Here is a 72,089-nt window from a genome sequence, read left to right on the forward strand (position 1 = left end):
CCTTGGTTGACTGTCTGTGTGGAGTTTGCACATTCCCCCCGTGTCTGTGCGAGTTTCCTCCCACAGTGCAAAGATGTGCATGTTAGGTGGATTGGCCATGTGAAATTGCCCACAGTATCCAGGGACATGCAGGTTAAGTGGGTTAACCAGAGTAAATATTGGGATAGGGTGAGATGCTCTTTGGAGGGTTAGTGCAGACTTAACAGGCCAAATGGCCAGCTTCTGCACTGTAAGGATTCTCTGATTGTTGTACCGTATTTCAATAACAGTGCAGTGCAGTAACTGTGCCTGATTTTGGATTAGTACACAATCGTAGCTGTCCACTGCTTCTATGTTTTGTAAGCCATTAGACTCTGGTGAATGGGCAAGACTGAGATAGTTGCATTTATTAACTAGTTGCATCTGATATTTCCTTTTGGTCACTTGAAATGTTCCAGCCGAACATGGTTACTGTCTCTAGGCAATGTACTGAAAGTCCTCACCAACACCAACATCATGGACCCTGTCACTATCGGTCACCCAGTTTAGCACCTGCATGCCTGCCTAAGCAGCAATCACACCCACATGCTCCTGACAACCTGTGACTATTTTCTGAAGAAGGGTCCCAACCCGAAACGTCAGCTTTCCTGTCCCTCCACGCCACAATGTGTTATCTCAAACTCCAGCATCTGCAGTTCTTACTATCTCCATAAAGTTTGCCTTCATCTCAGGCTGTGACTGCCTCCTGGAACGAATGCTCGGGGGAATTTACCCACTGCCTGATAGCCCACAATGTGTGCCTACTCTTCAACAGATCAGCTTCAAGGATAAATTCTTCAAGCTACACATCCGAACCAAGTGCATGTTTGTGTGAGATTGCAGTGTGGTTTACAGATTCCTGCATGTTGCAGTCAAAGTGCTATGGCTATGTGGTCATTCTGTTCAAATAAATGTAATGACTGACTGATTGAATGAGTTTATTGACAATATCTAATGAGTCAAAATATTTGCATTTTAATGTATTGTTGAATTGGTTTGACTCTACATTGTTGCTATTTGAGTGAAGCAAACCACTGTTTCTTAACTTTGAGGCAACTTGTTGACTTTCTCAGTTTTAACTAATTTGATTTGATCGTGTTTCATTTCATTGCCCTGAATATTAAAGGGGATAACCTCACTATATCTTGTCATTTGTTGCCAGTTGCCAAGGAGACATTCTGACATATGATCTTACCGAGCATCTGAGCTCCGAGAGATATTTTACCATTTCTGTGGAGATTCAAGGACAATTCGTTTTCCTACTGTGGTGTAGGAGGTCAAGGAAATGCATTTGTGCAATTGGTCACCCAGCCCAACAGTGAGTCTTCCAGGAGGATGGGGAATGAGGGAAATGTACAGCCAGGAATGTGGCAGGGAGGGGTTATGGACTACAGTGCGTCAGCTAGAAAATATTTCTGCACCCAGCGACTAGCTTGGGTATGGAATAAAGTGCCTGAATATGTGCTGGAGGCAGGTTCCAATGAACCATTCAGGAGGGTACTGGATGCTTGTTTAAAGGGAACTGAAGTGTCGGGTTCTGGGGCTAAGGCAGGAGATTGCCATAAAATTAAAATGCTCAGCTGACTGCCTCGTTCTGCACCTTAACAATTCTGTAATTTGTGGAGGGAGAGCTGCATCAGTCTCCCCGAATTAGGGTCTACAATAGGTAGGTTTCACTAGAAATATAAATGCTCAGCCATCCCACTGGAAAAAGAGAACTTTTGATCCCAGTATCCAGGAAAATGGAAGTCTCTTTGTCCCATTTTTTGGGCTGCTTTGAGGAACATAACTCGAAAGCACATGTGAAGATAACACCACGGCTAGAGGAGATGAACGTTGACATTAGGCACGAATATAAAAAAACTATGCCATTAAATGTACAGTAAAATAGATAAAAGAAGCAGACGGTTACAAGGTCAGGAGGGCCTGATTACATTGTGTGTAAAATGACCAACAGTATAATTATAAAAGATACCATGCGATCTGTGCAACAGCCTCCTGAAGCTTGCACCTACTTTACTAGTTTGATTATTTATTCAAAACATCACAGTGACACATGATCAGATAATAATCATTCATTTTTATTTTTAAGTACATTGTTGTTCCAAAACTAATGTACATTTACGGTTAGGGAAATAGATTACAGTTGTCCAATATTATTTTCTGTGATACCATCATTTCTCTACATTCACCAATATTATGGGCCAGACCAAACTCCCTTCAAATATAACAATGAGATAGCTTATACCCTAACTTTTATCTTATTGAAAGGCATGCATAGGATGTTCCAGATGTAATTTGATTAGTTACACTATTTGGTTTTAAGCAAAACAAACTTCATTCATAGCCTATAGTTAAAATACAAAGAAAAGAAAGAAGAATTAGAATAACTTAAGTCTACTGGAAAATTTAACAGAGTAATAGGTTATTTAACTACTAAAAAGCAATTGTTCCAATTTTGTAACATTTCATAAATACAACCTCGACAAAGACAAAATCAGCAACATAGATGGTCTCACATTCAATTCTAGCAGAAGGCAGAACTCTAGCTTTGAGAGTAATAACTGTTTCAACATCCAGCTTCAAAACCCCTGCAACTGCTGAAATTGAAACTAAAATCCTAGTTCTGTACAAGCCTGACTCCACCCATTCATGCTGTTTCTATTGTTCCACCTTTCAAATAAAAAAAACTCAAACTGCTTACTTATTTTCTTGGAGCAGAAGATGCCTCACTGACTAGCTGTACAACATAATGTCCCAACTCATATACTTGAAGGTCTGAGGAGCAAAGGCAAATATGCAAAACTCCGTCTTAACTACCCTGTCTACATTTGAATTATGTAGATGAAATCCCAGGTCTCTGTTCTACAACAGCAAAGTTGAAGAACAAAATCTTTGATAGCGAGTTTTGAGAAGATTTGTAGCTCAGATTGAGGTTCTGGATGTGAGTTTGCTCGCTGAACTGGAAGGTTAGTTTTCAGACGTTTCGTCACCATTCTAGGTAACAGCATCAGTGAGCCTCCGATGAAGCGCTGGTGTTATGTCCTGCTTTCTATTTATCGGTTTAGGTTTCCTTGGGTTGGTGAGTGAGGGAAAAGAACAGGAAATGACATCACCAATCATTTCCTGCATTGGTGATGTCATTTCCTGTTCTTTTCCATCAATCACCAACCCAAGGAAACCTAAACCGATAAATAGAAAGTGGGACATAACACCAGCGCTTCATCGGAGGCTCACTGATGATGATGCCTAGAATGGTGACGAAACGTCTGAAAACTAACCTTCCAGCTCAGCGAGCAAACTCACATCCAAAATCTTTGATATTCATAATGTTAGATTTTGAGATTACATGCCTCTTGTGCCAACTTCTTACAGCCTCAGAGCCGATGAGATTTGCAAAATACAGTAGAGTATTGCAGAGTAGATGTATAGTTAGCAATAAACCCAAAATAAATGGAACATGACTATCGAATGAAGTTAAATGAGATGGAGATAGTAGGAACTGCTGATGCTGGAGAATCTGAGATAACAAAGTGTGGAGCTGGATCATCATAGCAGGCCAAGCAGCAGAAAGGTCTAGGTCTGAAATGTCAGCTTTTGTGCTCCTAAGATGCTGCTTGGCCTGCTGTGTTCATCCAGCTCCACACTTTGTTATCTCAGTTAATCCAAAGACCCTGGCATCATTCTGAGGGCCTGGGGTTCGAATCCCACCAGGGTAGATGGTGGAGTCTGAATTCAATAAATGTCAGTAATTAAGAGTCTAATGATGACCATGAAACTATTGCTAATTTTTGGGGAAAAAATTCCACCTCCTTTCTTAATATCCATTATAGAAGGAAACTGCTATTCTTACCTGGCCTGGCCTACATGTGAATGCACGCTCGTAACTGTCCTCTGGGCAATTAGGAGTGGGTAATATAAAATGGTCTAGCCAGTGATATCCATATGCTGTGAACGAATAATTAAAATACGAGCATTCAATTAAGACCGATGAGTTGGTAAATAGGATGAGAGGACATATATTGATAAGCCTGGTACTGATTGCAGCTTTGGCTCGTTGCACCCAGCAGCGAGAGATGGCACCTGACGAGTGGTGACTCCAATGTTAGTGGGTTTGGTGCTGGTAGCCGTGGAGGAGGGGATTTTTATTGTTATGTTATTCAAAATGGCACTAGAGCTTTTCACTGCATTTTCGCTTAAGTGTTACATTGATTGGTGTAACTGTTTGGGAGGTTGCAGATTATCTTACTGTCATGGACCAAACCCAAAACCCCTCAAAATGGGTTAATGAGGTAGCCCAGACACAAACTTTTCTTTTTCTTATTTTGGAGGAAAATGTCAGGTGTTTTGTTCCAGTTACAATTTGATTGAGCAAACTTCCAGGCTGGAAGCAATACAGACTTTATTCTCTCAGAGATAATAGGAACTGCAGATGCTGAAGAATCGGAGATAACAAGGTGTAGAGCTGGATGAACACAGCAAGCCAGGCAGCATCGTAGGAGCAGGATAGCTGAGACTTCATTTTTTCATTTCAGTTAAAATACAGACGAAATAAGAATGTTTAAAAATTAGCTTAGCTGTATCTATCAGAATATTTAACACGATAATATATTATGTCACACTGCAACTGATTAGCTGTTCCAATGTGGTAACATCCCACAAACACACCCTTGGCAAAGGCAAAATCAGTAAAATAGATTGTCTTACATGCTGTATGTCCTCTTCTGTCCAAGAGGAAAAAAAAAATCAAGAGAAAATTCTGGCAGAGAGTGAGAACTCCAGAGTTTTGCCATAGCAGGGGGAGAGGTATAGCAGCTTTCACATCCAGCTTCAAAAATCCCAACAACTGCTGGAAGATAATCTAAAATCCTGGTTTTATGGGAGCTGGGCCCTATGCCTTCATGCCACTTCTACTGTTCCAACTTTAAAACCAACACCAAGGCCCCAAAAGCTGAAAACTTTATTGGCTGGGAACAGACTACTTACCACCTCTGTCTCAACCTCTCTTCATAAAAGAATCCAGGACAAAATACACCTCTAAGCCTTAGCATCATCACATTACACGCTTTAAAGGTGCTTCTCAACAATATCTGGTAGTGTTTGCCGAACTGTTAAGGAGAAGGGTAATGCTCCAAATTGTGACGATACTGTTCCATTAAGTGATGTTTTCTGTCCTGTTTCTCTTGCAGAGGGCTATAGCCCCAGGGGTGCAAAAATGTTTCCTTCCTACAGGTGACTGCTAAACAGCTTTCAGTTTTCCCCGAGTTCCCTGACTCCAAAATGAAATAATGGTTTCTTATTGAGTTCTTTGATGTAATATCGCAGGATCACAGAGGTCATTTTACAGCAGAAAGTACCAGGATTGGTGCCCCAAAGTGCAGCATTAGTGCACAGAAGCACATTGTAAGTGGGCCACAGATGGGGCATGATGACACGGAGTCTGGCAAGTGTGTTGTGGGTGCAGGGTGTGCCTGGGCAGTGCCGATGAATCTTACCCTCAGACGCTGGGGACCTGGTGTCCACAACAGAGGCTCGGGGACAAACGTTGATTTGGATTGGGGAAGTCTTATTGCAAGGCACTGCCGGGACCACAGCTGGGAGTACTGTGACTGCTTTAGGTCCCCTGATTTTAGGAAACGTTAATTGGAGAAAGTTAATGAGGGTGCAAGAGTAGCCATGAGCAGATGAAAAATATTCCAATGGCAAAAGGTGCCGAATGCAGGATGATCCCTAGTATAGAGAGATTGTTTTATGAGCAAAAGTTAAACAGATTTAAACAACTTTTGTCACTGGAGTACAGGAGAATGAGAGGTGATCTCATTGAAACATTTTGGATTCTTAAGGGGCTTGACAGGGTAAATGCTGAGAGGACATTTCCCTTCCTAGGACAGTCTAGGATCAGAGGGCGTGGTTGCAGAATAAAGAGATACCAATTTAAGGCTGAGATCAGGAAGAATTTCGTCGCTCAGGGGGTGAGTGTTTTTGGTATTCCCTGCTACAAAGAGCTGTGGGGGGACAGAGTCTTTGCATATAGTTAAGGCTGAGACACATAGGTTGTTAAACAGATGGGGATATCAAGGATTATGGAGAAAGGACAGGAAAGTTAATGTGAGGAATGTCGCATCAGCTATGATCCTATTAAATGACAGAGCAGATGGATGGATTGTCAATTGCTGTTCCAGTTTCTTATGACTCCAACGATTATACCTTTATGTCTGAACCCATGTTGTACTTGCCCTGGAAATGTTCGCTCGGGGACAGCGAAGAGGGATATACATCCAAAGAGTAGATGGAGCTTTATTCTGAATCTAACTCTATGCTGCCCCTTTCCTGGGTGTGTCTGATGGGAACACTGCATAGAGAGTTTTACTCTGCATGTAACTTGAGCTCTTCATATCCTGGGATGCTTTGAGCTGTGATAGTGTAGAAATAGCTTTAGTCTGACAATCAACAATGGATTCATGGTCACCATTAAATTCTTAATTCCAGATATTTTGTTGAATTAAAATTTCACCACCTGCCATGGCAGGATTCAAGCCTGGCTCCCCAGAAAACAATTTGGGTCTCTGATTAACAGCATAATACCACTAGGCCATCGCCTCCCTTCTGTCTACTTCCTCATTGTCACTCTGGCCTTGCCAGTCTTCTCACCATAGCTCACAATCTCCATCCTTATTACTCTGTGCAGACTCTATGCCCTCCGGCGCGAACACTTCCTGCCCATTCTGGCCACTGCTCTCTCACTCAGAACATCTTCCAATGTTTCCTTCACTTCCACCAACACAAACATCTGTCCCTGCCTCTTCTGCCTCATTCAATCTCTGCCTTTGTTCCATTCCTGGAAAATTCAGGCACATTCAGGATGGGATGTGAATGCCCAAAGTCCAGTTACACGTTCACTGGGATGATAAACACAGCTGCTGTAGTGATGTGGAGATCTCCATTATTGGGTAATTCAGATAGGATTCATGTCAGATGTTGTGTAGCTCTCCCCCATTCCAGTCACTGTAAATATAACATTAACATGGCCAATCTTCTGGTCCTTTCCCCATGTCATGGCTCATCATTAGTCTTGACAACAGCAGGAACGGGAGGCCCGCACACACAGCCTCCAGCCTGCTCCTTTGGAACTCATCCCCTCCTCCTCCTCCTCTGACACTGAGGAAGAATTCACTGGGACCTCTCAGGGATAACACCCACAATCTGTGCCATCTGTCAGCTCAGATACTGATGCCCTCACTTGGCACTTTTTATGGATTTGAGTCAGGAGGAACAATCACTGCCATGTCTCTAGGGAGGAACACATGGGCCACTAGAACTCAGAGGTCTGCCAGAGGCAAAGAACCCACGCCATCCAGCCCCAGGGAGGAGGTTATCCCAAATGACTGGGTCATTGTTTTAGCAGCAAAATATTTTTTTTAAAAAGTCTTGAATTTTCTGCTCAGCAGTACCAGTTTGTCTTTGTTCAGAGCTCTATTATTACATGTGCGGGAGAGACCAGAGAACTTATGAAATCTGGCTTTCATGTGGGGCTCAGCTGCCGTCATAATGCAGCTCAGATCGGAGGAGATGTCAATGATTCTTGAATTCCCCAGCTAAAGTTGTTCCATTATAATAATTGCATGCCACATTGATATCACTGTTAGCCACATCTCCTAATCTATATAGCCACTCCAGTGCACACACAATCAATGATGGACAGTGCTATGGGACAACCCTAGGCCCTTCCATAATCTCATGATGTCTACCAGATACCTCCATCATTCTATCTTTGGGATCTTACAATGCTTCTGATAGTATTACTCCTTCCCAGCCATTTGTGGGCCACACCACATCATTTACCAAGCACCTAAATGGTTGCTAATTACCAAGAACTCTTCCAAGCAGACTAGGTAGATTAGTTATGGGAAATGAAAGGTTACAAGGATAGAGTGGGGAGTGGGCCTGGGTGTGATGCTTTTTTGAGAGTTGGTGTGGACTGAATGGGCCGAATGGCCTGCTTTCACATTGTAGGCAGTCTATGATTCTGTACCAAATTTAGTAAGGCAGATTCAGAAGGATATTGATTTCTAGTAGTCGTTATAAAGTCTTTAAAATCAACTTTGATACAGCAATGTGACACAGCTGACAAATTGAGAACAACCCCCCTCAGCCTGAGAGATCAGACAAACTGTTCTTCTGACCTCCAGCTAACCCTGCTATTTGCATGCTGTGAGTGAATTTGAAACCAAAGCTTCATTTCTAAATTAATATTTACTGTTTCAAAGCTAAACACATTTCATTACTAATTGTCTTGTCTTAATTAAAAACAACTGTTTGAATTCCGCTGATGAGGGTGAAATTCACTTCACAACTTGTACCAAGTGTTTAAAAGGAACTTGTTTTGGTTCCACAAACACCTAGAGGACAGTAACATCTTCACTCTATTTTGTAATCTCCCTGTCACCCTTTCCTTAATTTTTTGATGTAAGAATTTGCTCAAGTTATCTACATCTGCATTTCAGCTTTGATTGCTTATCAACCCTCAGTCATGACCTCGAGAATCATAGAATCCCTACAGCATGGAAACAGGCCCTTCAGCACAACAAGTTCACACCAACTCTCAGAGAATCTCACGCAGACTCATCCCCAGATAACCCACCTAATCTACACATCCCTGAACACTAAGGGCAATTTAGCATGACCAATCCACCTAATTTGCACATCTTTGGACTGTGGGAGGGAACCAGAGCAAACCCACGCAGACATGGGGAAAATATGCAAACTCCGCTGAGACAGACCGACAGTCGCCCGAGCGTGGAATCAAACCCAGGTCCCTGGTGCTGTGAGGCAGCAATGCTAAGCCCTGTGCCACCATGCTGCCCATGGACTTCTCTTCTTACAAGCTTTCCTCTGCCCTTCTCCTGTCCCAATGGTTGTCTTCTTGGAGGTCACATTTACATCTTTCCTAATATTGTGCTGGGCCACTTCACTGCCTACAAGCATTTGCTGAGGGAATGAGAATAACCTTTTCACTCTAATTTATTGCTTGCTTTTATCATTCTACAATTACTAAAAAAAAGAATACTGTAGGATCAGATTTTTCCTTCAAATTTTTACTAAATAACAAACTTGGGACTGTGAATAAAGAATGCTTTTCAAAATGCCCATACTTAAAATATTTACTTGTTTAGAACTGTCTGTTTACAGGAACCTGATTTACTTCTCTAACGTTTCTTCCTACTCATCTTACTCATCTCATCTTATCGACTTTCTCTGAATGGAGAATACTAGTCTAGCTGTGAACATCTGCTATTTGTAGCTGCCACCCCCAAACAACCATCCTGTGCAAGCTAAAAAGGGCCCCGATGGCCAACATATCAACTTTTCTCATGGGATGCTACATCAGTCATTCATAACTTGGTGACAGTGCACCAACGGGCGCAGGAGGTGTGAATATATTCGATGAGAGACATAGAACAATCTGGCTTGAAGAGGAGATAACAAGGTGTACACCTGCATGACCACAGCAGGCCAAGCAGCATCAGAGGAGCAGGAAGGCTGATGTTTCGGACTGAGACACTTCTACAGAAATTCTTCTCTGAAGGACGGCCCAGGCCCAAAATGTTAGCCTTCCTGCTCCTCTGATGCTGCTTGGCTTGCTGTGTTCATCAAGCTCTACAACTTGTTATCTCAGATTATCCAGCATCTGCAGTTCCTACTATCTCTGGCATGAAGAGGAGGCCAGTCTGTCGAGGCCACCTGCAGCAAGCTACCTCTGGTATCTGTGCTTAGGTTGGTAGCTACCCATGGAGAGCCTGGCCCAGCTCCCTCAGTATCTCCAAGAGTGTGCACAGGCCTGGCGTACATTGCTGTGGTCATTGGGAGGCAGCCAGGGTATGACGGAGGGTGTGGGTTTGAAGGAGACTGACCTTCCACCTGGAGCCCCTTCCTCTCAAAGAGACAGGGAGGTGTCTGCAGGACCCAGATGGAGGAGGAGACAGGACCCAAAGACATCTGCTATCACGTCACTTCAGAGGTGCTTGATCCCTCCACCTCCAACCTGCCTGTGACCCTCAAAAACCTGGAGATGAAGGGTCTGTCATATGAGGAGTGGCTGAGGACTCAGGGTCTGTACTCACTGGAGTTTGGAAGGATGAAGGGAATCTGACTGAAACTAGCAGAATCTTGAGAGGCCTGTATAGAATGGACACGGAGAAGATGTTTCCGTTTGTGGGAGATAGTAGGGCAGAAAGCTCAGCCTCAGAATGAAGGGACGTCCCTTTAGAACTGAGATGAGGAGAAATTTCTTCAGCTGAAGGGTGGTGAATCTGTGGAACTCATTGCCACAGAGGGCTGTGAAGGCCAAGTCATTGAGTGCATTTAAGACAGAATTAGATAGATTTTTGATTAGTTAGGGAATCAAGGGTTACAGGGAGAAGGTAGGTGAATGGGGTTGGGAAACTTACCATCCATGATTGAATGGTGGATCAGACTCGATGGGCTGAATGACATTACTCAGCTCCTGTGTCTTATGGTCTTGTGGAGTCCAAGCCAAGGTGGGTGAACTTATATTTGGTCAGCACTCTCTCGATGTGTCTGGACCCTCTGCACACAAAATGTGCCGAGGGTGATTCAGCCTAAAACCACAAAGACAACAAACTCCAGGACCCAGCAAGCCCCCTGCACTCCAAGCTTTGGACACTGAGACTGTACCAAGATGTAGGAGGCAGGAAAGGAGAGCAGAAACCATGAGGGCAGAGGGGTGATACTTTATTCCCTCATCTGCTGCTCCATGGCCGTGACTCGGATTCATTAGTAACTTTTTTAAAAATTAATTCACAGGACTTGGCCAGCGTATTGCCCATGTTTAATTATTCAGACGGCATTTGAGATTTGACTACATTGCTAGTGGACTGGAGTCACATGTAAGCCAGTCTGGGTAACGGAGGCCATTTTCCTTTCCTGAAACACATTGGTGAACCAGCTGTTTTTTTTGGACTAGCAATCTACAATGGTCGTGTTCAGTCTGTCTTTTTCTGGAATTCAAACTTCGCCATCTGCCTTTGTTGGGGTTTGAACCTGTGCTTCCACAGAATGATCCATATCGAGAATTACCCAGCATTTTCTGAAGAAGGGTCTTGACCTGAAATGCCAGCTTTCCTGCTCGGTCCGCTGTGTTCATCCAGCTCTATGCCTTGTTACCTCAGATTCTCTGGCATCAGCAGTTCCTACTGTCTCCCACAGAGAATTAGCCGTCTCTGCATCTCAGGCCCACTGTCTTGATCAAAATTACTTGTGGTGGTTGGTATGTGAACTGGTTTTTCAATGCATGAGGTTGCTGTGTGGGATTCCATGTTGGCAAGGATGATTAGCCAGGATGGTGTGTCTGTGTGTCTGTGTGTCTGTGTCCCTGTGTGAGCACAAGGTTATTTTGAAGTTGGGGGTATAGGAAGGATGTTGTTAAACTTGAGAGCGTGCAGAAAAGATTTGTAATGATGTTGCTGGCACTGGAGGGCTTTGCGTTATAGGGAGATGCTGAATACGCTGGGTCAATTTTCCCTGGAGGCTGAGGCTAACCTTATAGGGTTTTATAAAATCATGAGGGAGACAGATTGGGTGAATAGCTAAGTCCTTTCCCTGAGGGTTTGGTAGGTGGGGATCAGGGGGAAGTGCAGAGGTTGAAGGTGAGAGGGAAAAGACTTAAAAGGGACCTAAGGAGACCCACGATGCCCTGAAAGAGGGAATTGCAGGATTTTGTTCCAGCGACACTGAAAGAACAGCGACATGTTTCCAAGTCAGGACGGTGAGTGGCTTGAAGGGGAACTTGCAGGGGGTGCCCATGCATCTGCAGTACCTACCCTTCTTTCAGACGATAGTTGTCATGAGTTTGGAAGGTGCTGCCCAAACATCTTTGGCAAATTTCTATTATTGCTACAATTTCGACTGTATGAGGAAGTTGGAGTTAATGTATCGATCAGTATGTAAAAGAAGATAGGCAAAAGAACTCAACAAATATCAAATTTTACAGCCATACAGCATAGAACTAGGCCCTTCGGGCCACTATGTCTAAGCCAGCCAATGCGCACAAAACTGTTCTTCCATAGTCTGCTATGTCCTGGCATTTTAAGTACTGATTCAGATGTTTAGAACATAGAACATACAGCACAGTATAGGCCCTTCGGCCCTCGATGTTGTGCCGACCTGTATTACCGATCTCAAGCCCATCTAACCTACACTATTCCATGTACGTCCATATGCTTCTTCAATGACGCCTTAAATGTACCTAAAGTTGGCGAATCTACTACCGTTGCAGGCAAAGCGTTCCATTCCCTTACTACTCTGAGTAAAGAAACTACCTCTGATATCTGTCCTATATCTTTCACCCCTCCATTTAAAGCTATGCCCCCTCGTGCTCGCCGTCACCATCCGAGGAAAAAGGCTCTCCCTATCCACCCTATCTAACCCTCTGATTATTTTATATGTTTCAGTTAAGTCACCTCTCAACCTTCTTCTCTCTGATGAAAACAGCCTCAAGTCCCTCAGCCTTTCCTCATAAGACCTTCCCTCCATACCAGGCAACATCCCAGTAAATCTCCTCTGCACCCTTTCCAAAGCTTCCGCATCCTTCTTATAATGCGGTGACCAGAACTGTATACAGTACACCAAGTGCGGCCGCACCAGAGTTTTGTACAGCTTCACCATAACCTCTTGGTTCAGGAACTCAATCCCTCTATTAATAAAAGCTAAAACACTGTATACCTTCTTAACAGCCCTGTCAACCTGGGTGGCAACTTTCAAGGATCTGTGTACATGGACACCGAGATCTCTCTGCTCATCTACACTACCAAGAATCTTACCATTAGCCCTGTACTTTGCTTTCCGGTTACTCCTACCAAAGTGCATCACCTCACACTTGTCTTCACTAAACTCCACTTGCCACCTCTCAGCCCAGCTCTGCAGCTTATCTATGTCTCTCTGCAACCTATAGCATCCTTCGTCACTATCCACAACTCCACCGACCTTAGTGTCGTCAGCAAATTTACTAACCCATCCTTCTACGCCCTCATCCAGGTCATTTATAAAAATGACAAACGACAGTGGACCCAACACCGACCCTTGCAGTACACCACTAGTAACTGGTCTCCAGGATGAACATTTCCCATCAACTACCACCCTCTGTCTTCTTTCAGCAAACCAATTTCCGATCTAAACTGCTATATCTCCCACAATTCCATTCCTCCGCATTTTGTACAACAGCCCATTGTGGGGAACCTTATCGAACGCCTTGCTGAAATCCATATACACCACATCAACCGGTTTACACTCAGCTACTCGTTTGGTCACCTTCTCAAAGAGCTCAAGGTTTGTGAGGCACGACCTTCCCTTCACAAAACTGTGCTGACTATCCCTAATCAATTTATTCTTTTCTAGATGATTGTAAATCCTATCCCTTATAACCGTTTCCAACACCTGAGGTAAGGCTCGCTGGTCTATAATTACCAGGGTTGTCTCTACTCTCCTTGTACAGGGGAACCACATTTGCTATCCTCCAGTCATCTGGCACTATTCCTGTAGACAATGACGAGTTAAAGATCAATGCCAAAGGCTTGGCCATCTCCTCTCTGGCTTCACAGAGGATCCGAGGATAAATCCCATCCGGCCCAGGGGACTTATCTATCTTCACCCTTTGAAGGATTTTGAATACTTCCTCCTTGTGAACCTCAATCCCACCTAGTCTAGTAGCCTGTATCTCAGTATTCTCCTTGACCACATTCTAGAGTGAATACTGTCAAAAAATATTCATTTAGTGCTTCCCTTATCTCATCTGGCTCCACACACAACTTACCACTACTATCCTTGATTGGGCCTAATCTTACTTTCGTCATTCTTTTATTCCTTAAATACCTATAGAAAGTCTTAGGGTTTACCCTGATCCTATCTGCCAACAACTTCTCATGTCTCCTCCTGGCTCTTCTGAGCTCTCTCTTTCTTAGATGTTGCTTCCACCACACTTTCAGAGAGCATCATACTTCTACATACTCTCTCAGTTTTCTTCTCAACCACTTACTCTTCACCTTAAACTTATGCCCTCTGGTCTTAGACGTATCTGCCATGGGGCAGAGAATCTCATGACCTATTCAGTCCAATGCTTTTGTAACTTTGCATACTTCAATCATTTCCACCCTGCCACCTCAGCCTCCTCTGCTCCACGGAAAACAAGCCCAGCCTATACAGTCTCCCCTCATAACTGAGACTTCCCAAACAGCCACATGCTGCTGAATCTCCTCTGCACCCTCTCCTGTGAAATCACCTCCTTCTGATTGTGTGGCTATCAGAACTGCACACAGTGTTCTATCCAAGGCCCAACCAATGGTTTATAAAGTTATAATAAAAAGATTTCAATATTCTACACCGGGGATATTAATAAAGGTAATGATCCAGCATAGGTTCTTCACTCTCCTGTCTACTCACGCTGGCACCTTCATGGGTCTATGGGAAAGTACACCAAGCTCCATTTGTTTCTCAGTCCTACCAGGGACCTACCATTCATTGTGTGAATCATTCCCTTACTGCACCTCCCAAAATGCATCTCCTTGCACTTATTGGAATTAAGCTCCAAATGCCATTGCTCTGTCCAATATACAAGCTGATCAATATCAGACTGTAGCCTCAGACTGTAGCCTCTTCACTATCAATAACACCGTCAACTTGTGTGTCATCTGCAAACTAGCTGAATATACCTTCCACATTCACACCCAAGCTGTAAAAAGAAATGTGCGGTAACTCACGTGATTTTAGTCACATACATGACATCTCTTAGTTGCCTTAACTTAGTCCCACTTCCTTCTTTCACAGTCATATTGGTTTCACTTCATGCTTCATTTTCCTCCTGCAGCTTTCCAATTTCAAAAGCGTTGAACATCACTTCACTCATGCAAAGGCCTAATCAGACATGCATCAAGGTTAGATCTCACTTTCAACATTTTTTCTATTTGATTTTCTCAATCATTGAGACCGTCTGCGTGAGCAGTGGTTTCAGGCACAGGCCAGATCTTGTAACAAGACTTTCACCTTAAAGCCAGGTGCTTATGATCTCAAACCCCACAAACAGCAAACCCTTTGCATTCATGTAGTGCCCCAAAACAAAGAAAAATACTTCCACAAGGACTCACCATCAAACAAAGCCTGTGCGATGGAAATTTGTTAATGTTGGGTCAATGATTCAAAAACCTGAATGTGTCTCACTGAACCATACAGTGTGGAGGAGCCCTTCGGTAATCAAGTTAGTACAAGAAAACATACACTATTTACATTAGAGATAACACAGCATGGAGCCGGATGAACACAGCAGACCAGGCAGCATCAGAGAAGCAGAAAAGTTGACGTTTTGGGTCAGGACCCTTCTTGAGCTCCATGCTGTGTTATCTCTGACTCTAGCATCTGCAGCACTTACGATCTCTACGTACACAGGAGCCACTTCGTCATGTTAGGTCAATAGCCCTCAATGTTATGAGACGTCAAGTACTTTTTAAAGATTGTGAGGTTTCCCACCTCAACTCCCATCCCAGGCAATACATTTCAACCCCTACCGTCCTCTGGGCAAAAAATAATTTCCTCAAACCCACTCCGAACGTCCTGCCTTTCATTTTAAAATAAAGCCTGCCTGTAATTGACCTTTCGACTCAAAGGTACACCTCCCTTCTACTTACTCTGTCATCAAGTCACAGAAACATGCAGCAAGGAAACAATCCTACTTTTTCATGTCAACCAAGTTTTCCAAACTCAACTCATCCCACTTGCCTGCGTTTGGCCCAAATCCATCAAAACCTTTCTGTTGTGATTGGAGCCAGGTGGACCTCACCAACTACAAGATCCTTGATTGTCCCGGGTTAACTACCTCAATCAGGAAAGCCCTGGCTGACTAATATTAGCAGGAGATTTTAGAATCTCCTCAGTTGAGGGGACTGGCTCTGAGCTGGCTGGTCATAGACAGTGTATTGTACACAAATAAATAAAGGGTGACTTGGCGATGGGATATTAGCGTCTGCACAGATATTTCGTTTTCCTGTTCACGTACCTGTTCAAATGTCTTAAATATTGAAACTGGATCTGCATCTACCACTTCCTTTGGCAGTTTATTCCACCTAGAAACCACTCTGAATGTGGAAATTTTGTCCCTCAGGACCCGTCACCTTATCGTCCTCCCTTCACCATATACCCCTCCATTAGGGTCCCCCTCAGCCATCTCAGGTCGGAAAGAGACAGCCTGAGCTTATTCAGCCACTCTTTGTGCTGAATTACACTATCCCAGAGATGTCCCAAACATTTGGTGTCAGAGGGCGTGCATGTGTGTATAAGTATCCTTCGTCTGTACACGTGCTTGAGACTGTGTGCGCGTGTGTGTGTGCATGAGAGACTGTATGTCTGTGTTAGTGTGTGACAGAAAGAGAAAGCACTTATGTCTGTGTGTTTGCTTGAACGTCGGTGCTTGTGTGAGACTGTGTATGTGTCCGTGTGCCTGAGTGTGTATGCATCTGTGTATGTGTCTGAGCATGAGAGACTCTATGTGCCTGTGAGAGTGAGAGAGAGGGTGTGCTTGTATCAGTTGTATCCGTAAGTGCATATTTGTGTTAGTGTGTGTGAAACGATGTGTTTGAGTTCCTGGTGTCTGTACGTGGGTGAGATTAGATCTCATTATAAGTTTAAGATGTACTTGCTGCCAAGATTTGAAGACTGTAAGATTATTTAACTCAAATACACTTCAGTGTTTAAGATGGCAGCACAATTTTCAGTTCAAATAAGTTGCAGTAGGTGTTGTGAGCAAGAAGCTAATGCAAACAAGTAAAAACACACGTAACTTGCGATACATCTCTTGGGGGCCAATCCATCCTTTCATGATGCACAACTGATGGCACACACTGTGTGTCTGTGTCTGTGAGTGTGTCTGGTGTCAGTGAGAGTGAGAGAGAGAGAGAAAGAGAGGGACAGAGCGTGTAAGTGTGCGTGTGAATCTGTATTTGAGAAATTGTTTGTAAATGTGTCTACATGTCTGTTTGAGAGAGAAGCTGTGTGAGAAACTGTGCATTTGTGTGTGTGAGTGAATGAGTGAGAGAGGCTGCATCTGCGTGTGCGCACATATTCATTTGTGTATGGCCTGTGCTCACATATCTGAGTGACTAGTTCATCTTGCATCGAGTAATTAATAAGTTCACGCTTTTGCAACTCAGGAAAGACTGGTTAAGGTGACTCTTTTTAAAACAACAGCTCATTTGGATCTGGGAGAAGGTATCCACAGGGAATATTTCGATCTTTTCGAAATTAACCTTGTTGCGATCAACTGGGGAAGTAGCGAAATAAAGACAAACAGACAATTCATCTGTCTTCACCCAGCTGCTTAGCTGTTCACGACCAGCTCATCCTTTTTTTGTCTTCGCAATATAGGCTATCATTACAGTGGAAGATTATTGGTGACATTGTGTCAGAATTATGACATTTTAAATACCAAATAAAACTCATTTATGTCCTCAGGAGGTCTTTGTATGTTTTACTGTCAATTACGTACTGTTGGTAGCGTATTCAATGCTGTAATGTAAGAAACACAAGAGTCAATCTGTGCACGAGCATTTCCTACAAACAGAAGCAAGATAGTGACCAGGTATTTTTGATGGTGGTGCTGGTTGAAAGGCAAATATTGTCTGAGCTGATGAGCTCTCTGCACTTCTTGCAGGTATCTCCACAGGATCTTTTACATCCTGGAGAAGCCAGGCCTTACTGAAGGCCTTTTTAAATGACAGCCCCACTGTCCCTCGGTGCTGCAAGAAAATGAGCTGATAAAGTCATACAGTACTGAAGAGGGCCTTCTGCCAATCTAAGTCTGTACACTCTCAGAAATCTACTACCTGAAGTAATCCCACTTTCCCCAACTGGGCCCATAGCATTGAATGTTCTGATACCTCAAGTGCTGATATTTTTTAAATAGTTGTGAGGCTTCCCACCTCAATCACCCTCCAAGGTAGTGCCTTGCATCACTCGCTGCACTCTGGGTGATAACGGTTTTCCTCAAATCGCCTCTCAACCTCCTGCCTTCCACTGTAAAACTAAACCGCTTATTACAGACCCTTCAACTCAGGGGCTGTTGGCCATGAGGCCACTGTCGGAGAACCCACAGATGACGTCACATCCGCCACTGTCGGGAACACAACTTCCGGGACAGCGAGCGCCATCGCTGCTGAGGCCATCGTCTCCATATCCACGACTGACACCACAGACACTACTGTCACTGCTTTTGCCACCGCCTGCCGCTGCTCCGCCCATCACGGGCGCGGTCGCAACTCTGCCCACCGCCGACGCAACTCCGCCTACAGCCGACGGCGACGCAACTCCGACCACATCGCTCCACCCACAACCTCCGCAGAGGAGGCAGCAACACTGAGTCCTGCCAGGTCTTCACCACTGCCCCAGACCTCCCCCTTAATGAGGATGAACAGTCAGTCCTTAGCAAGTGGCTCACCTTTGTCCCCCTCCACCCACACATCAACGAGTACCAGTCACGTTTGGACATTGAGCAGTTTTCCGCTGCCTCTGCCTCCACGCTTACTTCTCTCACCGGGAGCCTAACCCAACCTCTACTGACCCCTTCTCCCACCTCCAATGTGCCCCCACCTCCTGGACGCCACCCCAGGCCTCCTACCCTCCCTTGACCCCTTCATCGACAACTGCCATCAAGACATCAATTGCCTAAAACTCTCCACCCCTCTCACCTACTCCAACCTGTCCCCCGCAGAACGGGCAGCCCTCCGCTCCCTCCGCTCCAACCCCAACCTCACCATCAAACCCACAGACAACGGAGGCGCAGTGGTAGTGTGGCACACTGATCTCTACATGGCTGAGGCCAGGCGCCAACTCTCCGACACCACCTCCTACCATCCCCTGGCTCATGACCCCACCCTGGAGCACCAAGCCATCATCTCCCAAACCATCAGTGACCTCAACACCTCAGGTGACCTGCCACCCACAGCATCCAACCTCATTGTTCCCCAACCCTGAACCACCTGCTTCTATCTCCTTCCCAAAATCCACAAACCCGCCTACCCTGCTCGAGCCATTGTCTCCACCTGCTCCTGCCCCACCAAACTCATCTCCACCTATCTGGACTCCATTTTCTGCCCCCTTGGCCCAGGAACTCCCTACCCACGTCTGTGACACCACCCACACCCTCCATCTCCTCCAGAACTTCCAATTCCCCGGTCTCCAACACCTCATATTTACTATGGATGTCCAGTACTATACACCTGCATTCCCCATACAGTAGGCCTAAAGGCCCTCCGCTTCTTCCTGTCCCACAGGCCTGACCAGACCCCTCCACTAACACCCTCATTTGCTTAGCCAAACTCGTCATCAAACTCAACAGCTTCTCCTTCGATTCCTCCCACTTCCTGCAGACTAAGGGGGTGGCCATGGGTACGCACATGGGTACAAGCTATGCCTACCTCTTTGTAGGTTATGTGGAACAGTCCCTCTTCTGTACCTACACTGAGCCCAAACCCCACCTCTTCCTCCATTACATTGATGACTGTATCGGCACCACCTCACGCTCTCACGAGGAGCTCGACCAGTTCATCCACTTCACTAACATCTTGCACCCCAACCTTAAGTTCACCTGGGCCAACTCCAACACATCCCTCACATTCCTGGACCTCTCTGTATCCATCTCAGGCAACCACCTAGAAAGTGATTTCCATTTCAAGCCTTCCAACTCCCACAGCTAACTGGAATACACTTCTTCCCAACTCATCCCTCACACCCCGTCTGCACAATAACAAGCAAAAGAGAATCCCCCTCATCCTCACGTAACACCCCACCAACCTCCAGATCCAACACATCATCCTCCAACACTTACGCCGTCTACAATCCGACCCCACCACCAAAGACATTTTTCCATCCCCGTCCTTGTCTGCTTTCCAGAGGGACTACTCTGTCCATGACTCCCTTGTCCGCTCCACACTCCCCTCCAGACCCACCACACCTGGCACTTTTCCCTGCAACCGCAGGAAGTGCTACACTTGCCCCCACACCTCCTCCCTCACCCCCATCCCAGGCCCCAAGACTTTCCACATCAAGCAGACGTTCACTTGCACATCTGCCAATGTGGTATACTGTATCCACTGTACCTGTTATGACTCCCTCTACATCGGGGAATCCAAATGGAGGCTTGGGGACTGCTTTGCAGAACACCTCCACTCAGTTTGCAATAAACAACTGCATCTCCCAGTCATGAACCCTTTCAACTCCCCATCCCATTCCTTCGACGACATGTCCATCCTGGGCCTCCTGCAGTGCCACAATGATGCCACCCGAAGGTTTCAGGTACAGCAACTCATATTCTGCTTGGGAACCCTGCAGCCCAATGGTATCAATGTGGATTTCACAAGCTTCAAAATCTCCCCTCACCCCACTGCATCCCTAAACCAGCCCAGCTCGTCCTCGCCTCCTTAACTTGTTCTTCCTCGCACCTATCCCTTCCTCCCACCTCAAGCCACACCCCCATTTCCTACCTACTGACCTCATCCCGCCCCCTTTTGTCCTGCCCGTCCTCGCTGGACTGACCTATCTCCTCACCTATGTTCACCTTTTACTGGCTCCATTCCCACCTCTTTAACTTGTCTGTCTCCTCTCCAGCTATCTTCTCCTCTATCCATCTTTGATCTGCGTCCCCGTCTCCCTATTTATTTCAGAGCCCTCTCCCCCTCCCCCTTTTCTGATGAAGCGTCTCGGCCCGAAACGTCAGTTTTCCTGCTCCTAAGATGCTGCTCGGCCTGCTGTGTTCATTTAGCCCCACATCTTTTTAACACAGAGTTACTGCTGCTTTCTATTCAGCCACATGTTCTATTCCCCCCTGTCCTGTCTACCAAAATTCTCTGCTCTCAGGAAAGCAACCCAAGCTTATCCAGTCTCTATGCATCGCTGGAACGCTCCATCCCAGGTCACATCCTGGTGAATCTCCTCTGCACTCCCTCCAGTGTCATCAAATCCATCCTATAGTGTGCTGCCAGAACCCCACACTTTGCTCCAGCTGTGGCCTCAGCAAAGCCTCTCTCTGCTTTAAAAAAGTCACACTCAAATCTTTAGAATGAAGCTTGGTTCTGCCAATCCTTCTAGTTAAGACACAATTGTTCCAGTCACCGAGGAACAGTTAATGTGTGAGTTAACATAGAAAATAGGTATAAGGGTAAGGCATTCAACCCTTGAGCCTGCATCACCATTCAATATGATCATGCAATCTCAGTATCCAACTCTTGTTTTCTCTCCATACCCCTTGATCCTTTTCAGTGTTACGGCCACACCCCTTTACAATATATCTAACAAACTAGCCTTAACAGCTTTCTGTGTCAGGGAGTTCCACAGAATCATGGCTCTGAGTGAATTCTTTGTCATCTCAGCCCTGAATGGATTACCCGTCATTCTTAGACTGTGACCCCTCAATCCGGACTTCAACATTGCAGACAATTGTGTTCAGTTTTGATCACCTATTGTGTTCAGTTTTGGTCACCTTGTTATAGGAAGGGTGTTATTTAACTGGAAAGAGTGCACAAGAAATTTACAAGGATTTTGCCAGGACCCAGCGACTGAGTTATAGGGAGAGGTTGGACAAGCTAGTGCTTTTTTCTTCAGAGGGTAGGGAACTGAGTGGGGTGAGAGTGGGGTTCTTATACAAGTGTAGAAGATCATGAAAAGCATGGATAGAGTGAACACACTCTGTCTTTTTCCCAGTGTTGGGGAATCGAAGACTCAAGGGTGTCAATTCAAGCTAAGAAGGGAAAGAATAAATGGGAACCTGCGAGGCAACATTTTTTTTAAACACAGAGGGTGGTACGCATATGGAATGAGCTGCCAGCAAAATGGTTGAGGCAGACGCATTAACGACATTTAAAAGACATGTGGACAAATACATGAATCGGAAAGATTTAGAAGGATATGGGCCTTGGGGTTAGCGTGGATGGACATTTTGGTCGGCGTGGACCAGTCTGCATGATGTAAGACTCTGACTCTATGACATTCTTCATACATCTAGCCTGCCCAGTCCCATCAGGATTTTATATGTTTCTAAGAGACACCCCTCGCCCATTCTCCTAAATTCCAGTTGAACACCAGCCCAGTCAATCCAGTCTTTCCATGAGTTAAGGCGAATATATTAATGGACTATTCAGTTCCTCAGTGGTGTGCAAGTGTGAAAGTGCATCATGTGCCAGTAGGGTGTCAAATTTAAGAACTAAAAGTATTTTCAGTTGGACAGTAAATGGCAGGGAAAACAATTATCATAATTTTTGGAAAGTCGATCGAACAAAATCTGTCTGCATTTACTTTTTCTTAGCAGTATCATTTCCATGTCAACAGTTTATGGTTTCAAAACGCATTTCAGAGAAGTGAAAATGAAATATGGCCTGATGAAATCAGTGATTTCACAAAATCTTGCTGCATTCTCAAACAAGTAGAGAAAAGGCAATTCTGTGTTGTTAGAGAGGAAGTGATGATAAAAGTAATGCTATTAGAGTCGGTACTGGCAGAGAGACACATTGTCATGTAATTGAAGCAGCACTGAACACTCAAGGGTCAATACACTTGGCTTTTATTTCCAATTTCCCTGTCTTTGGGCTTACTTTGGATATCAGTGACCCAAGGCAGTTCCAACAAAAGGATAAACTCAAATATCTTTTATTGACGCAAAGTAGATTCCAAAAAAAACTTACCCATTCAACGCTTAGAATCACAAGTGAGCGTTTCAAGATGGACTTGTCCAAAGATCAGAGCTGCGAGCAGCCCACTTCATCTCAAATTCTACCCTTGTACAAGTACTACCCTCTGCATGAAAAAGTTGTCCCTTAGATCTCTTTTGAATCTTTGCCCTCTCACCTTAAACCTATACCCCTCTACTTTTGGGCTCTCCCCCACCAATCCGTCATGTCGAGGCTGTATGGGACATTCATGATGCCACTTTTGGAATACTGCATGAAATTCTGGTCTCCCTGTGATAGGAATGACATGGTGAAATTGGAAATGATTCAGGTGAGAGCAGAAAGGCTTAAAGACACAGCTGAAGAGCACTGTTTTCACAGAAGGTGGATTGTACATGGAATGAACTGCCAGAGGAAGTGGTAAATGCAGGCACAGTTACAACGTTTAAAAGGCATGTACACGAATAGGAAGATCTTAGTATGTTTTAGGCCAGATGCAGGCAAGTGGATCTAGTTTAGATAGGTTGTGGAATTGGAATTCAATAAAACAAATCCGGAATAAAAGATGGAATGATGATTTGAGACAATCATTAGGAAAACAAAACTGATGAAAAAAACCCATCTGGTTCACTAATGTCCTTGAGGGTAGGAAATCTGCCATCCTTACCTGGTCTGGTCTACATATGACTTCAGATGCACAGCAACGTGGTTGACTCTTGACTATCCTCTGGGCAATGAAGGGATTGGTGATAAATGTTAACTGGCTCCATCCCCGCACCTTTATCTTGTCTGTCTCCTCTCCACCTATCTTCTCCTCTATCCATCTTCGATCCGCCTCCCCCTCTCTCCCTATTTATTTCAGAACCCTCTCCCCATCCCCCTCTCTGATGAAGAGTCTAGGCCTGAAACATCAGCTTTTGTGCTCCTGAGATGCTGCTTGGCCTGCTGTGTTCATCCAGCTCTCCACTTTGTTCTGTGAAAATGACCCACTTTTGCGTAATCTTCCTTTCCTGTCAACAATCCTACCCCTGCTCCATGCTCATACATCACCACTAGCATCTTAAATGATCCTGAGAGACAGTGCATTGCTCGTGGAGGCTTGCGTTAGTGAGAATGAGAGAGAGTCGAACACAGAGATATGGAAGCACAGAGGCAGAAGACCATGAGGAGAGATTTGACAGGCTGGGGTTGACTTCCTTGGAGTGGAGCACACTGAGGGAGTACACGATTGAGATTCTGAGAGGCATAGATAGGGCAGACAGAAGGAAACTTTTGCCCTAGATGAGGGGCATCAATGACCAAGTGTATAGATTGAAGGTAAGGGGAAGAATGTTCAGAGGGGATGGGAATAAAATGTTTTCTCCTAGATGTTGGTGGAACCTGGAGCTTACTGACTGTTAGGGTGGTGGACAGAGAAAACCTCATCGCTTTGAAGCAGGACTTCGATGTACAACTGCAATATCAAAGTGTAAAGGTAATGGTGAAGTCGCCATGGATCCAGAGGATTATAATGCTGTTCTCTCATTCAAGAAAAGGCCTCAATCTTGAGTGAGACTCAAGAGAGAGAATTGATGCTGCCTTAACCTGACAGTCACCACACCTCAGGCAGGAGAGAACTGGACAAGGCCGGACCTTTCCAGGGGACCTCAGCCAAGACAAGAATTGAAGCGACACTGTTGGAATCACCCTGCATTGCAAACCAGCCTTCCAACCAACTGAGCTAACTGGCCCTGAATGTAGGGGCATGCTTGAAAAGGGGATGAGAGTGCTCTGTCAGACTATAAGATATAGGACAAGAATTAGGCCATTCAGCCCTTCAAGCCTGATCTGCCACTTGATCATAGTTAATATGCTTCCCAACCTCATTCTCGTCCCTTCTCCCAGTAACCTTTCATCCTCTTAGAAATCAAGAGCTTATCTGTATGTCTTAAAGACACTTAATGACTTAGTCTCCATAGCCCTCTGTGGCAATGTGTTCCACAGATTCATCACCCTCTGGCTGAAGAAATTCCATCTCATCTAAGTTCTAAACGGCGGTCCCCTCACTCAGTGACTATCCCCCCAGGCCCTAGTCGCTCCTACTAGTGGGAACATTTTCTCCATGTTCAGTCTATTCAGGCCTCTCAGTATTTCATACTTTTCAATCAGGACCCCCTTCATCCTTCTAAACTCCATTAAGTGCAGACCCAGTGTCCTCAACCACTCCCCGTCTGACAAGTCCCTCATCCCTGGGATCATTCTTGTAAATCTCTTCTGGACCCCCTTCTCAGGAAGGGTGTGATAATTTTGAAGGAGCCAAGAACGTATTTGGCTGCTTTTGAGCAATGCAGACTTCACTGTTACCTTGATACTTTGATATTGCAGATGTACATCTAAATACTGCTTCTGATCTCTCTGCCTCACTCCAAAGTGAAGGAATCGCTGCAGACTTCACGCTGTCAATAGTGAACCGATAAAAATAAAATTAAATATCTTCAAGACATCAGAATTCCCTTCACTAACAATGAAATGCGTAATACGCAGAATGAGACAGGCAATACACACAAGTAGATTTCGCATGAACTAGTGCAATAAGGATCTGAGAAACCAACTGGTTTCGGTCACCCTTTCAGTTTCACTTTTACTGACTGCACATGCAAGTTCAAATGCCGTTGTGCTCAGAAAAACTTTCAGAAAACAAGGACAAATCCTGAAGCAACACAGCTCAGAGACACAGGAGTCAGTCATTGCATGTCAATGGAAGAAGAAAGGAGGAGAGGAACAATGTGCTATGTGTTTATCACTCTGCTGACTGCCCTCTGTTTCGGTTGTAAGTATTTACAGTGTTGGCTCAGGCAAGAAATAGATTCTTTTTCACCTTGAATCCTCTGGCTTTGTTTTTCCCCAAATCTGCTTGCTGGTGACACACCAAGGTGGTTGAACCGACCATACTCATTCTCTTGCATGGGAACAGACCCTTCGGTTCAACCAGCCCGCGCCGACCATATTTCCAATCTAAACCAGTCCCACCTCCCTGTATTTGGCCTATATCTGTCCAAAGCTTTCTTATTGGTATACTTACCCAAATGTCTTTTAAAACATTGCAATTCTACCTGCATCCATCAATTCCTCTAGCAGTTCCATTCACGCAAAAACAACTCTATGTAAAAAAAGTCCCTCATGTCCTTTTAAAATTTTTTTCTCCTCCCCTTAAAACAAAATGTCCCCTAGTTTGAACTCTCCCACCTTCGGGAAAAGGTCTTTGCGACTTAGCTTGTCTGTGCTCCACAGGATTTTATAACCCTCTATGAAGGTCAGCCCTCAATTTACTATATTCCAGTGAAAAGAAAATCCCAGCCTTTCCAGTCTATTTTTGTAAGTCAAACCCTCCATTCCCAGCAACATCCTGGTAAACCTTTTCTTAAACCCTCTCCACTTTAATAATATCCTTCCTCTGTTGTTGCTTGGGTTGGAGAGTTTTGGTTATTAAGAGAGATGACATAGACTGGGGTTGTTTTCCGTGGAGCAGAGGACACTGAGGGTGTACATGACTGAGATGAACAAAGTTATGAGTGGGATAGACTGCTAAGATGAGAAGGAACATTTGCCCTTGATGGAAGTATAAATAGCCAGGGGAATAGATTTCAGGAGAGAAACAGAAGGCTTAGAGGGGATGTGAGGGAAAAATATTGCATCCAGAGGGTGGCTGGAATCTGGAACTCACTGCCTGTCAGTGTGATAGAGGCAAAAGTCATCATAACATTGAAGAAGCATTTAGATGTGCATTTGCAATGCTATACCAATTAAGACAATGGACCACTTTCTGGGAAATGTGACTACTTGGGATTATTTAGGTGTTTGTCTTTGGCACCATCTTGTTGAGCCGTAGGCCTCTGTGACTGCATAATAGGTTTGAACAAAATACGGCCAATCTCTTGCCCACATCCTTAGAGAAAATTTACCAGGATTTCCTGCTTCCTCTGTCTGCTAAGGGAAACATGAAGAGTTTCGCAATCTGGACTCGTATGCACTTTGATCACATCCTCCAGGCTATGCTTGCCTCATTGATTCCTCCAATGCATATGGAGTTTAAAACCGTCATGCTCAACCCGACCTTCTGAAGCGGCAACTAGGGACTTCTAGTACATGTTGGCCAGCAGCAATGGCCACATCCCTTGAGTGAATAAAACAAAAAACAAGGCCACGTGGACTCAGAATTATAAAGGAGAGCTGCAGCCACTGGGTCGTAGACCAATCCCAATATTTTTGATATAACAAGGTGTAGAGCTGGATGAATTTCCTGCTCCTATGATGCTGCTTGGCCTGCTGTGTTCATCCAGCTCTACACCTTGTTTATCTTGGATTCTCCAGCATCTACAGTTCCTTCTACTCCTTACACTGACCTTATTTCTTTTTGGTGCAGTCTTATGTTTGTATTCCCTGTCTCTTTCTATCAAACTTTGGTTGTCATTATCTGTATCGATATTCTAACTTTCCAAATATCTCCTCACGGGAACCAGGTATGCCTCCCACCAACACACATGTGCAACACCTAAGCCCCCATCTCCCCACCGCCACACCACCCCCCAACAATCTCAGGTGAGCCAGAATGATCTACTGCCACTGTTTTGAAGAGTAAGGTGGACATTCCCATTGGTCATACCAGTATTTATCCTTCAAGCAATATTCCCAATGACGCATTATTTGAGCATTAACTTAACTCATTGTGGGGGTTACTTAGAGTACAGATTAGTTAATACAATTCCGATCTGACAACAGTGAGTGTTCTTCAGAAAGGGACTTGTTGGCTGGAAGATTTATTGGGATCTATAAGATCATTGAAGGTGCTATATAAACGTTGATCCAACCACTTGGTGCCTCTGTGAAAGCCAATGATTGGGTTGATTTTCCTGCTGTGCGTTTCACAAACAGCAACCATCTCGCCTCTCTAATGTTCACAGTCCTTGATAAAAGCTTAAGGCAGTTTTCACCCTGTATCAGTCACCAGGAAGCAGGTATGCCAGCCTCCTTTGCTCTGAGGTTGAAGAACTGGAGTTGTATCAGAATGATTCTTTGTCAGCGCTCTTCTTGTCTATCTCCTTTTCTCAACATGGAATCATTAGCTGCATACATCGGAGAAAGAACTCTCAACATCAGTTTCAGAAAACACATCATTGCACCATTCTGGGCATCTTCACAGCCCAAGAACACCAGTGGTTCAACAAGGCAGCTCACTGTCACCTTCTGCAGGTGAATTAGCAATAAATCAACTATCTGGGCCTGGCCACAAGAATGAGCGATTGTCTGGTTAGCTGTTGAATGGTTGTCAGATGTTAAAGGTCAGCTGGGTTTGAAAATAATTCGATTTGATCATATGATCCTCCATTCTCAGCATCATGCACTTCTCTTATTTAGAGATGACCAGGAACACTGTCATGCCAGTTTAAATATAACCCAGAGCAATTACTGTCTGCTATTGTTCCATAGATTTTCCTCTGAATTTGCCATACTTAGAGCCAGAGCGTCTCGAGTTATACAGCATGGGAACAGACCCGTTAGTCCAACTCATCCGTACCGATCATGTTGCCCAGACTAAACTAATCCCATTTGCTTGCCTTTGGCCAATATTTCTCTAAACCTTTCCTATTCAAGTACATGTCCAAATGTCTTTTCAGTGTTGTAACTGTATCTTCCTCTCCACCTTCCCCTGGTGGTTGACTCTATTAATGAACCACCCTCTGTGTGGAAAAGGTTGGCTCTAAGATCCGTCTTAAATTTTTACTATGGAGAAAGAAACGGAGGCTGGAAAGACCATGCTAAATCCGCCATAGTGTCCAGGGATGTGTAGATTAGATGGATTAGCTGTGGGAACTTTGTTATGGGGGTGGGGAAGGTGAGTTTGGCTGGGATGCCCTTCAGAGAGTCAGTGTGGACTGATGGGCTGAATGGCCGGTTTGTGCAGTGGAGGGATTCTATACGTCTTTGAACTTGGGGAAATAATTATTGACATCTTGAAATCACTCCACATTAAGACCTCCAACACTTTCTCATCTGTAAAAAAAAATGTAGAGTTGAACAAATCTCAGGGCCTTGATCAAGTGCATACTAGGATGTTGTGAAAGTTAGGGAAGAAATTGTAGTCCCCCTCGCAGAGATATTTCTATCACCCACAGCAACAGATGAGGTGCTGGAACTATCTACTCATTCCATGGATGCAACCACTCCATGATTCTCAATCCGAGTTCATGACTGTGCCTTTTCTTTTTACAGACCGGGGCACGGCTCTTGAGGTCAATGTCCCAAAACGAGACATTGGTCGGGAAATCCAAATGGACATGGGTCTCAATTCGGCCGCTTACCTCTTCACCCAAAGCAGCCAGGCTGATGACTTGGCCAGAGCCCAGCTGGAGAAGGACAGAAGAGCCAATCAAGTCTTTGATAATGCTTGGAGGAAAGCGAACAGTTGTATGGCCCACAGTGTCATACCAAGAGGGTTGACAAAGGATCACATTCATGCAGTTTACACTTACACAGCCAGTTACATCGAAGACGGCCAGTTCTACAAGGTATTCAATGAGGCGGTCCGAGAGTATGGAGCCAATGACACTGTCTATGCCCGGGATTTCAAGTTCAAGAGTTTCCATTATTTGTTGACAGTGGCCTTGGAACAACTGAGAAAGGACAGGCCTCACCCGAGGGGACTGACTTACAGAGGGGTCAGGTTATCAACGAATGCCCCGCAGGCATCACATGTCAGATTTGGATTCTTTGTTTCTTCGTCACTGAGTCAAAGAATTGCCCTCAATTTCACAAATCTGTCCTCAAATCACAACACCTGGTTTCAAATCGACTCCAAGTATGGGGTCCCAATCATGGACTACTCCTGCTTCCCTGAGGAGATGGAGGTTTTGATCCCCCCCTACGAGGTGTTCCGGGTGAATTCGGTGACTCCCTGGAACTCTGGCACCAACATCACCCTCACAGGGGAGGGTAAGCTCGGGGTCGCTGTGCAGGTGAAAAGGGGCAAAAATGGCAGCCTGGTGGTGGTACGGTGCCAGGGGACGGCCAACTCACTCTCGGTCGGTTTGTGGATCCTACTGCTCCTGGTTCTCATGTCGGTGTAGACCTATCCCGGGAGCACCCGCATTTGGACCCTCAGGAAAATAAATCTCATTAATAGTATCAAGCAAGGGGGTGGCCATTCAGTCCATCCAGTCTGCTTAGCCATTCAAGTGGTGTTAAGGGAATCACCAATCCCACAACTGCACTCACCTGTACCATTGTATTCATTTCAGCCATCTGTCTATTCCTGCAATAAAGGACAGAGCCCACACAAGGACATCATCATTTTTGACAGGGAAGCACAATACCATCCAAGAGGCTAAGGATCTACATCGAATAGAAATCTTCCAAAAGAAACAAGCAAAGTCTTGATCTCAACCCTCACTAATGTACTCCCCCCAGCAAGGCTTGATGGAAATAACTCAAGGTTCCAAGGCATGAAAGAGACGCTGGATATTGTTAGTTAGCGGTAGCAAAGAGCGATGGCCCAAACAGTCTCATTCTGTCAGTTTTCAATCTGTTATTGCAACTCCACTAACACCACTCGATGGAGCTTGTCAGCGAACAGCCATCACCTGAATCTGCAATGGGATAGGCAGCATCAAACGTTATCTGAATCTGGACTCAAACTGGTTCTGAATTAAAGCTACTCTTGAACTCACTGTCTGCGATTGACAATGCCGTCCAGACAAAGTGATGTTGAATTGAAGTTTCTCAAAGAGTAGATGCCTCTTTCTCTCTGCAGAACATTTTGGAGACCAGGGCCCTGTGACCAGGAGGAGGTTTGTTCTCCAGCAGTCACTCCTTCGGGCAGTTTCAGCAGCAGTGAGGCCCATGGTGGGGGTGGGTGGAGCGGAACGGCAGGACGGGTGGGGGGGGGGTGGGTTGGAAGAAACCATACCATTTAAAGGAAAAACAGGTTGCTGTTGAATTGAATTCGTAGAGCCATCCAGCACAGAAAAAGACCCTTTCATCCAACTTGTCTATGCTGACCCGAAATCCCAATCTGACTTTGTCCCATTGGCCAGCATATTCATGTGAACCCTTCCTCTTCGTGAACCTGTCCAGATGCCTTTCAAATATTGTAATTGTACCAGCTTGTATTGCTCCCTCTGGAAATTCATTCCATAAAAGCTGCCCCTCAGATCCTCTTTAAATCTTTCCCCATTCACGTTAAACCCAAGCCCTTTAGTTTTGGACTCCCCTACCTTCAGGAAAAGACCTTGCTACTGATCTTGTATGTTTCAATAAGGTTGCCTCTCTCACCTCATCTCCAGGCCCAGTCTGTTCAACATCTCCTCAAAAGACAATCCCTCCATCCATGAACCTACACTGAGCTGCCCCTAATGTCTGCATATATTTCTGTAGCTAAGGAGCTGAATTGTACAGAAGAGAAAGTCATGTTGAACATAAGAATGCAACAAGTTGTAGAATTAGGCCATTCAGTCCCACAAGCCTATTCTGCCATTAAATTCCCAAACAGCAGGCCATGTTTGTAAGACACAAAGTGGACAATAAGGATTAAAACAAAATGGGACACCTTGCACTAACATTTAAGTGAAACATAATGGCACCTTTTGATAAGGCAGCTCCAAGGGAAACATGGGGCCCCACGAGCAACCATCCAAGACAGCTTGATAAGAGAATGTCAAAGGATAGACAAGTGATTGATTCCAGCCTCATTAATGAAAGGATGTCCTCTCACTAAATGAATAGCACCAGCTAGAATAAGTCAGAAAAACTCCCTCCGTAGCTGTATTAACAAACAGTTAAAGCCATTTTGCAGCAATTGGTTGCTTCTTTGAAGTTATTCACAATATTGAGAAATAGGCTCCTGATAAAGATTCTTTGGATAATCAGAGGTAGATTTCAACATCAGGATAAACAGACAAAAGCAATTGAAGCATGAGGGGAAAAACATGATACACATAGATGAGAAAGTTAATTAGTCTCAGAAGCCTTTTCTCTTATCTCTAAAAAAAATGATGCTTGGTATGCACCGAATTAAAAAGATGGGTCATGACTTGCTAAGATGCTAACAGCAGAAATAGCTGTGTAATTTCATACTTTATAACTAACTATATAAACTTATAGCAGTTAGTTGAAACCAACTGTTGTTTGTATTTTTTATATACCTTATTGAGAAAGTGAAACACATCAGCGGAGTAATTGAATTTGATAAAGGCAGCACATGGAATACAATGAATAACAGAATTCAGTAGTCCCCATAAATAAGCGTGAAGGGTCACAGGCCTTGAAACATTAATTCTGATTTTTTCTTCAGAGATGCTGCCAGATCTGCTGAGCTTCCAGGAACTTCTGTTTTTGCTCCTGGAAATTAACAAATGCCTGGTAAACACCATGAGATCATGGAAACCTGAGGGTGCCCATAGGAATGCCCATTATTGATGAGGTACCCCACAGAATTGGGCACATGAATTAGAGAGGGAGGCCAGTGGCTGCACTGTATTTGATTATTGTAACACAAAATGTGCAAAAAGGCTGTATTTGTCTATAAAAATCAAAGTGTATCATTGACCTCTCTCCCAGTCTGAGCCAAAGATTAAGGTAATAAGTATGCTTTCACATTGAGGGCAGATTTGGGGAAGGTCATTTGTCCCTCTCCCTGCATTTTTGCAGGAATAAAAATCTGCAACTTGCCTGAATCCTGTCTGCCTTCAAAAGTCTTTGTCCCAAGTCAAGGGAGACACTCCTACAAATACAAGCTCACCTCATCCTCAGATCATAAAATGTGAGGCTGGATGAATACAGCAGGCCAAGCAGCATCTCAGGAGCACAAAAGCTGACGTTTCGGGCCTAGACCCTTCATCAGAGAGGGTCCAGCCCCAAACCGTCAGCTTTTGTGCTCCTGAGATGCTGCTTGGCCTGCTGTGTTCATCCAGCCTCACATTTTATTATCTTGGAATTCTCCAGCATCTGCAGTTCCCATGATCTCTCACCTCATCCTCAATCCACTTTCCTGCCCACTCCCCTTAATGCTCTAACCTAATTAAACTAACCTGTGACAAATTTAAAGTCTGTTTATCTCCTCCTTAAATTAACTCATTAACTCAACCTGCACCACACTCTGGTAATGAATTCCACAGATCCACAGCCCCTTGAGAGAAGTAATTTGTCCTCATCTGTTTAAATCTGCTGTCAATGCTCGTTCGACATGAGGAAACATCCTTTTAACAACTACTTTATCAATCTGCTTTAGCATCTTATCAACCTCAAGCAGATCTTATCTCATTCTGCGGAACCCCAAAGGCTATTGATGAAAACTGCTTAATATCCATTCTTAAGTCAAGCTCATTGAGTCATATCATCCCTACAATGTTGAAACAGGCCATTTAGCCCACCGAGTCCATACCAACCTCCCAAAGGACAGCCCACCCAGACACCCCACCCCTCCCAGCCAGTCCTGTATAACCCTGCATTTCCCATGGCTAACTCATCTCCCTGGACACTATGGCAATGTGGCATGACCAATCCACCTAACCTGCACATCTTTGAATTATGGCAGGAAACCAGAGCACCCAAAGGAAGCCCCGCGCAGACATGGGAGGACCATGCAAACTCCACACAAGGCATAATGGCAACTGCAGATGCTGGAGAATCCGAGATAACAAACTGTGGAGCTGGATGAACACAGCAGGCCAAGCAGCATCTGAGGAGCACAAAAGCTGATGTTTCAGACCTAGGCCTGCTGTGTTCATCCAGTTCCACACTTTGTTGCCCACACAAGACAGTTGTCTGATGGTGGAATTAAGCCTAGGTCCCTGGTGCTGTGAGGCAGTAGCATTGACCACTGAGCCACCATCCCACCCCTCATCTATAGAATCAGTCCAGTAGACTTACCTTACATCTCTCCTCAAGTAATGGGGCCAAAACTGTACACGATACTCCAGGTGCTGCGTATCCAACATGTGTGCGCAACTCAACATGTTGAGCATATTGAACAATATCACGTGCTCGAAGAGTTACACTTATGACAGTCACAGGAAAGCAGAGGGAGTGCGAGTCAAAATTAGACGGTGGTTTCAAAATGCCAGCGCAGTCAAGGATAGCTGATGTGGCACCTTCAATCTCTGAGTTGCATTCACTTGGGCCAGAGTTATAAGACAAGTGGAGGCAATAGAATTTAAGATCGCAGAAGGTAATCCTGGTATTTCTGGCTCCCAAACCCATTGTAACCTGAGAGAATTGTGAAGCATTCACAAAATGTTCTGCTGTTCAATTTCTTCAGATTGCGAACAAAACCCAAACATTAAAGCTACCTGTGGTTCTGAACGAAATTCTCACATTCGGCATGTTTTATTCAATGTAATCCGTGCCGATAAATTTCATAATTTCATTTTTGGCTTTTAACATACCTGTAAACATAGTACAAGTGAGCTCAGAATTAAATTAATGAATTCAATGAATGTATGCTTTGTGTAAATCTGTGTGCTCATTTACTGACATCGTGAAATAAATAATTCAGTTTATATTGGACTGATAATTATAAACTATTTGTACAACTGTGCAGGTGAAAAGTTAGAATAAATAGAAATGGAAAACATTTGAATCCACTCATAAATATATGTAAGTATGGGTGACTCAGTGGTTAGCATGGCTGCCTCACAGTGCCAAGGACCCAGGTTTGGTCCACCCTTGAGCAACTGTCAGTGTGGAGTTTGCACCTTCTCCATGGGCACCAGTTTCCTCCTGCAATCCAAAGCCATGCAATTTAGGTGGATTGGTCATGATACATGCAGGATTATAGGGATAGGGTGTGAGGTTCTGTGCATACTTGATGGGTCAAATAGCCTCCATCATCGTTGTAGGGATTTGATGATTCTATAAATAATTGACAGACTAATAACCATGTTTCATCTTATGTTCTAAGTGTTACAAAACACAATTTTCAAACTTTATGTGAAGGTAATTCATTATAGCTGCAGAAGGCTGCTCTCCCATTTGATAGACAATGGATGGTGTGTTTAACTTTAGGATGAACACACCCCCTGTGAGGTGTGCACATAATAAAGAGGACCTTCATGATGACCTTAGCTAGGATTGGGATTTGAGCCCACACCACTGGTCTAACAATGCAACACAAATCAGCCAACTCGGCTTAAAGTAACCCAACAAAGATGTCTCAAACGTTTTTGTGTCTTTCATGGTTCTAGGATGCATTGAATTCTTTCAGTGCAGCTAAAATTTCCCAAGTGGTGTCACAGAAGCCACAGGGACAATGGTAAAACTATGCACAAGAAGGTTCTGCACTTCCAACTCTTATTTGGAATTGGTCCAAATGATGTTTTCCATTGACTGTGGGTGAGAGTCAGTTCACATTTGTAGTGCGTGCCACATGGATGGACATACATTGACTCCCAAATCCATCCATTATTTACTCAGGCCTAAGAGCTACATCCCCTTGTAAATAGATGGATTATCTTTCTATACAAACTCTGGGTACAGAGACTAGATTCTGGTATCATTGATACACATTGTCGCTAACTATTCACCTAAACGTTCCCAGGAAAATAAAGCCTTTAAAGTGCAATAAATTACAATAAAAAGTTCCTGGCAGGGTATCTAGTTGTCATTTTGATGAGAGAGATTTTGTTTGATGAAGATAGTTAGTCAGCTAAAATGCAGCTTTAAAGATTGGGCAAGATATTTGAATCCTATCATTTGTGCTCATTTCAAATGATAGGATTCAAATATCTTGCCCAATCTTTAAAGCTAATTGACAGGCTTTGATTTGCAAACAGAATACTGATGTGCCAGATTTCCCAAGACTTTAAACATGGGCATCAACATTAGTTTCTCACCAGCGATTGCTTTCACATTTTTATTTCTGCCTTTTCGCAACTGCTTTCCTGTGACCGATTCACATTACAAATATATTCAAGATTTCTGGAATCGTTTCTTTGCTCTGGTAGGTTTTGGTGACCTTGAGGACCTTGAAACACAGGCTTGCTGAGAGGCCAGCATTCCCTCTACAGTCACACTGAACCCAATTCTGCACAACCCTGAAGTCCAGTGGGGGAAAAGACATGCTGTTGTGTCGCTTCTTGAAGCAGCTGGAGTATTGCGTACAGTTCTGGTCACCCTGTTATAGGAAATAAACAGTTAAACTGGAAAGTGTGCAAAGAAGATTTACAAGGATGTTTCCAGGACTAGTAGGGGTTTTATAACAGATTCAATCATTGCGTTGCGAAAGGGGGAGAATTCTGGAAAATGCAAATGGGAGAGAGGGAGAGGAAAAACTGAAGGCAGTGTGATTTTGGAGAATTTTCAATAAGATAACAGAGTGGCAAAGAGAGTCAGAGCCGGCTTTAGTGGAGAAACTACCAGGAGACGCGGAGAATTCTTCAGGAAGTTGAACTTTTATTTGCAAACAAAGGCTGTGATAATCAGAAAGTGGTTCCCTGATCTCCCCCGATCCTCGGGACTTGTTATCCTTTATGCATTTTCAGTTCTCATGCTCTTTCTCAGGTTGCCAGCATGCACAATGGTGTCAGTAGGGGGTTATCTTTCTATACTTAGGCAGTAAGTCAACGTCATTAGTTTATGTTATCTTTCTGTTTCTGCCACTGTGGCTGTTTCTTCTTCAAACTAAGATAATGATTATTTATCTGCTACAATCTGCTACATCTGCTACAATGATTTCTTCTACTCCAAACTTAGTCTATACGATAGTGATTATTTATTCCTACATCTGCCACAATGGTCCTTCGTCGTGGGTTGACCCCATTGCATCATGCGAGCCCTTGCTTCAAAGTTACATGCTTTAATCAACCTAATTAAGCTGCCTTTAATAGCTAGCCTAGTTATACTACCATTGTTCCACGCTCCCTTGACCTGTTCAAGCACCGCGTTCTATTAAGGTATAGCATTTCATTGAATATTGCAACATTCCATAATTCAGTGCGTCATCCTACGGATCACTGTAAGATTTAACCCTTCGTCTGCCCCTATATTTCTATTTTCTATCAGAGGAAATGTGCAAGCTGCTGATGGGGCCTGGCCAGGTGGCTGCCGAAAGGATGCGTCCTCTCGTGGGAGAATCGAGAAACTAGGGACAATCTCTTGGAAAAAAAGGGGCAGTCCACTCAAAACAGAAATGGGGAAACACTTTCTTTCTCACAGAGAGTTGGATCTTTGGAGTGCCTCCCTCAAAAGTTGGGGCTTGCAGAACCTTAAAGGCAGTGTTGGAGAGATTTGTGATTGCCAAGGAGATGAAGGATTATCGGGGGAACATGCCGGAGTAAAGAGTCGAGGCTAAAATTAGATAAGACACAAAGCCATTGAATGGCCGAGCAGCCTGAATTACTTCAATAATATCCAAAGTATGTTCTAAGAATAGATATTGTTTGAAGGCTGTTTCCTGCGGGAGCAATTGTTCTTTCTTCCACAGAGAAAAGATTAGGATTCCTTGGCCTTGCCTTCTGTGCTGCAGTATTATGCCCTCTTGTGGAACAATGTTACATCGCTGAACCTGCTGAGACACGCAGCGAGCCCCGAGAGTCACCAAACGACATTTGCCGAGAGCGAAATTAAACAGCTCCGATCCTGCACTCTGTATTAGATGTGCGCCCGCGGGTGGATTTCCTAACAGTCAAAAACAAGAATCCATTTCCGAGGGAGCACCACAGTCTCAGAACTTCAGTGCCGAGGGACTGTCGTATTGCAGGAGGGTTGGTCCTGGGTGAGTGGTGCGATGTCGGAGGGTCAGTGCTAAGGGAGTGCTGCACTGTTGGAGGGTCAGTGCTAAGGGAGTGCTGCACTGTTGGAGGGTCAGTGGTAAGGGAGTGCTGCACTGTTGGAAGGTCAGTGCCGAGGGAGCGGGCACTGTCGGAGGGTCAGTGCCGAGGGAGCGGGCACTGTCGGAGGGTCAGTGCTGAGGGAGCGGGCACTGTCGGAGGGTCAGTGCTGAGGGAGCGGGCACTGTCGGAGGATCAGTGCTGAGGGAGCGGGCACTGTCGAAGGGCCAGTGCTGAGGGAGTGGGTACTGTCGGAGGATCAATGCTGAGGGAGCGGGCACTATTGGAGGGTCCGTGTTGAGGGAGAGATGCACTGTAGGAAGGTCAGTACTGAGGGAGTGGGCGCTGTCGGAGGGTCAGTGCTGAGGGAGTGGGCACTGTCAGAGGGTCAGTGCTGAGGGAGTGGGCACTGTCGGAGGGTCAGTGCTGAGGGAGTGGGCACTGTCGGAGGGTCAGTGCTGAGGGAGAGATGCACTGTCGGAAGGTCAGCGCTGAGGGAGCAGGCACTGTTGGAGGGTCAGTGCTGAGGGAGCGGGCACTGTCGGAGAAGAAGCTAATGCAAACAAGAAAAAACACACGTAACTTGCGATACATCTCTGGGGGGCCAATCCTTCCTTTCCTGATGCACAACTGATGGCACACACTGTGTGTCTGTGTCTGTGAGTGTGTCTGGTGTCAGTGAGAGTGAGAGAGAGAGAAAGAGAGGGACAGAGCGTGTAAGTGTGCGTGTGAATCTGTATTTGAAAAATTGTTTGTAAATGTGTATACATGTCTGTTTGAGAGAGAAGCTGAGTGCGAAACTGTGCATTTGTGTGTGTGAGTGAGTGAGTGAGAGAGGCTGCATCTGCGTGTGCGCACATATTCATTTGTGTATGGCCTGTGCTCACATATCTGAGTGAGTCGTTCATCTTGCATCTGGTAATTAATAAGTTCACGCTATTGCAACTCAGCGAAGACTGGTTAAGGTGACTCTTTTTAAAAGAACAGCTCATTTGGATCTGGGAGAAGGGATCCACAGGGAATATTTCGATCTTTTCAAAATTAACCTTGTTGCGATCAACTGGGGAAGTAGAGAAATAAAGACAAACAGACAGTTCATCTGTCTTCACCCAGCTGCTTAGCTGTTCACGACCAGCTCATCCTTTTTTTGTCTTCGCAATATAGTCTATCATTACAGTGGAAGATTATTGGTGACATTGTGTCAGAATTATGACATGTTAATTACAATATAAAACTCATTTATGTCCTCAGGAGGTCTTTGTATGTTTTACTGTCAATTACGTACTGTTGGTAGCGGATTCAATGCTGTAATGTAAGAAACACAAGAGTCAATCTGTGCACGAGCATTTCCTACAAACAGAAGCAAGATAGTGACCAGGTATTTTTGATGGTGGTGCTGGTTGAAAGGCAAATATTGTCTGAGCTGATGAGCTCTCTGCACTTCTTGCAGGTATCTCCACAGGATCTTTTATATCCTGGAGAAGCCAGGCCTTACTGAGGCCTTTTTAATTGACAGCCCCACTGTTCCTCGGTGCTGCAAGAAAATGAGCTGATAAAGTCATACAGTACTGAAGAGGGCCTTCTGCCAATCTAAGTCTGTACACTCTCAGAAATCTACTACCTGAAGTAATCCCACTTTCTCCAACTGGGCCCATAGCATTGAATGTTCTGATACCTCAAGAGCTGATATTTTTTAAATAGTTGTGAGGCTTCCCACCTGAATCACCCTCCAAGGTAGTGCCTTGCATCACTCGCTGCACTCTGGGTGATAACGGTTTTCCTCAAATCGCCTCTCAACCTCCTGCCTTCCACTGTAAAACTAAACCGCTTATTACAGACCCTTCAACTCAGGGGCTGTTGGCATTGAGGCCACTGTCAGAGAACCCACAGATGACGTCACATCCGCCACCGTCGGGAACACCACTTCCGGGACAGCGAGCGCCATCGCTGCTGAGGCCATCGTCTCCATATCCAAGACTGACACCACAGACACTACTGTCACTGCTATTGCCACCGCCTGCCGCTGCCGCTGCTCCGCCCATCACGGGCGCGGTCGCAACTCTGCCCACCGCCAACGCAACTCCGACCACATCGCTCCACCCACAACCTCCGCAGAGGAGGCAGCAGCACTGAGTCCTGCCAAGTCTTCACCATTGCCCCAGACCTCCCCCTTAATGAGGATGAACAGTCAGTCCTTAGCAAGGACTCCCTCCTCCCACACATCAACGAGTACCAGTCACGTTTGGACATTGAGCAGTTTTCCGCAGCCTCTGCCTCCACGCTTACTTCTCTCAGCGGGAGCCTAACCCACCCTCTACTGACCCCTTCTCCCACCTCCAATGTGCCCCCTCCTCCTGGACGCAACCCCAGGCCTCCTACCCTCCCTTGACCCCTTCATCTACAACTGCCATCAAGACATCAATTGCCTCAAACTCTCCACCCCTCTCACCTACTCCAACCTCTCCCCCGCAGAACGGGCAGCCCTCCACTCCCTCCGCTCCAACCCCAACTTCACCATCAAACCCACAGACAACGGAGGCGCAGTGGTAGTGTGGCACACTGATCTCTACATGGCTGAGGCCAGGCGCCAACTCTCCGACACCACCTCCTACCGTCCTCTGGCATATGACCCCACCCTGGAGCACCAAGCCATCATCTCCCAAACTATCAGTGACCAAAAACACCTCAGGTGACCTGCCACCTACAGCATCCAATCTCATCGCTCCCCAACCCTGCACCACCTGCTTCTATCTCCTTCCCAAAATCCACAAACCCGCCTACCATGCTCGAGCCATTGTCTCCACCTGCTCCTGCCCCACCAAACTCATCTCCACCTATCTGGCCTCCATTTTCTGCCCCCTTGGCCCAGGAACTCCCTACCCACGTCTGTGACACCACCCACACCCTCCATCTCCTCCAGAACTTCCAATTCCCCGGTCTCCAACACCTCATATTTACTCTGGATGTCCAGTACTATACACCTGCATTCCCCATACAGATGGCCTAAAGGCCCTCCGCTTCTTCCTGTCCCACAGGCCTGACCAGACCCCTCCACTAACACCCTCATTTGCTTCGCCAAACTCGTCATCCAACTCAACAGCTTCTCCTTCGATTCCTCCCACTTCCTGCAGACTAAGGGGGTGGCCATGGGCACCCACATGGGTCCAAGCTATGCCTACCTCTTTGTAGGTTACGTGGAACAGTCCTTCTTCTTTACCTACACTGACCCCAAACCCCATCTCTTCCTCCGTTACATTGATGACTGTATCGGCACCACCTCACGCTCTCACGAGGAGCTCGAACAGTTCATCCACTTAACTAACATCTTCCACCCCAACCTTAAGTTCACCTGGGCCAACTCCAACACATCCCTCTCATTCCTGGACCTCTCTGTTTCCATCTCAGGCAACCACCTAGAAACTGATTTCCATTTCAAGCCTTCCAACTCCCACAGCTAACTGGAATACACCTCTTCCCACCCACCTTCCTACAAAAATGCCATCCCCTATTCGCAATTCCTTTGTGTCTGCTGCATCTGCTCCCAGGATGAAGCGTTCCACTCCCGCGCATCCCAGATGTCATCGTTCTTCAAGGGCCGCAACTTCCCCCGGCAGTGGTCGATAACACCCACGACCGTCTCCCCCACATTTCCTGCAACTCATCCCTCACACCCCGTCTGCACAATAACAAGCAAAAGAGAAACCCCCTCATCCTCACGTACCACCAATGAGCTGCCAGCAAAATGGTTGAGGCAGACGCATTAACGACATTTAAAAGACATGTGGACAAATACATGAATAGGAAAGATTTAGAAGGATATGGGCCTTGGGGTGAGCGTGGATGGACATTTTGGTCGGCGTGGACCAGTCTGCATGCTGTAAGACTCTGACTCTATGACATTCTTCATACATCTAGCCTGCCCAGTCCCATCAGGATTTTATATGTTTCTAAGAGACACCCCTCGCCCATTCTCCTAAATTCCAGTTGAACACCAGCCCAGTCAATCCAGTCTTTCCATGAGTTAAGGCGAATATATTAATGGACTATTCAGTTCCTCAGTGGTGTGCAAATGTGAAAGTGCATCATGTGCCAGTAGGGTGACAAATTTAAGAACTAAAAGTATTTTCAGTTGGGCAGTTCATGGCAGGGAAAACAATTATCATAATTTTTGGAAAGTCGATCGAACAAAATCTGTCTGCATTTGCTTTTTCTCAGCAGTATCATTTCCATGTCAAAAGTTTATGGTTTCAAAACGCATTTCAGAGAAGTGAAAATGAAATATGGCCTGATGAAATCAGTGATTTCACAAAATCTTGCTGCATTCTCAAACAAGTAGAGAAAAGGCAATTCTGTGTTGTTAGAGAGGAAGTGATGATAAAAGTAATGTTATTAGAGTCGGTACTGGCAGAGAGACACATTGTCATGTAATTGTAGAAGCACTGAACACTCAAGGGTCAATACACTTGGCTTTTATTTCCAATTTCCCTGTCTTTGGGCTTACTTTGGATATCAGTGACCCAAGGCAGTTCCAACAAAAGGATATACTCAAATATCTTTTATTGACACAAAGTAGATTCCAAAAAAAAACTTACCCATTCAACGCTTACAATCACAAGTGAGCGTTTCAAGATGGACTTGTCCAAAGATCAGAGCTGCGAGCAGCCCACTTCATCTCAAATTCTAGCCATTGATCAATTTACTACTTCTCGTTAGCTTGTAGAATTATTGCTGCTGGAGCAATAGAGTCGTAGAGACATATAACACGGAAACAGACCCTTTGGTCCAACTCATCCATGCCAGTCAGATATCCTAGTTAATGTAGTCCCATTTGCCAGGATTTGGCCCATGTTGCGCTAAACACTTTCTTTTCGTTTATCCATCCAGGTGCCTTTTAAATGTTGTGACTTAAATTGTACCAGCCTCCATCACTTCCTCAGGCATCTCATTCCATACAAGTACTACCCTCTGCATGAAAAAGCTGTCCGTTAGATCTCTTTTGAATCTTTGCCCTCTCACCTTAAACCTATACCCCTCTACTTTTGGGCTCTCCCCCACCAATCCGTCATGTCGAGGCTGTATGGGACATTCATGATGCCACTTTTGGAATACTGCATGAAATTCTGGTCTCCCTGTAATAGGAGTGACATGGTGAAATTGGGAAGGATTCAGGTGAGAGCAGAAAGGCTTAAAGACAGAGCTGAAGAGCACTGTTTTCACAGAAGGTGGATTGTACATGGAATGAACTGCCAGAGGAAGTGATAAATGCAGGTACAGTTACAACGTTGAAAAGGCATGTACACGAATAGGAAGATCTTAGTGTGTTTTAGGCCAGATGCAGGCAAGTGGATTTAGTTTAGATAGGTTGTGGAATTGGAATTCAATAAAACAAATCCGGAATAAAAGATGGAATGATGATTTGAGACAATCATTAGGAAAACAAAAATGATGAAAAAAACCCATCTGGTTCACTAATGTCCTTGAGGGTAGGAAATCTGCCATCCTTACCTGGTCTGGTCTACATATGACTCCAGATGCACAGCAACGTTGTTGACTCTTGAGTATCCATTGGGCAATGAACGGATTGGCGATAAATATTGACCTAGCCAGTAACTTGCACATTTCCTTAGAAAGAAACGCAGTGTCATAACATTCAAGGCTATGGACAAAGTAATTAAAAGTGGGATAAGTGTAGACTTAAAGTAGATATTTGTTGGTGCAGGCTCGATAGGCTGAAGGGCCTCTATATGATTCCGTTCTATGATTCACTGATCACTGTGCTACAACCATTCACTAAAACCCCACCACCAAAGGCATTTTTCCATCCCCACCCTTGTCTGCTTTCCAGAGGGACTAGTCTCTCCGTGACTCCCTTGTCTGCTCCACACTCCTCTCCAACCCCACCACACCCAGCACTTACCCCTGCAACCACAGGAAGTGCTACACTTGCCCCCACACCTCCTCCCTCACCCCCATCTCAGGCTCCAAGATAACTTTCCACACAAGCAGATGTTCACCTGCACATCTGCCAATGTGGTATATTGTATCCGCTGTACCCGTTGTGAACTCCTCTACATTGGGGAAACCAAATGCAGGCTTGGGGACCGCTTTGTAGAACACCTCCGCTTGGTTCGCAATAAACAACTGCTCCTCCCAGGTGCGAACCATTTCAACTCCCCCTCCCGTTCCGAAGACAACATGTCCATCATGGGCCTCCTCGAGTGCCACAATGATGCCACCTGAAAGTTACAGGAACAGCAACTCATATTCCGCTTGGGAACCCTGTAGCCCAACAGTATCAATGTGGATTTCACAAGCTTCAAAATCTCCCCTCCCCCCACTGCATCCCAAAACCAGCACAGCTCGTCCCTGCGTCCCTAACTTGTTCTTCATCTCACCTATCCCCTCCTCCCACCTCAATGTGCACCCACATCTTCGACCTACTAACCTCATCCTGTCCCCTTGACCTGTCCATCCTCCCCGGACTGACCTATCCCCTCCCTACCTCCCCACCTACATTCAACTTTACTGGCTCCATCCCCGTACCTTTATCTTGTCTGTCTCCTCTCCACCTATCTTCTCCTCTATCCATCTTCGATCCGCCTCCCCCTCTCTCCCTATTTATTTCAGAACCCTCTCCCCATCCCCCTCTCTGATGAAGAGTCTAGGCCTGAAACATCAGCTTTTGTGCTCCCGAGATGCTGCTTGGCCTGCTGTGTTCATCCAGCTCTACACTTTGTTCTGTGAAAATGACCCGCTTTTGCGTAATCTTCCTTTCCTGTCAACAATCCTACCCCTGCTCCATGCTCATACATCACCACTAGCATCTTAAATGATCCTGAGAGACAGTGCATTGCTCGTGGAGGCTTGCGATAGTGAGAATGAGAGAGAGTCGAACACAGAGATATGGAAGCACAGAGGCAGAAGACCATGAGGAGAGATTTGACAGGCTGGGGTTGACTTCCTTGGAGTGGAGCACACTGAGGGAGTACACGATTGAGTGGCATGGATAGGGCAGACAGAAGGAAACTTTTGCCCTAGATGAGGGGGATCAATGACCAAGTGTACAGATTGAAGGTAAGGGGAAGAATGTTCAGAGGGGATGGGAATAAAATGTTTTCTCCTAGATGTTGCTGGAACCTGGAGCTTACTGACTGTTAGGGTGGTAGACGGAGAAATTCTCATCGCATTGAAGCAGGACTTCGATGTACAACTGCAATATCAAAGTGTAAAGGTAATGGTGAAGTCGCCATGGATCCAGAGGATTATAATGCTGTTCTCTCATTCAAGAAAAGGCCTCAATCTTGAGTGAGACTCAAGAGAGAGAATTGATGCTGCCTTAACCTGACAGTCACCACACCTCAGGCAGGAGAGAACTGGACAAGGCCGGACCTTTCCTGGGGACCTCAGCCAAGACAAGAATTGAAGTGACACTGTTGGAATCACCATGCATTGCAAACCAGCCTTCCAACCAACTGAGCTAACTGGCCCTGAATGTAGTGGCATGCTTGAAAAGGGGATGAGAGTGCTCTGTCAGACTATAAGATATAGGACAAGAATTAGGCCATTCAGCCCTTCAAGCCTGATCTGCCACTTGGTCATAGCTAATATGCTTCCCAACCTCATTCTCGTCCCTTCTCCCAGTAACCTTTCATCCTCTTAGAAATCAAGAGCTTATCTGTCTGTCTTAAAGACACTTAATGACTTAGTCTCCACAGCCCTCTGTGGCAATGTGTTCCACAGATTCATCACCCTCTGGCTGAAGAAATTCCATCTCATCTAAGTTCTAAACGGCTGTCCCCTCACTCAGTGACTATCCCCCCAGGCCCTAGTCCCTCCTACTAGTGGGAACATTTTCTCCATGTTCAGTCTATTCAGGCCTCTCAGTATTTCATACTTTTCAATCAGGACCCCCTTCATCCTTCTAAACTCCATTAAGTGCAGACCCAGAGTCCTCAACCACTCCTTGTCTGACAAGCCCCTCATCCCTGGAATCATTCGTGGAAATCTCTTCTGGACCCCCTTCTCAGGAAGGGTGTGATAATTTTGAAGGAGCCAAGAACGTATTTGGCTGCTTTTGAGCAATGCAGACTTCACTGTTACCTTGATACTTTGATATTGCAGATGTACATCTAAATACTGCTTCTGATCTCTCTGCCTCACTCCAAAGTGAAGGAATCGCTGCAGACTTCACGCTGTCAATAGTGAAACGATAAAAATAAAATTAAATATCTTCAAGACATCAGAATTCCCTTCACTAACAATGAAATGCGTAATACGCAGAATGAGACAGGCAATACGCAAAGTAGATTTCGCATGAACTAGTGCAATAAGGATCTGAGAAACCAACTGGTTTCGGTCACCCTTTCAGCTTCACTTTTACGACTGCACATGCAAGTTCAAATACCGTTGCGCTCAGAAAAACTTTCTGAAAACAAGGAAAAATCCTGAAACAACACAGCTCAGAGACACAGGAGTCAGTCATTGCATGTCAATGGAAGAAGAAAGGAGGAGAGGAACAATGTGCGATGTGTTTATCACTCTGCTGACTGCCCTCTGTTTCGGTTGTAAGTATTTACAATGTTGGCTCAGGCAATAAATAGATTCTTTTTCACCTTTAATCCTCTGGCTTTGTTTTTCCCCAAATCTGCTTGCTGGTGACACACCAAGGTGGTTGAACCGACCATACTCATTCTCTTGCATGGGAACAGACCCTTCGGTTCAACCAGCCCACGCCGACCGTATTTCCAATCTAAACCAGTACCACCTCCCTGTATTTGGCCTATATCTGTCCAAAGCTTTCCTATTGGTATACCTACCCAAATGTCTTTTAAAACATTGCAATTCTACCTGCATCCATCAATTCTTCGAGCAGTTCCATTCACGCAAAAACAACTCTATGTAAAAAAAGTCCCTCATGTCCTTTTAAAATTTTTTTCTCCTCCCCTTAAAACAAAATGTCCCCTAGTTTGAACTCTCCCACCTTCGGGAAAAGGTCTTTGCGACTTACCTTGTCTGTGCTCCACAGGATTTTATAACCCTCTATGAAGGTCAGCCCTCAATTTACGATATTCCAGTGAAAAGAAAATCCCAGCCTTTCCAGTCTATTTTTGTAACTCAAACCCTCCATTCCCAGCAACATCCTGGTAAACCTTTTCTAAACCCTCTCCACTTTAATAATATCCTTCCTCTGTTGTTGCTTGGGTTGGAGAGTTTTGGTTATTAAGAGAGATGACATAGACTGGGGTTGTTTTCCTTAGAGCAGAGGACACTGAGGGTGTATATGACTGAGATGAACAAAGTTATGAGTGGGATAGAGTGCTAAGATGAGAAGGAACATTTGCCCTTGATGGAAGTATAAATAGCCAGGGGAATAGATTTCAGGAGAGAAACAGAAGGCTTCGAGGGGATGTGAGGGAAAAATATTGCATCCAGAGGGTAGCTGGAATCTGGAACTCGCTGCCTGTCAGTGTGATAGAGGCAAAAGTCATCATAACATTGAAGAAGCATTTAGATGTGCATTTGCAATGCTATACCAATTAAGAAAATGGACCACTTTCTGGGAAATGTGACTACTTGGGATTATTTAGGTGTTTGTCTTTGGCACCATCTTGTTGAGCCGTAGGCCTCTGTGACTGCATAATAGGTTTGAACAAAATACGGTCAATCTCTTGCCCACATCCTTAGAGAAAATTCACCAGGATTTCCTGCTTCCTCTGTCTGCTAAGGGAAACATGAAGAGTTTCGCAATCTGGACTCGTATGCACTCTGATTACATCCTCCAGGCTATGCTTGCCTCATTGATTCCTCCAATGCATATGGAGTTTAAAACCGTCATGCTCACCCCTACCTTCTCAAGCGGCAAGTAGGGACTGGTAGTACATGTTGGCCAGCAGCAATGGCCACATCCCTTGAGTGAATAAAACAAAAAACAAGGCCACGTGGACTCAGAATTATAAAGGAGAGCTGCAGCCACTGGGCCGTAGACCAATCCCAATATTTTTAATATAACAAGGTGTAGAGCTGGATGAATTTCCTGCTCCTATGATGCTGCTTGGCCTGCTGTGTTCATCCTGCTCTACACCTTGTTTATCTTGGATTCTCCAGCATCTACAGTTCCTTCTACTCCTTACACGGACCTTATTTCTTTTTGGTGCAGTCTTATGTTTGTATTCCCTGTCTCTTTCTATCAAACTTTGGTTGTCATTATCTGTATCGATATTCTAACTTTCCAAATATCTCCTCACGGGAACCAAGTATGCCTCCCACCAACACACATGTGCAACACCTAAGCCCCCTTCTCCCCACCGCCACACCCCCCCCCCCCGACAATCTCAGGTGAGCCAGAATGATCTACTGCCACTGTTTTGAAGAGTAAGGTGGACATTCCCATTGGCCATACCAGTATTTATCCTTCAAGCAATATTCCCAATGATGCATTATTTGAGCATTAACTTAACTCATTGTGGGGGTTACTTAGAGTACAGATTAGTGAATACAATTCCGATCTGACAATAGTGACTGTTCTTCAGAAAGGGACTTGTTGGCTGGAAGATGTATTGGGATCTATAAGATCATTGAAGGTGCTATATAAACGTCGCTCCAACCACTTGGTGCCTATGTGAAAGCCAATGATTGGGTTGATTTTCCTGCTGTGTGTTTCACAAACATCAGCCATCTTGCCTCTCTAATGTTCACAGTCCTTGATAAAAGTTTAAGGCAGTTTTCACATTGTATCAGTCACCAGGAAGCAAGTATGCCAGCCTCCTTTGCTCTGAGGTCGAAGAACTGGAGTTGTATCGGAATGATTCTTTGTCAGCGCTCTTCTTGTCCTTCTCCTTTTCTCAACATGGAATCATTCGCTGCATACATCGGAGAAAGAACTCTCAACATCAGTTTCAGAAAACACATCATTGCACCATTCTGGGCATCTTCACAGCACAAGAACACCAGTGGTTCAACAAGGCAGCTCACTGTCACCTTCTCCGTGAATTAGCAATAAACCAACTATCTGGGCCTGGCCACAAGAATGAGCTATTGTCTGGTTAGCTGTTCAATGGTTGTCAGATGTTAAAGGTCAGCTGGGTTTGAAAATGATTCGATTTGATCATATGATCCTCTATTCTCAGCATCATGCACTTCTCTTATTTAGAGATGACCAGGAACACTGTCATGCCGGTTTAAATATTACCCACAGCAATTACTGTCTGCTATTGTTCCATAGATTTTCCTCTGAATTTGCCATACTTAGAGCCAGAACGTCTCGAGTTATACAGCATGGGAACAGACCCGTTAGTCCAACTCATCCGTACCGATCATGTTGCCCAGACTAAACTAATCCCATTTGCTTGCCTTTGGCCCATATTTCTCTAATGTAGCATGATGCTAACATCCTGCACTAACCAAGGTTACCACGAGGTCCTGCCATTTCAATGTTACTTCTTACCTGAACTCCTACCATGTGAAAACAGGTCATTTGGCCCAATGAGTCCACACAGGCCTTCTGAAGAACTTGCCACCCAGCCCATCATAGTAAACCCACATTTTCCATGGTTAATCCACTTAAGCGTGCACATCCCTCGACACAAGTGATAATTTAGCTTGGCCAATCCACACTAACCTGGACTTCTTTAGATGCAATGAAACTGGACCACTCTAAGGAAACCCACACTGACTTAGGGAGAATGTACAAACACCACAGTTCCAATCTCCAGAAAGTAGGATTGAACCCAAGTCCTTGGCACTGTAAGGCAGTAGTGCCAGCCATTACCCACTGTGCCACTTATCGTTATCAAGTTAACCTCACCCTCAGATGCCTCTCTCGAAGGAGCGAGTGTGAGTGTGACAATTTCACTTTGTTGTTCTGATTATATTTCAACTTTCACATCCAGAACCAGCAGTAGGATTTTCTGAAACCTTGTTCTGCTTTCCCTGGAAAGAATCAGCCTTCTAAAAGAAAGTGTCTGGCATTTTTCCAAATGTTCCTCTTGTGTGTTCGTCACTACCTGATTTCCCAATCCTGTTTCTCATCAGATGTTAAAGGTCAGCTGGGTTTGAAAATGATTCGATTTGATCTGTTTATTTCCAATCTGCTTTCATTCCAGTTGGGAGGAATCCCTTTAAAATGAAAACCACAGGAAATAGGAGCAGCAGTAGTCCATTCGTCCCATCAAGTTTGGTGCACCACTCATATGATCCTCTGTTCTCAGCATCGTGCACTTCTCTTATTTAGAGATGACCAGGAACACTGTGTCATGCCGGTTTAAATATAACCCACAGCAATTACTGCCTGCTATTGTTCCATAGATTTTCCTCTGAATTTGCCACACTTAGAGCCAGAGCGTCTCGAGTTATACAGCATGGGAACAGACCCGTTAGTCCAACTCATCCGTACCGATCATGTTACCCAGACTAAACTAATCCCATTTGCTTTCCTTTGGCCCATATTTCTCTAAACCTTTCCTTTTCAAGTACATGTCCAAATGTCTTTTCAGTGTTGTAACTGTATCTGCCATTACACCTTCCCCTGGTGGTTGACTCTATTAATGAACCACCCTCTGTGTGAAAAAGGTTGGCTCTAAGACCGTCTTAAATTTTTACTGTGGAGAAAGAAACGGAGGCTGGAAAGACCATGCTAAATCAGCCATAGTGTCCAGGGATGTGTAGATTAGATGGATTAGCTGTGGGAACTTTGTTATGGGGGTGGGGAAGGTGAGTTTGGCTGGGATGCCCTTCAGAGAGTCAGTGCGGACTGATGGGCTGAATGGCCGGTTTCTGCAGTGGAGGGATTCTATAATTCTTTGAACTCTTGGAAATAATTATTGACATCTTGAAATCACTCCACATTAAGACTTCCAACACTTTCTCATCTGTAAAAAAAATGTTGAGTCGGAAGAATCTCAGGGCCTTGATCGAGTGCATACTAGGATGTTGTGAAAGTTAGGGAAGAAATTGTAGTCCCCCGAGCAGAGATATTTATATCACCCACAGCAACAGATGAGGTGCTGGAACTATCTACTCATTCCATGGATGCAACCACTCCATGATTCTCAATCCTAGTTCATGACTGTGCCTTTTCTTCTTACAGACCGGGGCACAGCTCTTGAGGTTAATGTCACAAAACGAGACATTGGTCGGGAAATCCAAATGGACATGGGTCTCAATTCGGCCGCTTACCTCTTCACCTAAAGCAGCCAGGCTGATGACTTGGCCAGAGCCCAGCTGGAGAAGGACAGAAGAGCCAATAAAGTCTTTGATAATGCGTGGAGGAAAGCGAACAGTTGTATGGCCCACAGTGTCATACCAAGAGGGTTGACAAAGGATCACATTCATGCAGTTTACACTTACACAGCCAGTTACATCGAAGATGGCCAGTTCTACAAGGTATTCAATGAGGCGGTCCGAGAGTATGGAGCCAATGACACTGTCTATGCCCGGGATTTCAAGTTCAAGAGTTTCCATTATTTGTTGACAGTGGCCTTGGAACAACTGAGAAAGGACAGGCCTCACCCGAGGGGACTGACTTACAGAGGGGTCAGGTTATCAACGAATGCCCTGCAGGCATCACATGTCAGATTTGGATTCTTTGTTTCTTCGTCACTGAGTCAAAGAATTGCCATCAATTTCACAAATCTGTCGTCAAATCACAACACCTGGTTTCAAATCGACTCCAAGTTTGGGGTCCCAATCATGGACTACTCCTGCTTCCCTGAGGAGATGGAGGTTTTGATCCCCCCCTACGAGGTGTTCCGGGTGAATTCGGTGACTCCCTGGAACTCTGGCACCAACATCACCCTCACAGGGGAGGGTAAGTTGGGGGTCGCCGTGCAGGTGAAAAGGGGCAAAAATGGCAGCCTGGTGGTGTTACGGTGCTAGGGGACGGCCAACTCACTCTTGGTCGGTTTGTGGATCCTACTGCTCCTGGTTCTCATGTAGGTGTAGACCTATCCAGGGAGCACCAGCATTTGGACCCTCAGGAAAACAAATCTCATTAATAGTATCAAGCAAGGGAGTGGCCATTCAGTCCATCCAGTCTGCTTAGCCATTCAAGTGATGTTTAGGGAATCACCAATCCCACAACTGCACTCACCTGTACCATTGTATTCATTTCATTTGAATTGAAGTATCTCAAAGAGTAGATGCCTCTTTCTCTCTGCAGAACATTTTGGACACCAGGGCCCTGTGACCAGGAGGAGGTTTGTTCTCCAGCAGTCACTCCTTCGGGCAGTTTCAGCAGCAGTGAGGCCCATGGTGGGGGTGGGTGGAGCGTGACGGAGGCGGGGAGGGTGGGGTGGAAGAAACCGTACCATTTAAAGGAAAAACAGGTTGCTGTTGAATTGAATTCGTAGATCCATCCAGCACAGAAAGAAACCCTTTCATCCAACTTGTCTATGCTGACCCGAAATCCCAATCTGACTTTGTCCCATTTGCCAGCATATTCCTGTGAACCCTTCCTCTTCGTGAACCTGTCCAGATGCCTTTTAAATATTGTAATTGTACCATCTTGTATTGCTCCCTCTGGAAATTCATTCCATAAAGGCTGCCCCTCAGACCCTCTTTAAATCTTTCCCCATTCACGTTAAACCCAAGCCCTTCAGTTTTGGACTCCCCTACCTTCAGGAAAAGGCCTTGCTACTGATCTTGTATGTTTCAATAAGGTTGCCTCTCTCACCTCATCTCCAGGCCCAGTCTGTTCAACATCTCCTCATAAGACAATCCCTCCATCCATGAACCTACACTGTGCTGCCCCTAATGTCTGCATATATTTCTGTAGCTAAGGAGCTGAATTGTACGGAAGAGAAAGTCATGTTGAACATAAGAATGCAACAAGTTGTAGAATTAGGCCATTCAGTCCCACAAGCCTATTCTGCCATTAAATTCCAAAACAGCAGGCCATGTTTGTAAGACACAAGATGGACAATAAGGATTAAAACAAAATGGGACAACTTGCACTAACATTTAAGTGAAACATAATGGCACCTTTTGATAAGGCAGCTCCAAGGGCAACATGGGGCCCCACGAGCAACCATCCAAGACAGTTTGATAAGAGAATGTCAAAGGATAGACAAGTGATTGATTCCAGCCTCATTAATGAAAGGATGTCCTCTCACTAAATGAATAGCACCAGCTAGAATAAGTCAGAAAAACTCCCTACGTAGCTGTATTAACAAACAGTTAAAGCCATTTTGCAGCAATTGGTTGCTTCTTTGAAGTTATTCACAATATTGAGAAATAGGCTCCTGATAAAGATTCTTTGGATAATCAGAGGTAGATTTCAACATCAAGACAGACAGACAAAAGCAATTGAAGCATGAGGGGGAAAAAAACATGTAAACATAGATGAGAAAGTTAATTAGTCTCAGAAGCCTTTTCTCTTATCTCTAAAACATATGATGCTTGGTTTACCCCGAATTAAAAAGATGGGTAATGACTTGCTAAGACGCTAACAGCAGAAATAGCTCTGTAATTTCATACTTTATAACTAACTATATAAACTTATAGCAGTTAGTTGAAACCAACTGTTGTTTGTATTTTTTATATACCTTATTGAGAAAGTGAAACACATCAGAGGAGTAATTGAATTTGATAAAGGCAGCACATGGAATACAATGAATAACAGAATTCAGTAGTCCTCATAGATAAGCGTGAAGGGTCACAAAACTTGAAACATTAATTATGATTTTTTCTTCAGAGATGCTGCCAGATCTGCTGAGCTTCCAGGAACTTCTGTTTTTGCTCCTGGAAATTAACAAATGCCTGGTAAACACCATGAGATCATGGAAACCTGAGGGTGCCCATAGGAATGCCCATTATTGATTAGGTACCCCACAGAATTGGGCACATGAATTAGGGAGGGAGGCCATTGGCTGCACTGTATTTGATTATTGTAACACAAAATGTGCAAAAAGGCTGTATTTGTCTATAAAAATCAAAATGTATCATTGACCTCTCTCCCAGTCTGAGCCAAAGATTAAGGTAATAAGTATGCTTTCACGTTGAGGCCAGATTTGGGGAAGGTCATTTGTCCCTCTCCCTGCATTTTTGCTTGAATAAAAATCTGCAAATTGCCTGAATCCTGTCTGCCTTCAAAGTCTTTGTCCCAAGTCAAGGGAGACACTCCTACAAATACAAGCTCACCTCATCCTCAATCCACTTTCCTGTCCACTCCCCATAACGCTCTAACCTAATTAAACTAACCTGTTACAAATTAAAAGTCTGTTTATCTCCTCCTTAAATTAACTCATTACCTCAACCTGCACCACACTCTGGTAATGAATTCCACAGATCCACAGCCCCTTGAGAGAAGTAATTTGTCCTCATCTGTTGAAATCTGCGATCAATGCTCGCTCCACATGAGGAAACATCCTTTTTACAACTACTTTATCAATCTGCTTTAGCATCTTATCAACCTCAAGCAGATCTTATCTCATTCTGCGGATCCCCAAAGGCTACAGATGTAAACTGCTTAATATCCATGCTTAAGTCAAGCCCATTGAGTCATATCATCCCTACAATGTTGAAACAGGCCATTTAGCCCACCGAGTCCATATCAACCTCCCAAAGGACAGCCCACCCAGACACCCCACCCCTCCCAGCCAGTCCTGTATAACCCTGCATTTCCCATGGCTAACTCATCTCCCTGGACACTATGGCAATGTGGCATGACCAATCCACCGAACCTGCACATCTTTGAATTGTGGCAGGAAACCAGAGCACCCAGAGGAAGCCCCACGCGGACATGGGAGGACCATGCAAACTCCACACAAGGCATAATGGCAACTGCAGATGCTGGAGAATACGAGAAAACAAAGTGTGGAGCTGGATGAACACAGCAGGCCAAGCAGCATCTCAGGAGCACAAAAGCTGACGTTTCAGACCTAGGCCTGCTGTGTTCATCCAGTTCCACACTTTGTTACCCACACAAGACAGTTGTCTGATGGTGGAATTAAGCCTAGGTCCCTGGTGCTGTGAGGCAGCAGCATTGACCACTGAGCCACCATCCCACCCCTCATCTATAGAATCAGTCCAGTAGACTTACCTTACATCTCTCCTCAAGTAATGGGACCAAAACTGTACACAATACTCCAGGTGCTGCGTATCCAACATCTGTGCGCAACACAACATGTTGAGCATATTGAACAATATCACGTGCTCTAAGAGTTACACTTATGACAGTCACAGGAAAACAGAGGGAGTGCGAGTCAAAATTAGACGGTGGTTTCAAAATGCCAGCGCAGTCAAGGATAGCTGATGTGGCACCTTCAATCTCTGAGTTGCATTCACTTGGGCCAGAGTTATAAGACAAGTAGAGGCAATAGAATTTCAGATCGCAGAAGGTAATCCTGGTATTTCTGGCTCCCAAGCCCATTGTAACCTGAGAGAATTGTGAAGCATTCACAAAATGTTCTGCTGTTCAATTTCTTCAGATTGCGAACAAAACACAAACATTAAAGCTACCTCTGGTTCTGTACGTAATTCTCACATGCGACATGTTTAATTCAATGTAATCCGTGCCGATAAATTTCATAATTTCATTTTTGGCTTTTAACATACCTGTAAACATAGTACAAGTGAGCTCAGAATTAAGTTAATGAATTCAATGAATGTATGCTTTGTGTAAATCTGTGTGCTCATTTACTGACATCGTGAAATAAATAATTGAGTTTATATTGGACTGATAATTATAAACTATTTGTACAACTGTGCAGGTGAAAAGTTAGAATAAATAGAAATGGAAAACATTTGAATCCACTCATAAATATATGTAAGTATGGGTGACTCAGTGGTTAGCACTGCTGCCTCACAGTGCCAAGGACCCAGGTTTGGTCCACCCTTGAGCAACTGTCAGTGTGGAGTTTGCACCTTCTCCATGGGCACCAGTTTCCTCCTGCAATCCAAAAACATGCAATTTAGGTGGATTGGTCATGATACATGCAGGATTATAGGGATAGGGTGTGAGGTTCTGTGCATACTTGATGGGTCAAATAGCCTCCATCATCGTTGTAGGGATTTGATGATTCTATAAATAATTGACAGACTAATAACCATGTTTCATCTTATGTTCTAAGTGTTACAAAACACAATTTTCAAACTTTAAGTGGAGGTGATTCATCATAGCCGCAGAAGGCTGCTCTCCCATTTGATAGACAATGGATGGTGTGTTTAACTTTAGGATCAACACACCCCCTGTGAGGTGTGCACATAATAAAGAGGACCTTCATGATGACCTTAGCTAGGATTGGGATTTGAGCCCACACCACTGGTCTAACAATGCAACACAAATCAGCCAACTCGGCTAAAAGGAACCCAACAAAGATGTCTCAAACGTTTTTGTGTCTTTCATGGTTCTAGGATGCATTGAATTCTTTCAGTGCAGCTAAAATTTCCCAAGTGGTGTCACAGAAGCCACAGGGACAATGGTAGAACTATGCACAAGAAGGTTCTGCACTTCCAACTCTTATTTGGAATTGGTCCAAATGATGTTTTCCATTGACTGTGGGTGAGAGTCAGTTCACATTTGTAGTCCGTGCCACATGGATGGACATACATTGACTCCCAAATCCATCCATTATTTACTCAGGCCTAAGAGCTACATCCCCTTGTAAATAGACGGATTATCTTTCTATACAAACTCTGGGTACAGAGACTAGATTCTGGTATCATTGATACACATTGTCGCTAACTATTCACCTAAACGTTCCCAGGAAAATAAAGCCTTTAAAGTGCAATAAATTACAATAAAAACTTGCTGGCAGGGTATCTAGTTGTCATTTTGATGAGAGAGATTTTGTTTGATGAAGATAGTTAGTCAGCTAAAATGCAGCTTTAAAGATTGGGCAAGATATTTGAATCCTATCATTTGTGCTCAGTTCAAATGATAGGATTCAAATATCTTGCCCAATCTTTAAAGCTAATTGACAGGCCTTGATTTGCAAACAGAATACTGATGTGCCAGACTTCCCAATACTTTTAACATGGGCATCAACTTAGTTTCTCACCAGCGATTGCTTTCACATTTTTATTTCTGCCTTTTCGCAACTGCTTTCCTGTGACCGATTCACATTACAAATATATTCAAGATTTCTGGAATCGTTTCTTTGCTCTGGTAGGTTTTGGTGACCTTGAGGACCTTGAAACACAGGCTTGCTGAAAGGCCAGCATTCCCACTACAGTCACACTGAACCCAATTCTGCACATCCCTGAAGTCCAGTGGGGGAAAAGACACGCTGTTGTGTCGCTTCATGAAGCAGCCGGAGTATTGTGTACAGTTCTGGTCACCCTGTTATAGGAAATAAACAGTTAAACTGGAAAGTGTGCAAAGAAGATTTACAAGAATGTTTCCAGGACTAGCAGGGGTTTTATAACAGATTCAATCATTGCGTTGCGAAAGGGGGAGAATTCCGGAAAATGCAAATGGGAGAGAGGGAGAGGAAAAACTGAAGGCAGTGTGATTTTGGAGAATTTTCAAAAAGATAACAGAGTGGCAAAGAGAGTCAGAGCCGGCTTTAGTGGAGAAACTACCAGGATACGCGGAGAATTCTTCAGGAAGTTGAACTTTTATTTGCAAACAAAGGCTGTGATAATCAGAAAGTGGTTCCCTGATCTCCCCCGATCCTCGGGACTTGTTATCCTTTATGCATTTTCAGTTATCATGCTCTTTCTCAGGTTGCCAGCATGCACAATGGTGTCAGTAGGGGGTTATCTTTCTATACTTAGGCAGTAAGTCATTGTCAATAGTTTATGTTATCCTTCTGTTTCTGCCACTGTGGCTGTTTCTTCTTCAAACTATGATAATGATTATTTATTATAACATCTGCTACAATGGACTCTTCTACTCCAAACTTCGTCTATAAGATAGTGATTATTTATTCCTACATCTGCCACAATGGTCCTTCGCCTTGGGTTGACCCCATTGCATCATGCGAGCCCTTGCTTCAAAGTTACATGCTTTAATCAACCTAATTAAGCTGCCTTTAATAGCTAGCCTAGTTATACTACCATTGTTCCACGCTCCCTTGACCTGTTCAAGCACCGCGTTCTATTAAGGTACAGCATTTCATTGATTATTGCAACATTCCATAATTCAGTACGTCATCCTACGGATCTCTGTAAGATTTAACCATTCGTCTGCCTCTATATTTCTATTTTCCATCAGTGGAAATGTGCAAGATGCTGATGGGGCCTGGCCAGGTGACTGCCGGAAGGATGCGTTCTCTCGTGGGAGAATCGAGAAACTAGGGATCATCTCTTGAAAAAAAAGGGGCAGTCCACTCAAAACAGAAATGGTGAAACACTTTCTTTCAGATAGAGAGTTGGATCTTTGGAGTGCCTCCCTCAAAAGTTGGGGCTTGCAGAAACTTAAAGGCAGTGTTGGAGAGATTTGTGATTGCCAAGGAGATGAAAGATTATCGGGGGAACATGCCGGAGTGTAGAGTCGAGGTTAAAATTAGATAAGCCACAAAGCAATTGAATGGCCGAGCAACCTGAATTACTTCAATAATATCCAAAGTATGTTCTAAGAATAGATATTGTTTGAAGGCTGTTTCCTGCGGGAGCAATTGTTCTTTCTTCCACAGAGAAAAGATGAGGATTCCTTGGCCTTGCCTTCTGTGCTGCAGTATTATGCCCTTTTGTGGAACAATGTTACATCGCTGAACTTGCTGAGACATGCAGCGAGCCCCGAGAGTCACCAAACTACATTTGCCTAGAGCGAAATTAAACAGCTCCCATCCTGCACTCTGTATTAGATGTGCGCCCGTGGGTGGATTTCCCAACAGTCAAAAACAAGAATCCATTTCAAAGGAGCACCACACTCTCAGAACTTCAGTGCCGAGGGAATGTCGTATTGCAGGAGGGTTGGGACTGGGTGAGTGGTGCGATGTCGGAGGGTCAGTGCTAAGGGAGTGCTGCACTGTTGGAAGGTCAGTGCTGAGGGAGCGGGCACTGTCGGAGGGTCAGTGCTGAGGGAGCGGGCTCTGTCGAAGGGTCAGTGCTGAGGGAGCGGGCTCTGTCGAAGGGTCAGTGCTGAGGGAGCGGGAACTATTGGAGGGTCAGTGTTGAGGGAGAGATGCACTGTAGGAAGGTCAGTGCTGAGGGAATGGGCACTGTCGGAGGGTCAGTCCTGAGGGAGCAGGCACTGTCGGCGGGTCAGTGCAGAGGGAGCGGGCACTGTCGGAAGGTCAGTGCTGAGGGAGCGGGCACTGTCGGCGGGTCAGTGCTGAGGGAGCAGGCACTATCGGAGGTTCAGTGCTGAGGGAGCGGGCTCTGTCGAAGGGTCAGTGCTGAGGGAGTGGGCACTGTCGGAGGTTCAGTGCCGAGGGAGCGGGCTCTGTCGAAGGGTCAGTGCTGAGGGAGTGGGCACTGTCGGAGGGTCAGTGCTGAGGGAGCGGGCACTGTCAGAGAAGAAGCTAATGCAAACAAGAAAAAACACACGTAACTTGCGATACATCTCTGGGGGGCCAATCCTTCCATTCCTGATCCACAACTGATGGCACACACTGTGTGCCTGTGTCTGTGAGTGTGTCTGGTGTCAGTGAGAGTGACAGAGAGAGAGAAAGAGAGGGACAGAGCGTGTAAGTGTGCGTTAGAATCTGTATTTGAGAAATTGTTTGTAAATGTGTCTACATGTCTGTTTGAGAGAGAAGCTGTGTGAGAAACTGTCCATTTGTGTGTGTGTGAGTGAGTGAGAGAGGCTGCATCTGCGTGTGCGCACATATTCATTTGTGTATTGCCTGTGCTCACATATCTGAGTGACTAGTTCATCTTGCATCTAGTAATTAATAAGTTCACGCTTTTGGAACTCAGGAAAGACTGGTTAAGGTGATTCTTTTTAAAAGAACAGCTCATTTGGATCTGGGAGAAGGTATCCACAGGGAATATTTCGATCTTTACGAAATTAACCTTGTTGCGATCAACTGGGGAAGTAGAGAAATAAAGAAAAACAGACAGTTCATCTGTCTTCACCCAGCTGCTTAGCTGCTTACGACCAGCTCATCCTTTATTTGTCTTCGCAGTATAGGCTATCATTACAGTTGAAGATTATTGGTGACATTGTGTCAGAATTATTACATTTTAAATACAAAATAAAACTCATTTATGTCCTCAGGAGGTCTTTGTATGTTTTCCTGTCAATTACGTACTGTTGGTAGCGTATTCAATGCTGTAATGTAAGAAACACAAGAGTCAATCTGTGCACGAGCATTTCCTACAAACAGAAGCAAGATAGTGACCAGGTATTTTTGATGGTGGTGCTGGTTGAAAGGCAAATATTGTCTGAGCTGATGAGCTCTCTGCACTTCTTGCAGGTATCTCCACAGGATCTTTTACATCCTGGAGAAGCCAGGCCTTACTGAAGGCCTTTTTACATGACAGCCCCACTGTTCCTCGGTGCTGCAAGAAAATGAGCTGATAAAGTCAGACAGTACTGAAGAGTGCCTTCTGCCAATCTAAGTCTGTACACTCTCAGAAATCTACTACCTGAAGTAATCCCACTTTCCCCAACTGGGCCCATAGCATTGAATGTTCTGATACCTCAAGAGCTGATATTTTTTAAATAGTTGTGAGGCTTCCCACCTCAATCACCCTCCAAGGTAGTGCCTTGCATCACTCGCTGCACTCTGGGTGATAACAGTTTTCCTCAAATTGCCTCTCAACCTCCTGCCTTCCACTGTAAAAGTAAACCCCTTATGACAGACCCTTCAACTCAGGGGGTGTTGGCCATGAGGCCACTGTCAGAGAACCCACAGATGACGTCACATCCGCCACCGTCGGGAACACCACTTCCGGGACAGCGAGCGCCATCGCTGCTGAGGCCATCGTCTCCATATCCAAGACTGACACCACAGACACTACTGTCACTGCTATTGCCACCGCCTGCCGCTGCCGCTGCTCCGCCCATCACGGGCGCGGTCGCAACTCTGCCCACCGCCGACGCAACTCCGACCACATCACTCCACCCACAACCTCCGCAGAGGAGGCAGCAGCACTGAGTCCTGCCAGGTCTTCACCATTGCCCCAGACCTCCCCCTTAATGAGGATGAACAGTCAGTCCTGAGCAAGGGGGTCACCTTTGTACCCCTCCACCCACACATCAACGAGTACCAGTCACGTTTGGACATTGAGCAGTTTTCCGCTGCCTCTGCCTCCACGCTTACTTCTCTCACCGGGAGCCTAACCCTCCCTCTACTGACCCCTTCTCCCACCTCCAATGTGCCCCCACCTCCTGGACGCCACCCCAGGCCTCCTACCCTCCCTTGACCCCTTCATCTACAACTGCCATCAAGACATCAATTGCCTCAAACTCTCCACCCTTCTCACCTACTCCAACCTCTCCCCTGCAGAACGGGCAGCCCTCCGCTCCCTCCGCTCCAACCCCAACTTCACCATCAAACCCACAGACAACGGAGGCGCAGTGGTAGTGTGGCACACTGATCTCTACATGGCTGAGGCCAGGCGCCAACTCTCCGACACTACCTCCTACCGTCCCCTGGCTCATGACCCCACCCTGGAGCACCAAGCCATCATCTCCCAAACTATCAGTGACCTCAACACCTCAGGTGACCTGCCACCTACAGCATCCAACCTCATCGCTCCCCAACCCTGCACCACCTGCTTCTATCTCCTTCCCAAAATCCACAAACCCGCCTACCATGCTCGAGCCATTGTCTCCACCTGCTCCTGCCCCACCAAACTCATCTCCACCTATCTGGCCTCCATTTTCTGCCCCCTTGGCCCAGGAACTCCCTACCCACGTCTGTGACACCACCCACACCCTCCGTCTCCTCCAGAACTTCCAATTCCCCGGTCTCCAACACCTCATATTTACTCTGGATGTCCAGTACTATACACCTGCATTCCCCATACAGATGGCCTAAAGGCCCTCCGCTTCTTCCTGTCCCACAGGCCTGACCAGACCCCTCCACTAACACCCTCATTTGCTTAGCCAAACTCGTCATCAAACTCAACAGCTTCTCCTTCGATTCCTCCCACTTCCTGCAGACTAAGGGGGTGGCCATGGGTACGCACATGGGTCCAAGCTATGCCTACCTCTTTGTAGGTTGTGTGGAACAGTCCCTCTTCTGGACCTACACTGACCCCAAACCCCATCTCTTCCTCCGTTACATTGTTGACAGTATCGGCACCACCTCACGCTCTCACGAGGAGCTCGAACAGTTCATCCACTTCACTAACATCTTCCACCCCAACTTTAAGTTCACCTGGGCCAACTCCAACACATCCCTCACATTCCTGGATCTCTCTGTTTCCATCTCAGGCAACCACCTAGAAACTGATTTCCATTTCAAGCCTTCCAACTCCCACAGCTAACTGGAATACACCTCTTCCCACCCACCTTCCTACAAAAATGCCATCCCCTATTCACAATTCCTTTGTCTCTGCTGCAGCTGCTCCCAGGATGAAGCGTTCCACTCCCGCGCATCCCAGATGTCATCGTTCTTCAAGGGCCGCAACTTCCCCCGGCAGTGGTCGATAACACCCATGACCGTCTCCCCCACATTTCCTGCAACTCATCCCTCACACCCCGTCTGCACAATAACACCCAAAAGAGAATCCCCCTCATCCTCACGTACCACCCTACCAACCTCCAGATCCAACACATCATCCTCCAACACTGACGCCGTCTACAATCCGACCCCACCACCAAAGACATTTTTCCATCCCCGTCCTTGTCTGCTTTCCAGAGGGACTACTCTGTCCATGACTCCCTTGTCCGCTCCACACTCCCCTCCAGACCCACCACCCCTGGCACTTTTCCCTGCAACCGCAGGAAGTGCTACACTTGCACCCACACCTCCTCCCTCACCCCCATCCCAGGCCCCAAGGCTTTCCACATCAAGCAGAGGTTCACTTGCACATCTGCCAATGTGGTATACTGTATCCACTGTACCTGTTATGACTCCCTCTACATCGGGGAACCCAAATGGAGGCTTGGGGACTGCTTTGCAGAACACCTCCACTCAGTTCGCAATAAACAACTGCACCTCCCAGTCATGAACCATTTCAACTCCCCCTCCCATTCCTTCGACAACATGTCCATCCTGGGCCTCCTGCGGTGCCACAATGATGCCACCCGAAGGTTTCAGGTACAGCAACTCCTATTCTGCTTGGGAACCCTGCAGCCCAACGGTATCAATGTGGATTTCACAAGCTTCAAAATCTCCCCTTCCCCCACTGCATCCCTAAACCAGCCCAGCTCGTCCTCGCCTCCTTAACTTGTTCTTCCTCCCACCTATCCCTTTCTCCCACCTCAAGCCACACCCCCATTTCCTACCTGCTGACCTCATCCCGCCCCCTTTTGTCCTGCCCGTCCTCGCTGGACTGACCTATCTACTCCCTACCTCCTCACCTATGTTCACCTTTTACTGGCTCCATTCTCACCTCTTTAACTTGTCTGTCTCCTCTCCAGCTATCTTCTCCTCTATCCATCTTTGATCTGCGTCCCCCTCTCTCCCTATTTATTCCAGAGCCCTCTCCCTCTCCCCCTTTTCTGATGAAGGGTCTCGGCCCGAAACGTCAGTTTTCCTGCTCCTAAGATGCTGCTCGGCCTACTGTGTTCATTTAGCCCCACATCTTTTTAACACAGGGTTACTGCTGCTTTCTATTCAGCCACATGTTCTATTCCCCCCTGTCCTGTCTACCAAAATTCTCTGCTCTCAGGAAAGCAACCCAAGCTTATCCAGTCTCTGTGCATCGCTGGAATGCTCCATCCCAGGTCACATCCTGGTGAATCTCCTCTGCACTCCCTCCAGTGTCATCAAATCCATCCTATAGTGTGCTGCCAGAACCCCACACTTTGCTCCAGCTGTGGCCTCAGCAAAGCCTCTCTCTGCTTTAAAAAAGTCACACTCAAATCTTTAGAATGAAGCTTGGTTCTGCCAATCCTTCTAGTTAAGACACAATTGTTCCAGTCACCGAGGAACAGTTAATGTGTGAATTAACATAGAAAATAGGTAGAAGGGTAAGCCATTCAACCCTTGAGCCTGCATCACCATTCAATATGATCATGCAATCTCAGTATCCAACTCTTGTTTTCTCTCCATACCCCTTGATCCTTTTCAGTGTTACGGCCACACCCCTTTACAATATATCTAACAAACTAGCCTTAACAGCTTTCTGTGTCAGGGAGTTCCACAGAATCATGGCTCTGAGTGAATTCTTTGTCATCTCAGCCCTGAATGGATTACCCGTCATTCTTCGACTGTGACCCCTCAATCCGGACTTCAACATTGCGGACAATTGTGTTCAGTTTTGATCACCTATTGTGTTCAGTTTTGGTCACCTTGTTATAGGAAGGGTGTTATTTAACTGGAAAGAGTGCACAAGAAATTTACAAGGATGTTGCCAGGACCCAGCGACTGAGTTATAGGGAGAGGTTGGACAAGCTAGTGCTTTTTTCTTCAGAGGGTAGGAAACTGAGTGGGGTGAGAGTGGGGTTCTTATACAAGTGTAGAAGATCATGAAAAGCATGGATAGAGTGAACACACTCTGTCTTTTTCCCAGTGTTGGGGAATCGAAGACTCAAGGGTGTCAATTCAAGCGAAGAAGGGAAAGAATAAATGGGAACCTGCGAGGCAACTTTTTTTTTAAACACAGAGGGTGGTACGCATATGGAATGAGCAGGCAGCAAAACGGTTGTGGCAGACGCATTAACGACATTTAAAAGACATGTGGACAAATACATGAATAGGAAAGATTTAGAAGGATATGGGCCTTGGGGTTAGCGTGGATGGACATTTTGGTCGGCGTCGACCAGTCTGCATGCTGTAAGACTCTGACTCTATGACATTCTTCATACATCTAGTCTGCCCAGTCCCATCAGGATTTTATATGTTTCTAAGAGACACCGCTCGCCCATTCTTCTTAATTCCAGTTGAACACCAGCCCAGTCAATCCAGTCTTTCCATGAGTTAAGGCGAAAAAATTAATGGACGATTCAGTTCCTCAGTGGTGTGCAAATGTGAAAGTGCATCATGTGGCAGTAGGGTGTCAAATTTAAGAACTAAAAGTATTTACAGTTGGGCAGTAAATGGCAGGGAAAACAATTATCATAATTTTTGGAAAGTCGATCGAACAAAATCTGTCTGCATTTCCTTTTTCTTCGCAGTATCATTTCCATGTCAAAAGTTTATGGTTTCAAAACCCATTTCAGAGAAGTGAAAATGAAATATGGCCTGATGAAATCAGTGATTTCACAAAATCTTGCTGCATTCTCAAACAAGTAGAGAAAAGGCAATTCTGTGTTGTTAGAGAGGAAGTGATGATAAAAGTAATGTTATTAGAGTCGGTACTGGCAGAGAGACACATTGTCATGTAATTGAAGCAGCACCGAACACTCAAGGGTCAATACACTTGGCTTTTATTTCCAATTTCCCTGTCTTTGGGCTTACTTTGGATACCAGTGACCCAAGGCAGTTCCAACAAAAGGATATACTCAAATATCTTTTATTGACGCAAAGTAGATTCCAAAAAAAAACTTACCCATTCAACGCTTTCAATCACAAGTGAGCGTTTCACGATGGGCTTGTCCAAAGATCAGAGCTGCGAGCAGCCCACTTCATCTCAAATTCGAGCCATTGATCAATTTACTACTTCTCGTTAGCTTGTAGAATTATTGCTGCTGGAGCAATAGAGTCGTAGAGACATATAACACGGAAACAGACCCTTTGGTCCAACTCATCCATGCCAGTCAGATATCCTAATTAATGTCGTCCCATTTGCCAGGATTTGGCCCATGTTGCGCTAAACACTTTCTTTTCGTTTACCCATCCAGGTGCCTTTTAAATGTTGTAACTTAAATTGTACCAGCATCCATCACTTCCTCAGGCATCTCATTCCATACAAGTACTGCCCTCTGCATGAAAAAACTGTCCCTTAGATCTCTTTTGAATCTTTGCCCTCTCACCTGAAACCTATACCCCTCTACTTTTGGGCTCTCCCCCACCAATCCATCATGTCGAGGCTGTATGGGACATTCATGATGCCACTTTTGGAATACTGCATGAAATTCTGGTCTCCCTGTGAGAGGAATGACATGGTGAAATTGGAAAGGATTCAGGTGAGAGCAGAAAGACTTAAAGACACAGCTGAAGAGCACTGTTTTCACAGAAGGTGGATTGTACATGGAATGAACTGCCAGAGGAAGTGGTAAATGCAGGTACAGTTACAACGTTGAAAAGGCATGTACACGAATAGGAAGATCTTAGGATGTTTTAGGCCAGATGCAGGCAAGTGGATCTAGTTTAGATAGGTTGTGGAATTGGAATTCAATAAAACAAATCCGGAATAAAAGATGGAATGATGATTTGAGACAATCATTAGGAAAACAAAAATGATGAAAAAAACCCATCCGGTTCACTAATGTCCTTTAGGGTAGAAAATCTGCCATTCTTACCTGGTCTGGTCTACATATGACTCCAGATACACAGCAACGTGGTTGACTCTTGACTATCCTCTGGGCAATGAAGGGATTGGTGATAAATGTTGACCTAGCCAGTAACTTGCACATTTCCTTAGAAAGAAACGCAGTGTCATAACATTCAAGGCTATGGACAAAGTAATTAAAAGTGGGATAAGTGTAGACTTAAAGTAGATATTTTTTGGTGTAGACTCGATAGGCTGAAGGGCCTCTATATGATTCCGTTCTATGATTCACTGAACACTGTGCTACAACCATTCACTAAAACCCCACCACGAAAGGCATTTTTCCATCCCCACCCTTGTCTGCCTTCCAGAGGGACTAGTCTCTCCGTGACTCCCTTGTCTGCTCCACACTCCTCTCCAACCCCACCACACCCAGCACTTACCCCTGCAACCACAGGAAGTGCTACACTTGCCCCCACACCTCCTCCCTCACCCCCATCTCAGGCCCCAAGATAACTTTCCACGCAAGCAGATGTTCACCTGCACATCTGCCAATGTGGTATATTGTATCCGCTGTACCCGTTGTGACCTCCTCTACATTGGGGAAACCAAATGCAGGCTTGGGAACTGCTTTGAGGAAACACCTCTGCTTGGTTCGCAATAAACAACTGCACCTCCCAGGTGCGAACCATTTCAACTCCCCCTCCCGTTCCTTAGACAACATGTCCATCATGGGCCTCCTCCAGTGCCACAATGATGCCACCTGAAGGTTACAGGAACAGCAACTCATATTCCGCTTGGGAACCCTGAAGCCCAACGGTGTCAATGTGGATTTCACAAGCTTCAAAATCTCCCCTCCCCGCACTGCATCCCAAAACCAGCACAGCTCGTCCCTGCGTCCCTAACTTGTTCTTCATCTCACCTATCCCCTCCTCCCACCTCAATGTGCACCCACATCTTCTACCTACTAACCTCATCCTGCCCCCTTGACCTGTCCATCCTCTGCGGACTGACCTATCCGCTCCCTACCTCCCCACCTACATTCAACTTTACTGGATCCATCCCCACCGCTTCACCTTGTCTGTCTCCTCTCCACCTATCTTCTCCTCTATCCATCTTCGATCCGCCTCCCCCTCTCTCCCTATTTATTTCAGAACCCTCTCCCCATCCCCCTCTCTGATGAAGAGTCTAGGCCTGAAACATCAGTTTTTGTGCTCCTGAGATGCTGCTTGGCCTGCTGTGTTCATCCAGCTCTACACTTTGTTCTGTGAAAATGACCCGCTTTTGCGTAATCTTCCTTTCCTGTCAACAATCCTACCCATGCTCCATGCTCATACATCACCACTAGCATCTTAAATGATCCTGAGAGACAGTGCATTGCTCGTGGAGGCTTGCGATAGTGAGAATGAGAGAGAGTCGAACACAGACATATGGAAGCACAGAGGCAGAAGACCATGAGGAGAGATTTGACAGGCTGGGGTTGACTTCCTTGGAGTGGAGCACACTGAAGGAGTTCACGATTGAAATTCTGAGTGGCATAGATAGGGCAGACAGAAGGAAACTTTTGCCCTAGATGAGGGGTTCAATGACCAAGTGTATAGATTGAAGGTCAGGGGAAGAATGTTCAGAGGGGATGGGAATAAAATGTTTTCTCCTAGATGTTGGTGGAACCTGGAGCTTACTGACTGTTAGGGTGGTAGATGGAGAAATCCTCATCGCATTGAAGCAGGACTTCGATGTACAACTGCAATATCAAAGTGTAAAGGTAATGGTGAAGTCGCCATGGATCCAGAGGATTATAATGCTGTTCTCTCATTCAAGAAAAGGCCTCAATCTTGAGTGAGACTCAAGAGAGAGAATTGATGCTGCCTTAACCTGACAGTCACCACACCTCAGGCAGGAGAGAACTGGACAAGGCCGGACCTTTCCTGGGGACCTCAGCCAAGACAAGAATTGAAGTGACACTGTTGGAATCACCCTGCATTGCAAACCAGCCTTCCAACCAACTGAGCTAACTGGCCCTGAATGTAGGGGCATGCTTGAAAAGGGGATGAGAGTGCTCTGTCAGACTATAAGATATATGACAAGAATTAGGCCATTCAGCCCTTCAAGCCTGATCTGCCACTTGATCATAGTTGATATGCTTCCCAACCTCATTCTCGTCCCTTCTCCCAGTAACCTTTCATCCTCTTAGAAATCAAGAGCTTATCTGTCTGTCTTCAAGACACTTAATGACTTTGTCTCCACAGCCCTCTGTGGCAATGTGTTCCACAGATTCATCACCGTCTGGCTGAAGAAATTCCATCTCATCTAAGTTCTAAACGGCTGTCCCCTCACTCAGTGACTATCCCGCCAGGCCCTAGTCCCTCCTACTAGTGGGAACATTTTCTCCATGATCAGTCTATTCAGGCCTCTCAGTATTTCATACTTTTCAATCAGGACCCCCTTCATCCTTCTAAACTCCATTCAGTGCAGACCCAGAGTCCTCAACCACTCCTCGTCTGACAAGTCCCTCATCCCTGGGATCATTCTTGTAAATCTCTTCTGGACCCCCTTCTCAGGAAGGGTGTGATAATTTTGAAGGAGCCAAGAACGTATTTGGCTGCTTTTGAGCAATGCAGACTTCACTGTTACCTTGATACTTTGATATTGCAGATGTGCATCTAAATACTGCTTCTGATCTCTCTGCCTCACTCCAAAGTGAAGGAATCGCTGCAGACTTCATGCTGTCAATAGTGAACCGATAAAAATAAAATTAAATATCTTCAAGACATCAGAATTCCCTTCACTAACAATGAAATGAGTAATACGCAGAATGAGACAGGCAATACGCACAAGTAGATTTCGCATGAACTAGTGCAATAAGGATCTGAGAAACCAACTGGTTTCGGTCACCCTTTCAGTTGCACTTTTACTGACTGCACATGCAAGTTCAAATACCGTTGCGCTCAGAAAAACTTTCTGAAAACAAGGACAAATCCTGAAGCAACACAGCTCAGAGACACAGGAGTCAGTCATTGCATGTCAATGGAAGAAGAAAGGAGGAGAGGAACAATGTGCTATGTGTTTATCACTCTGCTGACTGCCCTCTGTTTCGGTTGTAAGTATTTACAATGTTGGCTCAGGCAAGAAATAGATTCTTTTTCACCTTGAATCCTCTGGCTTTGTTTTTCCCCAAATCTGCTTGCTGGTGACACACCAAGGTGGTTGAACCGACCATACTCATTCTCTTGCATGGGAACAGACCCTTCGGTTCAACCAGCCCGCGCCGACCATATTTCCAATCTAAACCAGTCCCACCTCCCTGTATTTGGCCTATATCGGTCCAAAGCTTTCCTATTGGTATACTTACCCAAATGTCTTTTAAAACATTGCAATTCTACCTGCATCCATCAATTCCTCTAGCAGTTCCATTCACGCAAAAACAACTCTATGTAAAAAAAGTCCCTCATGTCCTTTTAAAATTTTTTTCTCCTCCCCTTAAAACAAAATGTCCCCAAGTTTGAACTCTCCCACCTTCGGGAAAAGGTCTTTGCGACTTAGCTTGTCTGTGCTCCACAGGATTTTATAACCCTCTATGAAGGTCAGCCCTCAATTTACTATATTCCAGTGAAAAGAAAATCCCAGCCTTTCCAGTCTATTTTTGTAAGTCAAACCCTCCATTCCCAGCAACATCCTGGTGAACCTTTTCTAAACCCTCTCCACTTTAATAATATCCTTCCTCTGTTGTTGCTTGGGTTGGAGAGTTTTGGTTATTAAGAGAGATGACATAGACTGGGGTTGTTTTCCTTAGAGCAGAGGACACTGAGGATGTACATGACTGAGATGAACAAAGTTATGAGTGGGATAGACTGCTAAGATGAGAAGGAACATTTGCCCTTGATGGAAGTATAAATAGCCAGGGGAATAGATTTCAGGAGAGAAACAGAAGGCTTAGAGGGGATGTGAGGGAAAAATATTTCATCCAGATGGTGGCTGGAATCTGGAACTCGCTCCCTGTCAGTGTGATAGAGGCAAAAGTCATCATAACATTGAAGAAGCATTTAGATGTGCATTTTCAATGCTATACCAATTAAGACGATGGACCACTTTCTGGGAAATGTGACTACTTGCGATTATTTAGGTGTTTGTCTTTGGCACCATCTTGTTGAGCCGTAGGCCTCTGTGACTGCATAATAGGTTTGAACAAAATACGGTCAATCTCTTGCCCACATCCTCACAGAAAATTCACCAGGATTTCCTGCTTCCTCTGTCTGCTAAGGGAAACATGAAGAGTTTCGTAATCTGGACTCGTATGCACTCTGATCACATCCTCCAGGCTATGCTTGCTTCATTGATTCCTCCAATGTATATGGAGTTTAAAACAGTCATGCTCACCCCGACCTTCTCAAGCGGCAACTAGGGACTGGTAGTACATGTTGGCCAGCAGCAATGGCCACATCCCTTGAGTGAATAAAACAAAAAACAAGGCCACGTGGACTCAGAATTATAAAGGAGAGCTGCAGCCACTGGGCCGTAGACCAATCCCAATATTTTTGATATAACAAGGTGTAGAGCTGGATGAATTTCCTGCTCCTATGATGCTGCTTGGCCTGCTGTGTTCATCCAGCTCTACACCTTGTTTATCTTGGATTCTCCAGCATCTACAGTTCCTTCTACTCCTTCCACTGACCTTATTTCTTTTTGGTGCAGTCTTATGTTTGTATTCCCTGTCTCTTTCTATCAAACTTTGGTTGTCATTATCTGTATCGATATTCTAACTTTCCAAATATCTCCTCACGGGAACCAAGTATGCTTCCCACCAACACACATGTGCAACACCTCAGCCCCCATCTCCCCACCGCCACATCTCCCCCCACCACGACAATCTCAGGTGAGCCAGAATGATCTGCTGCCACTGTTTTGAAGAGTAGGGTGGACATTCCCATTGGTCATACCAATATTTATCCTTCAAGCAATATTCCCAATGATGCATTATTTGAGCTTTAACTTAACTCATTGTGGGGGTTACTTAGAGTACAGATGAGTTAATACAATTCCGATCTGACAACAGTGACTGTTCTTCAGAAAGGGACTTGTTGGCTGGAAGATGTATTGGGATCTATAAGATCATTGAAGGTGCTATATAAACGTTGATCCAACCACTTGGTGCCTCTGTGAAAGCCAATGATTGGGTTGATTTTCCTGCTGTGTGTTTCACAAACATCAGCCATCTTGCCTCTCTAATGTTCACAGTCCTTGATAAAAGTTTAAGGCAGTTTTCACATTGTATCAGTCACCAGGAAGCAGGCATGCCAGCCTCCTTTGCTCTGAGGTCGAAGAACTGGAGTTGTATCGGAATGATTCTTTGTCAGCGCTCTTCTTGTCTATCTCCTTTTCTCAACATGGAATCATTAGCTGCATACATCGGAGAAAGAACTCTCAACATCAGTTTCAGAAAACACATCATTGCACCATTCTGGGCATCTTCATAGCCCAAGAACACCAGTGGTTCAACAAGGCAGCTCACTGTCACCTTCTCCAGGTGAATTAGCAATAAATCAACTATCTGGGCCTGGCCACAAGAATGAGCTATTGTCTGGTTAACTGTTGAATGGTTGGTTTATGATGTAGCATGATGCTAACATCCTGCACTAACCAAGGTTACGACGAGGTCCTGCCGTTTCAAAGTTACTTCTTACCTGAACTCCTTCCATGTGAAAACAGGTCATTTGGCCCAATGAGTCCACACTGACCTTCTGAAGAACTTGCCACCCCGCCCATCACAGTAAACCCACATTTTCCATGGTTAATCCATTTAAGCGTGCACATCCCTAGACACAAGTGACAATTTAGCTTGGCCAATCCGCACTATCCTGAGCTTCTTTAGATGCAATGCAACTGGAGCACTCTTAGGAAACCCACACTGACTTAGGGAGAATGTACAAACACCACAGTTCCAATCTCCAGAAAGTAGGATTGAACCCAAGTCCCTGGCACTGTAAGGCAGTAGTGCCAGCCATTACCCACTGTGCCACTTATTGTTATCAAGTTAACCTCACCCTCAGATGCCTCTCTCTAAGGAGCGAGTGGGAGTGTGACAATTTCACTTTGTTGTTCTGATTATATTTCAACTTTCACATCCAGAACCAGCAGTAGGATTTTCTGAAACCTTGTTCTGCTTTCCCTGGAAAGAATCAGCCTT

The 72,089-nt window shown here is 45.2% G+C and overlaps 2 protein-coding genes across 2 annotated transcripts; both read left to right on the forward strand.

Annotated features, from left to right (window-relative positions):
• The first annotated feature begins 22,959 nt into the window (after positions 1-22,959).
• LOC132207366 (erythroblast NAD(P)(+)--arginine ADP-ribosyltransferase-like) lies at positions 22,960-30,600 on the forward strand. The gene is made up of 3 exons (XM_059642780.1): positions 22,960-23,064; positions 25,395-25,542; positions 28,983-30,600. The coding sequence occupies exons 1-3, from the start codon at positions 22,960-22,962 to the stop codon at positions 29,834-29,836; spliced, it is 1,107 nt and encodes a 368-aa protein (XP_059498763.1). The 3' UTR covers positions 29,837-30,600.
• Positions 30,601-50,666: 20,066 nt separating this feature from the next.
• Positions 50,667-51,403, forward strand: LOC125449612 (erythroblast NAD(P)(+)--arginine ADP-ribosyltransferase-like). The gene has a single exon (XM_059642781.1). It carries the CDS (start codon positions 50,813-50,815, stop codon positions 51,401-51,403), a length of 591 nt encoding a protein of 196 aa, XP_059498764.1. The 5' UTR covers positions 50,667-50,812.
• Positions 51,404-72,089: the final 20,686 nt, after the last annotated feature.

This window comes from Stegostoma tigrinum, chromosome 46, assembly GCF_030684315.1.
Source record: "Stegostoma tigrinum isolate sSteTig4 chromosome 46, sSteTig4.hap1, whole genome shotgun sequence".
Taxonomy (NCBI): Eukaryota; Metazoa; Chordata; class Chondrichthyes; order Orectolobiformes; family Stegostomatidae; genus Stegostoma; species Stegostoma tigrinum.

Coding starts and splice junctions, on each gene's coding strand:
- LOC132207366 (XM_059642780.1), top strand. CDS start 22,960: ATGTCGAGGCTGTATGGGACATTCATGATGCCACTTTTGGAATACTGC. Junction 23,065..25,394: donor TGAAATTGGAAATGATTCAG/GTGAGAGCAGAA, acceptor CGTTGTGCTCAG/AAAAACTTTCAGAAAACAAG. Junction 25,543..28,982: donor GACTGCCCTCTGTTTCGGTT/GTAAGTATTTAC, acceptor TTCTTTTTACAG/ACCGGGGCACGGCTCTTGAG.
- LOC125449612 (XM_059642781.1), top strand. CDS start 50,813: ATGGCCCACAGTGTCATACCAAGAGGGTTGACAAAGGATCACATTCAT.